The 72,089-nt window shown below is 47.5% G+C and overlaps 1 protein-coding gene across 1 annotated transcript; it reads right to left on the bottom strand.

Annotated features, from left to right (window-relative positions):
• Window positions 1–25,958: 25,958 nt before the first annotated feature.
• LOC135507663 (junctional cadherin 5-associated protein-like) lies at window positions 25,959–52,078 on the bottom strand. Its single transcript, XM_064927258.1, has 4 exons — window positions 51,586–52,078; window positions 27,583–31,428; window positions 27,026–27,540; window positions 25,959–26,455 (listed from the first exon to the last, which is right to left on the bottom strand). The coding sequence occupies exons 1-4, from the start codon at window positions 51,975–51,977 to the stop codon at window positions 26,448–26,450; spliced, it is 4,761 nt and encodes a 1,586-aa protein (XP_064783330.1). The 5' UTR covers window positions 51,978–52,078; the 3' UTR covers window positions 25,959–26,447.
• Between the last annotated feature and the right edge of the window lie 20,011 nt (window positions 52,079–72,089).

Genomic DNA, 72,089 nt, shown 5'->3' with positions numbered 1-72,089 from the left:
CTCTTGGGGATGTTATTCGAAAACATAATGTTAACTTTCACTGCTATGCGGATGATACACAGCTGTACATTTCAATGAAACATGGTGAAGCCCCAAAATTGCCCTCGCTAGAAGCATGTGTTTCAGACATAAGGAAGTGGATGGCAGCAAACTTTCTACTTTTAAACTCGGATAAAACAGAGATGCTTGTTCTAGGTCCCAAGAAACAAAGAGATCTTCTGTTGAATCTGACAATTAATCTTAATGGTTGTACAGTCATCTCAAATAAAACTGTGAAGGACCTCGGCGTTACTCTGGACCCTGATCTCTCTTTTGAAGAACATATCAAGACCATTTCAAGGACAGCTTTTTTCCATCTACGTAACATTGCAAAAATCAGAAACTTTCTGTCCAAAAATGATGCAGAAAAATTAATCCATGCTTTTGTCACTTCTAGGTTAGACTACTGCAATGCTCTACTTTCCGGCTACCCGGATAAAGCACTAAATAAACTTCAGTTAGTGCTAAATACGGCTGCTAGAATCCTGACTAGAACCAAAAAATTTGATCATATTACTCCAGTGCTAGCCTCCCTACACTGGCTTCCTGTCAAAGCAAGGGCTGATTTCAAGGTTTTACTGCTAACCTACAAAGCATTGCATGGGCTTGCTCCTACCTATCTCTCTGATTTGGTCCTGCCGTACATACCTACACGTACGCTACGGTCACAAGACGCAGGCCTCCTAATTGTCCCTAGAATTTCTAAGCAAACAGCTGGAGGCAGGGCTTTCTCCTATAGAGCTCCATTTTTATGGAACGGTCTGCCTACCCATGTCAGAGACGCAAACTCGGTCTCAACCTTTAAGTCTTTACTGAAGACTCATCTCTTCAGTGGGTCATATGATTGAGTGTAGTCTGGCCCAGGGGTGGGAAGGTGAACGGAAAGGCTCTGGAGCAACGAACCACCCTTGCTGTCTCTGCCTGGCCGGTTCCCCTCTTTCCACTGGGATTCTCTGCCTCTAACCCTATTACAGGGGCTGAGTCACTGGCTTGCTGGGGCTCTCTCATGCCGTCCCTGGAGGGGGTGCGTCACCTGAGTGGGTTGATTCACTGATGTGGTCATCCTGTCTGGGTTGGCGCCCCCCCTTGGGTTGTGCCGTGGCGGAGATCTTTGCGGGCTATACTCAGCTTTGTCTCAGGATGGTAAGTTGGTGGTTGAAGATATCCCTCCAGTGGTGTGGGGGCTGTGCTTTGGCAAAGTGGGTGGGGTTATATCCTTCCTGTTTGGCCCTGTCCGGGGGTGTCCTCGGGTGGGGCCACAGTGTCTCCTGACCCCTCCTGTCTCAGCCTCCAGTATTTATGCTGCAGTAGTTTATGTGTCGGGGGCTGGGGTCAGTTTGTTATATCTGGAGTACTTCTCCTGTCCAATTCGGTGTCCTGTGTGAATCTAAGTGTGCGTTCTCTAATTCTCTCCTTCTCTCTCTCGGAGGACCTGAGCCCTAGGACCATGCCCCAGGACTACCTGACATGATGACTCCTTGCTGTCCCCAGTCCACCTGGCCGTGCTGCTGCTCCAGTTTCAACTGTTCTGCCTTATTATTATTCGACCATGCTGGTCATTTATGAACATTTGAACATCTTGGCCATGTTCTGTTATAATCTCTACCCGGCACAGCCAGAAGAGGACTGGCCACCCCACATAGCCTGGTTCCTCTCTAGGTTTCTTCCTAGGTTTTGGCTTTTCTAGGGAGTTTTTCCTAGCCACCGTGCTTCTACACCTGCATTGCTTGCTGTTTGAGGTTTTAGGCTGGGTTTCTGTACAGCACTTTGAGATATCAGCTGATGTACGAAGGGCTATATAAATAAATTTGATTTGATTTGATTTGAAGGAGGGGGGGGACCAGGGAGAGAGAGAGGCAAGGAGAGAGGGGGGGGGACCAGGGGAGAGAGAGAGGTAAGGAGGGGGGGGGAACCAGGGAGAGAGCAAGGTAAGGAGGGGGGGGGGACCAGGGAGAGAGAGCGGTAAGGAGAGGGGGGGACCAGGGAGAGAGGCGGTAAGGAGAGGGGGGGACCAGGAGAGAGAGAGAGGTAAGGAGAGGGGGGGGGAACCAGGAGAGAGAGGTAAGGAGAGGGGGGGGACTAGGAGAGAGAGAGAGAGAGAGAGAGAGAGAGAGAGAGAGAGAGAGAGAGAGAGAGAGAGAGAGAGAGAGAGAGAGAGAGAGGTAAGGAGAGGGGGGGAACCAGGGAGAGAGAGGTAAGGAGAGGGGGGGGACCAGGGAGAGAGAGGTAAGGAGAGGGGGGGGAACCAGGGAGAGAGAGGTAAGGAGAGGGGGGGGAACCAGGAGAGAGAGAGGTAAGGAGAGGGGGGGACCAGGGAGAGAGAGAGGTAAGGAGAGGGGGGGGGACCAGGGAGAGAGAGGTAAGGAGAGGGGGGGGACCAGGAGAGAGAGAGAGAGAGGAACTAGAGGAGAGGGGGACCAGGGGGAGAGAGAGAGAGAGGTAAGGAGAGGGGGGGGAACCAGGGAGAGAGAGGCAAGGAGAGGGGGGGAACCAGGGAGAGAGAGGTAAGGAGAGGGGGGAACCAGGGAGAGAGGCAAGGAGAGAGGGGGGGAACCAGAGAGAGAGGTAAGGAGAGGGGGGGAACCAGGGAGAGAGAGAGGTAAGGAGAGGGGGGGGAACCAGGGAGAGAGAGAGGTAAGGAGAGGAGGGGGGGAACCAGGAGAGAGAGAGGTAAGGAGAGGGGGGGGAACCAGGGAGAGAGAGGTAAGGAGAGGGGGGGGAACCAGGAGAGAGAGGCAAGGAGGGGGGAACCAGGAGAGAGAGGTAAGGAGAGGGGGGGAACCAGAGAGAGAGAGGTAAGGAGGGGGGGAAGGGGGAACCAGGGAGAGAGAGGTAAGGAGAGGGGGGGAACCAGGGAGAGAGAGGTAAGGAGAGAGGGGGGAACTAGGGAGAGAGAGGCAAGGAGAGGGGGGGGAACCAGGGAGAGAGAGGTAAGGAGAGGGGGGGGAACCAGAGAGAGAGAGGTAAGGAGAGGGGGGGGAACCAGGGAGAGAGAGGTAAGGAGAGGGGGGGAACCAGGGAGAGAGAGAGGCAAGGGAGAGGGGGGAACCAGGAGAGAGAGGCAAGGAGAGAGGGGGGGAACCAGGGAGAGAGAGGTAAGAGAGGGGGGGGGAACCAGGGGAGAGAGAGGTAAGGGAGGGGGGGGGAACCAGGGAGAGAGAGGTAAGGAGAGGGGGGGGAACCAGGGAGAGAGAGGTAAGGAGAGGGGGGACCAGGGACCAGGTAAGGAGGGGGGGAACCAGGGAGAGAGAGGTAAGGAGAGGGGGGGAACCAGGGGAGAGAGAGGTAAGGAGAGGGGGGGGGACCAGGGAGAGAGAGAGGTAAGGAGGGGGGGGGGGACCAGGGAGAGAGAGAGGTAAGGAGAGGGGGGGGACCAGGGAGAGAGAGAGGTAAGGAGGGGGGGGGACCAGGGAGAGAGGAGGTAAGGAGAGGGGGGGGGACCAGGGAGAGAGAGAGGTAAGGAGAGGGGGGGGGGAACCAGGAAGAGAGAGAAAATAAATAGGGATGCTAAAAAGCAGCAGGTGGATCTATTCTTCAGACTATTCCAAAAGTTATGTTCCTCAAATTCTACTCCATGATCGTCCAAGGATCCAGTCACCTGTCCCTGCCTGACGGATTTTCAAAAAGCCCATTCTAACTAACCACTAACATTAGGCACCTGACAGTCTGAGTGAGAGGCCGGCTTTGCGCGCTTTCGTGACTGTGCTGAGGAGGACTGTGTGCCAAAAGCAGCATGGTGGTAACCTCATATAGGAGCAACCATGTAAGGGCTGAAGAGAGGAGCTTTGATAGCAGGGAATCTGCCATAAATAACCAGGGAGAAGTCTAGCTCAGAGGGATCAAACCAGCTGTTAGAACAACAATCCAGGCAACCACTGCAGCTCCAGCAGTCCACACCACAGGGCCCCACTTCCACACTGGGAAGAGCAGGGGGCATCGAATGCCAACTCACCACCATATATCTACACTGAGTAGACCAAACATTAGGAACACATTCCTACTATCGAGTCGCACACCCCCCCCCTCCTGTTTTACCCTCAGAACAGCCTCAAGTCGTCAGGGTTATGGACCCCACAAGGTGTCGAAAGCGTTTCACAGGGATGCTGGTACATGTTGACTCAAACGCTTCCCACAGTTATGTCAAGTTGGCTGGATGTGATTTGAGTGGTGTACCATTCTTGATACACATGGTAAACTGTTGAGCGTGAACAACTCAGCAGCGTTACAGTTCTTGACACAAACTGGTGCGCCTGGCACCTACTACCAGACCCCGTTCAAAGGCACATACATGTTTTGTCTTACCCCTTCACCCTCTTGTCCCTACCATTCACCCTCTGAATTCCACACAGACACCATCCATGTCTCAAGGCCTAAAAATCCTTCTTTAACCAGTCTGCTTCCCTTCATCTACACTGATTGAAGTGGATTTAACATCTGACATCCAATAAGGGATCATATCTTTCAGCTGGATTCACCTGGTCAGTCTGTCATGGAGAGAGCAGGTGTTCCTAATGTTTTGTACACTCTGTGTGTAGTATAACACAAATGAGTGCAGCAGACATATGGAGCGTTTCTCCACGGTGCAGCAGACATATGGAGCGTTTCTCCCGGTGCAGCAGACATATGGAGCGTTTCTCCACGGTGCAGCAGACATATGGAGCGTTTCTCCACGGTGCAGCAGACATATGGAGCGTTTCTCCACAGTGCAGCAGACATATGGAGCGTTTCTCCACGGTGCAGCAGACATATGGAGCATTTCTCCACGGTGCAGCAGACATATGGAGCGTTTCTCCACGGTGCAGCAGACATATGGAGCGTTTCTCCCCGGTGCAGCAGACATATGGAGCGTTTCTCCCCGGTGCAGCAGACATATGGAGCGTTTCTCCACGGTGCAGCAGACATATGGAGCGTTTCTCCACGGTGCAGCAGACATATGGAGCATTTCTCCACGGTGCAGCAGACATATGGAGCGTTTCTCCACGGTGCAGCAGACATATGGAGCGTTTCTCCCGGTGCAGCAGACATATGGAGCGTTTCTCCCGGTGCAGCAGACATATGGAGCGTTTCTCCACGGTGCAGCAGACATATGGAGCGTTTTCTCCCACGGTGCAGCAGACATATGGAGCGTTTCTCCACGGTGCAGCAGACATATGGAGCGTTTCTCCACGGTGCAGCAGACATATGGAGCGTTTCTCCACGGTGCAGCAGACATATGGAGCGTTTCTCCACAGTGCAGCAGACATATGGAGCGTTTCTCCACGGTGCAGCAGACATATGGAGCGTTTCTCCACGGTGCAGCAGACATATGGAGCGTTTCTCCACGGTGCAGCAGACATACGGAGCGTTTCTCCACAGTGCAGCAGACATATGGAGCATTTCTCTACAGAACAATAAAAAGCAGGAACTGATGCACATAGAATTGCAGGAGCTGCTGACTAACAGAAAGGCACAATTAATACCACGTTCTAGACACACTATACTGCCAATGATGATTTGGCATTACCAAGGTTTGGCCACAAACAGCGCAATTCCTTTACAGGACAACTGCACTAAACTAGAAACGTCAGACTGGTCAAGATCAGAGCCATGTCGTTAGGGAGTTAGGACCACAGAGGTCCTGTTGAATTCTAATGACTGGGACCATGGTTTGTACATTTTGATGTATTTAAATTAAACCTAACAATTCTACGGCAGCCATGTTAGTGCCTCATTAACATTATTACATAGGGAAGATTTGAATAATGCCACTTGACATCTAGAATTAGAACAAATATTCAACATTCTAAAAGTTGGCACAACTCTAAATCTATGACTCTGGTCCTGATATAGTCTGTCCTGTGTATCTTCAACCATGAACCTGACCGTCAGACCCGTGGTATTTTACGAGGGCAGTAGATATGCGAGAATGTGTGAGCCCACAGGATAGCAAGCTCCGGTGTTGTTTATGCAAGGGGTTTTTCATTACCCATACGTGTGTGTGGGGAGAGTAGTCATACCCCAGGGTAAATATTTATCAAAAGCTCAGGCCAACACAAATGTTTCTCTCTCCGGAAATGGCAAGATCGAAGAAGCTTGAACACAATGTTTGACACTTTGTTTCAATGTCTATAGTCTGCATTTCACATGTACTGTGTTCATATGGGTATGAGCAGTAAAGACTCAGTGGCCAGTTTATTAGGTACATCACCCAGTTCACAGTAATGATTTGCTCCTACAGACATTGAGTCATGTGGCTGTGGCTTTCTATAAACAGCAGGCAGACAGACGTTGAGACATTCAGTTACTGTTTGATTGAAGGTTAGAGTGGACAAAGCGAGTGACCTAAGCCACTCTGAGCGTGGTATGATCATCGGTACCAGACTCACCGGATCCAGTATCTCAGAAACGACCGCCCTCCTGGGCCTTTCACACATAAGTGTCTAGGGTTTAACGAGAATGTTTGGGTTTTTTATCCAGTCAGCGACACTCCACCTGGGTGAAAAACAGCTCGTTGAGAGAGTTTGAAGGAGAACGGCAAGAATCGTGCCAGCTAAGGTGGGCCACAAACATACATATAACAGTGCAGTACAACAGTGGTGTGCAGAACGACATGTCAGAACACACAACCCGACGGTCCTTGTCACGGATTGGCTAACTGCAGCAGACGACCACACCGGGTTCCTATCAGCTCAAAACAAGAAGTGGCTCCAGTGAACAGGCCATCCAACAAGTTATTAAGAATAGTACCTTCTACCATAGCAGTTCAAATGTATTACAACAACCCGTAGTTCCTCCCTATAGCAGAATCAAATCAAGACATATAGAATTACGGTGCGTGAAGAATCGCAATGATCATCATATATATTGTAATACTGATCATATTGTGAGGTCCCTGCCACAACCCAGCCATTTTAGACAGGTTACCTTGGCAGACAGACCTTGTTGAGACAGGGCCCTTGTTAGAGCTGGAAGGCAGACAGACCTTGTTGAGACAGGCCCCTTGTTAGCTAAGGGAACAGCTACAGACTGTATGACAGAGTCCATTCTCAGACCCATGTTTTTAAAATATGCCCCAAATTAAAACGCTATTCCCTATCGGGGAGGCAGGTAGCCGAGAGGTTAGAGGATTGGGCCAGTAACCGAAAGGTTGCTGGATTGAATCCCCGAGCTGACAAGGTAAAACTCTTGTCGTTCTGCCCCTGAACAAGGCAGTTAACCCACTGTTCCCCGGTAGGCTGTCATTGTAAATAAGATTTTTCTTAGCCGACTTCCGTAGTTAAATACATTAATAAAAAAAAGAGGTGCGCTATATATTTATAAATCTAGGCAAGTCAGTTAAGAACAAATTCTTAGTAACAATGACGGTCCTACACCGAACCCTATTGGCCCTGGTCAAAAGTAGTGCACTATATAGGGAATAGGGCTCCATTTGGGATGTTCCCACAGTCTCCTCTCCCATGTATTTGGAAGAGATCCATGAGGAGTCAGGCGGATCGATGACATGATAACTCCGTCCTTCCATAGTTCAGTCAGCTGATAGGTGAAAGGGAGGAGGGTCAGGTTCACAGCAGAGTCATGGTTTTCAGTTCCTCTGTCACCCAGGCAGTATGATGAATAAATTACTCCGTGTATAAACCCTGCAGTCCCTCCAATGTGTTTTATTTAAAAAATTAGTCGCCATCTAGTGGACTAAGACAGCTATTGCATGCCCACAGCAACACGAGTTCAATTCAAGACCATATTATCCCCCCTAATTATTTGACTCTAATATTTCTGAAATTGTAGATGGCGAACAGCAGGCTGCAATCAAAGCAATTTTTCTACAGAGAATTCATACAATAAGATACAAATGTAGTGGTATACAAGCTGATCTCTGCGGAAATGACAAGTTAGTGTTTTTGTTCCGAGACCGACTCAAGAGGGACAGTGGATCACCGTCCCAGGGGGACAGTGGATCACCGTCCCAGGGAGACAGTGGATCACCGTCCCAGGGAGACAGTGGATCACCGTCCCAGGGAGACAGTGGATCACTGTCCCAGGAGACAGTGGATCACCGTCCCAGGGAGACAGTGGATCACCGTCCCAGGAGACAGTGGATCACGTCCCAGGGAGACAGTGGATCACCGTCCCAGGAGACAGTGGATCAGCATCCCAGGAGACAGTGGATCACTGTCCCAGGGAGACAGTGGATCACCGTCCCAGGGAGACAGTGGATCACCGTCCCAGGGAGACAGTGGATCACCGTCCCAGGGAGACAGTGGATCACCGTCCCAGGGAGACAGTGGATCACCGTCCCAGGGAGACAGTGGATCACCGTCCATGCAAGCAGATCTAGTTAAGCCTCAAAGAACACATTATACCGCGTCCTATGCAGTGCCTTCAAAACGAACCCCACATATTACATGACCTGACTCTAAGTCTGAATCATAGTTTACCTTATACATTGGTTATGGATATAATCTCTGAATGGCGCAGTAACTGTTTTCCGGTTTATTCAAAGCAGAAAAAAACAGATACTGTGATAAAGCCCATTGGGCTAAAAACTGGTCGAGTCAAATCAAAAATCTAATGTTACTGGTCACATGAATACAACAGGTGAAAAGCTTACTTACAAGCCCTTAACTCTTATTTTTCTTAAGAAAATATTTACTAAATAAACTAAAGTAAAAAATAAATAAGAGGAACTATAAAATAACAGTAACGAGGATATATATACAGGAGGTGCCGGTACTGAATCAATGTGGAGGCTATATACAGGGTATTACGGTACAGAGTCAATGTGGAGGCTATTTACAGGGGGTACAGAGTCAATGTGGAGGCTATATACAGGGGGTACAGAGTCAATGTGGAGGCTATATACAGGGTATTACGGTACAGAGTCAATGTGGAGGCTATATACAGGGGGTACAGAGTCAATGTGGAGGCTATATACAGGGGTACTGGTACAGAGTCAATGTGGAGGCTATATACAGGGTATTACGGTACAGAGTTAATGTGGAGGCTATATACAGGGTATTACGGTACAGAGTTAATGTGGAGGCTATATACAGGGTATTACGGTTCAGAGTCAATGTGGAGGCTATATACAGGGTATTACGGTACAGAGTCAATGTGGAGGCTATATACAGGGTATTACGGTACAGAGTTAATGTGGAGGCTATATACAGGGTATTACGGTACAGAGTCAATATGGAGGCTATATACAGGGTATTACGGTACAGAGTCAATGTGGAGGCTATATACAGGGTATTACGGTACAGAGTCAATGTGGAGGCTATATACAGGGTATTACGGTACAGAGTCAATGTGGAGGCTATATACAGGGGGTACCGGTACTGAATCAATGTGGAGGCTATATACAGGGGGTACCGGTACAGAGTCAATGTGGAGGCTATATACAGGGGTGCCGGTACAGAGTCAATGTGGAGGCTATATACAGGGGTACTGGTACAGAGTCAATGTGGAGGCTATATACAGGGTATTATGGTACAGAGTCAATGTGGAGGCTATATACAGGGGTACAGAGTCAATGTGGAGGCTATATACAGGGTCTTACGGTACAGAGTCAATGTGGAGGCTATATACAGGGGTACTGGTACAGAGTCAATGTGGAGGCTATATACAGGGTATTATGGTACAGAGTCAATGTGGAGGCTATATACAGGGGGTACAGAGTCAATGTGGAGGCTATATACAGGGGTACTGGTACAGAGTCAATGTGGAGGCTATATACAGGGGATACCAGTACAGAGTCAATGTGGAGGCTATATACAGGGGGTACTGGTACAGAGTCAATGTGGAGGCTATATACAGGGGGTACTGGTACAGAGTCAATGTGGAGGCTATATACAGGGGGTACTGGTACAGAGTCAATGTGGAGGCTATATACAGGTGGTACTGGTACAGAGTCAATGTGGAGGCTATATACAGGGGATACCAGTACAGAGTCAATGTAGAGACTATATACAGGGGATACCAGTACAGAGTCAATGTGGAGGCTATATACAGGGGGTACAGGTACAGAGTCAATGTGTACAGGGTACAGGTTAGTTGAGGTAATTTGTACATGTAGGTAGGGGGGTAAAGTGACTATGCATAGATAATAAAAAGCAAGTAGCAGCAATGTAAGGGAAGGGGGGGGGGGGGGTGAGGCCAATAGTCAGAGTCAGGGTGGCCATTCAATTAGCCGTTCAGCATTCTTATGGCTTGGGAGCAGAATCTGTTCAGAAGCCTTTTGGACCTAGACTTGGCTGATCTGAGGCCCCATGCTAAATATGTTCATTCTGTTGAGGGGTAATAAACATTGTCATGCCCTCTTCATTCAGGAACTTTAATCTCTCAACTTGCCCCACTACAGCCCCGTCGATGAGAATGGGGGCGTGCTCGGCCCTCCTTTTCCTGTAGTCCACGATCATCTCCTTTGTCTTGCTCACGTTGAGGGAGAGGTTGTTGTCCAGGCACCACACTGCCAGGTCTCTGACCTCCTCCCTATAGGATGTCTCATTGTGGTCGTTGATCAGGCCTACTACTGGTGTGTCGTCGGCAAACTTAATGATGGTGTTGAAGTCGTACTTGGCCACGCAGTCATGGGTGAACAGGGAATACAGGAGGGGACTAAACACGCACCCCTGAGGGGCCCGAGTGTTGAGGATCTGCGTGGCAGATCTGTTGTTGCCTACTCTTACCACCTGGGGGGGCAGCCTGTCTGGAAGTCCAGGATCCAGTTGCAGAGGGAGGTGTTTAGTCCTTAGCTTAGTGAAGAGCTTTGAGGGCAATATGGTGTGGAACGCTGAGCTGTAGTCAATGAACATCATTCTCACGTAGGTGTTCCTTATGTCCAGGTGGGAGAGGGCAGTGTGGAGTACAATAGAGATTACATCATCTGTGGATCTGTTGAGGCGCTATGCAAATTGGTGTGGATCTAGGGTTTCCGGGATAATCGTGTTGATGTGAGCCATGACTAGCCTTTCAATGCATTTCATGGATACAGACGTGAGTGCTACAGGTCAGAAGTCATTTAGCCAGGTTACCTTGGTATTCTTGGGCACAGGCACTATGGTGGTCTGCTTGAAACACGTAGGTATTACAGACTCAGACAGGGAGAGAGAGGTTGAACATTTCAGCGAAGACACTTGCCAGTTGGTCAGCGAATGCCCGGAGTACACGTCCTGGTAATCTGTCTAGCCCTGCGACCTTGTGAATGTTGACCTGTTTAAATGTCTTACTCACATCGGCTACGGCGAGAGTGATCACGAGACAATGTTGATTCCACGTCATTTCAACAATATTTTTTTAATGTGATGACATTGAATCAAAGTAGAAAACTGATTGGATTTGCAAAAAGTCATGAAAGTAAAGTCATTATAATTTATTTTTTTCACCCGACTTGTAACCTTAATCCAATGACAGGGTGAAATGTTTTGTTGATTTCACGTTGAATTCAGGTTAGTTGACAACTCAACCAACTGTAAATCAAAACTAGATGTTGAACTGTCTGTGCCCAGCATGAGTCTACTACTTACTAGTGTGCAGTTACTGGTGGGCTACAGATGTACTATAAGGTCATTGATCGTTCATAGATCTCTCAATGAACACTATTTTTTCTCTCTCACACACACACACACACACACACACACACACACCTAATCTACTGTAGTCCTCATAGAAGGATTTCCAAACAGAATGCTCCACAGGACATCCATTGCCATAGGACAGTGTCATGACAACCACTAGCATTCCCTGGGTGTGTCTACGGAATCTGCAGCCTTCCAGTCAGTTGGTTGACCCAGTGCCAACTAGCGTTCTGTGCTCCCGCTACTGCTGTCTGAGGAAGACAGACATCTCAGATGGGCTGCACGAGTGAAAAGGTCAACAATATTCACGTGGTTGGTGTGTGTGTGCTACTTCATTTCATGCCATTTGCACCCTGTCCTCGTTAGGTCTACCGTAACGTCTGCATGCGTCTTAAGAATATGATCATTATTATTGATGGAATATGAGCGCCGACTGGGGATGTGATTGCAAAGCATAGTCTAGCTACGAAGTGTTGGTTCAAAATGTAAATTAAATCTAAAAAAAAAACATTGGTAAAAATGAAGCAAAAAAATAAATAAAAAATACGATTTAGCCTACCTGTGTTTTACCTGTATCTCTCAATAGAACTTTGATAACTTTGTGCCGCTTCCGCCCATTCTGTCTCCTATTCTTCTTGACAAGAGAAAAACCACGGGGATGTGTCGAAAGAAGATTAAGGAAAAGAAAGCGTAAATGTAGCTCAAATCTAAACGTACCGTATTGTACTCCTAGACAGAGGTCTGATTCTACTTGGCACCGTCGACTGCGTGCCAAATTCACGCGCTGAATCTCTCCGCGCATTTGTCGTGACAGCGGTCCACCAACCGTCGCAGTCTCTCCACAACAACCTGTATACTGTAGCAATTGAGCCTGGGGATGAGATTACAACAGTCTTAACATGGAGGGACGGATGAATGCCATTTATCAAGCATGTTCGTATGTATGCTTTGTTTAGTCACACTAATTTGTCATAAGAATTTGTTCTTAATTGACTTGTCAAATTAAACAAAGGTTAAATAAAATAAGATTTTTTTTTTATATATATATAATTAAAGGAGACTTCCATCAAAGGCTGCGTTTTTACTTGCGGCCTTATTCTGATACATTTTTCCACTAATTGGACTTTTCACCAATCAGATCAGCTCTTTTGACAATAATTGGGCAGCCAATGAGATTCAGATTCCCAGGCTAGGCAAGCGAAATCACCATGAAGCACCTGCTGTGAAGTGTTGACTTGGCCAAACAAGGAGGACAAATTAGCCTACATATTCCGAACAGCTGTATCCTGAGCAAGCATAACTTTATAACTTTATGGTGTGTATCCTGAATCTCAAATGGCATCCTATGTACTGCATTAGTTTTAACAAGAGCCCATAGGGAATTAGGGTCCTATTTGGGACATATTGAATGCATATGGCCATTCCACAATACCAAGGACAGACTTAATTTGCTGTCCTTCTACACTACATGACCAAAAGTATGTGGACACCAGTTCCTTGAACATCTCATTCAAAAATCATGGTCATTAATATGGAGTTGGTCCTCCTTCGCTATAATAACAGCCTCCACTCTTCTGGGAAGGCTTTCCACTAGATGTTGGAACATTGCTGCTATAACAGCCTCCACTCATCTGGGAAGGCTTTCCACTAGATGTTGGAACATTGCTGCTATAACAGCCTCCACTCTTCTGGGAAGGCCTTCCACTAGATGTTGGAACATTGCTGCTATAACAGCCTCCACTCTTCTGGGAAGGCTTTCCACTAGATGTTGGAACATTGCTGCTATAACAGCCTCCACTCTTCTGGGAAGGCCTTCCACTAGATGTTGGAACATTGCTGCTATAACAGCCTCCACTCATCTGGGAAGGCTTTCCACTAGATGTTGGAACATTGCTGTGGGGACATTTTTCCATTCATCCACGAGAGCATTACTGAGGTCGGGCACTGATGTTGGGCGATTAGGCCTGGCTTGCAGTCTGTGTTCCAATTCATCCCAAAGGTGTTCGATGGGGTTGAGGTCAGGGCTGTGTGCAGGCCAGTAAAGTTCTTCCACATCGATCTCAACAAACCTTTTCTGTATGGACCTGGCTTTGTGCACAGGGATATTATCATGCTGAAACTGGAAAGGGCCTTCCCCAAACTGTTGCCGCAAAGAATCGTCTAGAATGTAATTGTTTGCTGTATCGTTAAGATTTCCCTTCACTGAAACTAAGGGACCTAGCTGGAATATGGGTAGCCAGGTGGAAAGCATGGCCAGCCGTAGAAAAATGCTTATTGAAATTCTTGAATATCTTAGATTTATCGGTGGTGATAGTATTTCCTAGCCTCAGTGCAGTGGGCAGCTGGGAGGAGGTGCTCTTATTCTCTATGGACTTTAGGGTGTCCCAAAACTTTTTGGAATTAGTGCTACAAGATGCAAATGTCTGTTTGAAAAAGCTAGCCTTAGCTTTCCTAACTGACTGTGTATATTGGTTCCTGACATCCCTGAAAAGTTGCTGCTGGGGGTCTCAGCCCCCAGCAGCAACAGTGAGAGATGTATTTCTGGAAAGGTGGATTTTTAATAGTAGAAGCTCGAACTGTTTGGGCACAGACCTGGATAGTAATACAGAACTCTGCAGTCCATCTCTGCAGTAGATTTCAACTCTGCCCCCTTTGGCAGTTCTATCTTGATGGAAAATGTTGCAGTTGGGGATGGAAATTTCAGAATTTTTGGTGGCCTTCCTAAGCTAGGATTCAGACACGGCTAGGACATGAGGGTTGACGGAGTGTGCTAAAGCAGTGAATAAAACAAATTTAGGGAGGAGGCTTCTGATGTTAACATGCATGAAACCAAGGCTTTTACGGTTACAGAAGTCAGCAAATGAGAACGCCTGGGCAATAGGTGTGATGCTGGGAGCTACAGGGCCTGGGTTAACCTCTACATCACCAGGGGAACAGAGGAGGAGTAGGATAAGGGTACGGCTAAAGGCTATAAGAACTGGTTGTCTAGTGCGTTGGGAACAGAGAATTAAAGGGGCAGATTTCTGGGCATGGTAGAATAGATTCAGGCCATAATGTACAGACAGGGGTATGGTAGGATGTGAGAACAGTGGGGGTAAACCTAGGCATTGAGTGACGATGAGAGCTTGCATCTCTGAGACACCAGCTAAGCCAGGTGAGGTCTCCCCATGTGTGGAGTGTGTGACAAAAGAGCTATCTAAGGCATGTTGAGCTGGACTAGGAGCTCTACAGTGACATAAAACAATAACTAACCGAAACAGCAGAAGACGAGGCATATTGACATTGGAGAGAGGCATGTGTAGCCGAGTGATCAATGAGCAGCAATAGGTGAGTCCGGGAGCCGTTCGGTAGTCGCTGCTATACTAGGCGAGCGGGAGGCACGGTGTTCAGAAAGCTAGCAGGCCGGGGGTAGCAGATGGGTCTTCGGTGACAACGCAACGGAAAAGCCTGTTGAAACCACATCGGACAATTATGTCGGCAGACCAGTCGTGATGGATCGGCGGGGCTCTGTGTCGGCGATAAAGGGTCCAGGCCAATTGGCAAAAGAGGTATTGTTGCCCACAAATTACCAGGTATATCTTTTCGGATAGCTGGGAGATGGGCCTAGCTCGAGGCTAGCTCAAGGCTAACTGGTGGTTGCTTCGGGACAGAGGCGTTAGCCAGCGGTAGCCACTCTATTGCAGCTAGCTAGCTGCTATGATCTGGTGTAATGGCCCAGAGGTTGCGGCAGGAATCCGGTGATGTGGTGGAGGAAAGCAGTCCGATATCTCTGCAGTCTGGCAGGTATTGACTGAGCTAAAGCTGGCCGGTGACCGAGATAAAGTTGAAGAACGCTGGCTGTGGCTAACAGTGACTACAAGCTAGTTAGCTGGCTAGCCTCTGATGGAGGTTCCTGTTATAATGTATAAAAATAGCCGTACCACGTTGGGTGGGGCGGGTTGCAGGAAAGTATATTTAGATCGTAGGTGGGAAGTGAGATTAAAATATATTTTAAAAAGGATGGGACAGACTATTTACACGGGACAAGACGGGACAAGACGGGACGAGACGGGACAAGGCGGGACGGGACGAGACGAGACGGGACAAGACGAGACGGGACAAGACAAACGCACGTCCGACTGCTACACCATCTTGGATGTTTGAGTATGAGTATTCGAACACAGCTATGGACTGACCAGGTGAATCCAGGGGAAAACTGTGATCCCTTATTGATGTCACCTGTTAAATCCAGTTCAATCAGTGTTGATGAAGCGGAGCAGACAGGTTAAAGAAGGATTTTTAAAGCCTTGAGACAATTGAGACATGGATGTGTGCCATTCAGAGGGTGAATGGGCAAGACAAAATATTTCAGTGCCTTTGAACAGAGTATGGTAGTAGTATGGTAGCAGCTGCCAGGCACATTCCACCACCCAAAGGACATCCAGCCAACTTGACACAACTGTGGGAAGCATTAGAGTCAACAGCATCCCTGTGAAATGCTTTCGACTCCTTGTAGAGTCCATGCCCCTACGATATGAGGCGGGGGTGGGGGGGGGTGTCCTAATGTCCCATTTGGGACATGCACTTAGTGTCTGACCCTGAGCCACGTTCTTCCTTCTTCCGGTTGTCATAACAAGGTCAAAGGGTAAGACCTTAGGGCATGGCCTGAAGCCTAGACCCCTGGCAGGGAGGGGAACAGACAGCCCTTCAATGTCAGGTGGGAGGTGAGAGAAAAAAACAGGTTGTGTCCCAAATGGAACCGTATCCTATTCCCTATATCCCTATTAACCCTGGTCAAAAGTAGTGCACTATATAGGGAATAGGGTGCCATTTTGAGACACATGCCCAGGAGATGAGACAGGTGGGGGCTGCAACCCCTCTCAAAACAAATCAAGTCACATGCGTCGAATACAACAGGTGTACAGTAGACCTTACCGTGAAATGCTTACTTACAAGCCCTTAACCAACAAGGGCAGTTTTAAGATTTTTTTTTAAAGTATTTACAAAGTAAACTGAAGTAAACAATACATTTATAAAAATAAAAATGAAAATAACAAATAATTAAAGAGCAACAATAAAGTAACAGTAACGAGGCTATATACAGGGGGTACCTGTACAGAGTCAAAGTGCTGGGGCACAGGTTATCATACTCTCACATGGGCTCCATGTCCTCCCTACCAGGGGGTCAAGGCTTCGGCCCATGCCCTTGGTCTTCACCTTTGACCTTATTATGTCAACCGGAGGAAGAAGAAAAAGAAGAAGCATAATAGTAGAGTATTCGCATATAAAAGTGCAAAATGATAGTAATGATATGTCTATATAGACTTCCTTGTTCCAGAGTAGTGTTTCTGTCTATGATTGGCCCAGTCATTCCCCATCTCTGTGTAAGACAGAAACCTTAGGTCACATTCCAAATGGCACCCTATTGTCTGCATAGGGCTCTGGTCAAAAGTAGTGCACTATGTAGGGAATAAGGTGGCCTTTTGGGATGCACACGTACACTTTGTGATTTCATGCACATTTGAGCAGGAAAGTAGGATGGATATCCTCCAAGCCTTAAGACAGAGAGCATGCTGGGAAGTTTCTATGAGGTTTCCGTTCACAAAGGGCCGTGCCAACATTCTGATCCAACAGACAAAGCAGAGCTCAGTGTGACAGTCTGGTTGGGTAATGGGGCTGAAATTACTAGCAAGAACACACAGAGACACACACACACACACATGTGCACACACACACACACACACACACACACACACACACACAGGTGCACACACACACACACAGGTGCACGCTCACACACACACAGGTGCATGCTCACACACACACAGGTGCACGCTCACACACACACAGGTGCACACACACACACAGAGACACACACACACAGGTGTACGCTCACACACACACAGGTGCACGCTCACACAGAGACACACACACACACACACAGGTGCACGCTCATACACACACAGGTGCATGCTCACACAGAGACACACACACACACACACACACACAGGTGCACAAACACACAGGTGCACGCTCACACAGAGACACACACACACACACACACACACACAGGTGCACACACACACAGGTGCACGCTCACACAGAGACACACACACACACAGGTGCACGCTCACACAGAGACACACACACACAAAGACACACACACACTCACACACACACAGATGCACACTCACACACACACCGGTGCACACACACACACAGGTGCACATACACACAGGTGCACGCTCACACACACACAGAGAGAGACACACACACACACAGGTGCACGCTCACACACACACAGGTGCACGCTCACACACACACAGGTGCACACACACACAGGTGCACGCTCACACAGAGACACACACACACACAGGTGCACGCTCACACAGAGACACACACACACACAGGTGCACGCTCACACAGAGACACACACAGGTGCACGCTCACACAGACACACACACAGGTGCACGCTCACACAGAGACACACACACACACACACACACACAGGTGCATGCTCACACAGAGACACACACACACACACACACACACACACAGGTGCACGCTCACACAGACACACACACACACACACAGGTGCACACACACACACACACACACACACACACACACACACACACACACACACACACACACAGGTGCACGCTCACACAGAGACACAGACACACACACACACAGGTGCACGCTCACACAGAGACACAGACACACACACACACAGGTGCACGCTCACACAGAGACACACACACACACAGGTGCACGCTCACACAGAGACACACACACACACAGGTGCACACACACACAGAGACACACACACACACACACAGGTGCACGCTCACACAGAGACACACACACAGGTGCACGCTCACAGAGACACACACACACACAGGTGCACGCTCACACAGAGACACACACAGGTGCACGCTCACACAGAGACACACACACACAGGTGCACGCTCACACAGACACACACACACACACACAGGTGCACGCTCACACACACACACACACACACACACACACAGGTGCACGCTCACACAGAGACACAGACACACACACACACAGGTGCACGCTCACACAGAGACACAGACACACACACACACAGATGCACGCTCACACAGAGACACACACACACACAGGTGCACGCTCACACAGAGACACACACAGGTGCACGCTCACACAGAGACACACACACACACAGGTGCACGCTCACACAGAGACACACACACAGGTGCACGCTCACAGAGACACACACACACAGGTGCACGCTCACACAGAGACACACACACACACAGGTGCACGCTCACACAGAGACACACACACACACACACACAGGTGCACGCTCACACAGAGACACACACACACAGGTGCACGCTCACACAGAGACACACACACACACACACACAGGTGCACGCTCACACAGAGACACACACACACACAGGTGCACGCTCACACAGAGACACACACACACACAGGTGCACGCTCACACAGAGACACACACAGGTGCACGCTCACACAGACACACACACAGGTGCACGCTCACACAGAGACACACACACACACACACACACACAGGTGCACGCTCACACAGAGACACACACACACACACACACAGGTGCACGCTCACACAGAGACACACACACACAGGTGCACGCTCACACAGAGACACACACACACAGGTGCACGCTCACACAGAGACACACACACACACAGGTGCACGCTCACACAGAGACACACACACACACAGGTGCACGCTCACACAGAGACACACACACACACAGGTGCACGCTCACACAGAGACACACACACACACAGGTGCACTCTCACACAGAGACACACACACACACACACAGGTGCACGCTCACACAGAGACACACACACACGCACACACAGGTGCACGCTCACACAGAGACACACACACACACACAGGTGCACGCTCACACAGAGACACACACACACAGGTGCACGCTCACACAGAGACACACACACACGTGCACGCTCACAAAAAGACAAACCGAACATGTACATTACATTTTTCTGTTTGGCAAAATGGCGTCATGCGACTTTTTCTGGACTAACACTCTAAAGAAAATAAATCTAATTGATCACAAAGACAACCTTCATGCAAAGAGTTTATTCTGAATCAGACTGCAGTGTCATACAACAGTAGCACAATCTGTGTGTTATGCTGATAATCATCAATACAAAAGCAAAGGTATGAACGAGTTTCCTTTAGATTTTACTCTAAACATAGCATTTAAATACTTGGCATAGTTTTGTAAATATAATTATGAAAGATAATGGTTGCCCATTGGTTTCCCCTACTGGAGAGTACCAACTGCAAATAGACTGTATGCAAAAACATGTTTTCCTCGTCTCTCTTTTCATGTCTTCCTCGTCTCTCTGTTCATGTTTTCCTCGTCTCTCTTTTCAAGTTTTCCTCGTCTCTCTTTTCAAGTTTTCCTCGTCTCTCTTTTCAAGTTTTCCTCGTCTCTCTTTTCATGTCTTCCTCGTCTCTCTTTTCATGCTTTCCTCGTCTCTCTCTCATTTCATGTCTTCCTTGTCTCTCATTTCATGTCTTCCTCGTCTCTCTTCATGTTTTCCTCGTCTCTCTCTTCATGTTTTCCTCGTCTCTCTCTTCATGTTTTCCTCATCTCTCTCTTCATGTTTTCCTCGTCTCTCTTTTCAAGTTTTCCTCGTCTCTCTTTTCAAGTTTTCCTCGTCTCTCTTTTCATGTCTTCCTCATCTCTCTTTTCATGCTTTCCTCGTCTCTCTCTCATTTCATGTCTTCCTCGTCTCTCATTTCATGTTTTCCTCGTCTCTCTTCATGTTTTCCTCGTCTCTCTTTTCATGTTTTCCTCGTCTCTCTTTTCGTGTTTTCCTCGTCACTCTTTTCATGTTTTCCTCGTCTCTCTTTTCATGTTTTCCTCATCTCTCTTTTCATGTTTTCCTCGTCTCTCTCTCTTTTCATGTTTTCCTCGTCTCTCTTTTCATGTCTTCCTCGTCTCTCTTTTCATGTTTTCCTCATCTCTCTTTTCATGTCTTCCTCGTCTCTCTTTTCATGTCTTCCTCGTCTCTCTTTTCATGTCTTCCTCGTCTCTCTTTTCATGTTTTCCTCGTCTCTCTTTTCATGTCTTCCTCGTCTCTCTTTTCATGTTTTCCTCGTCTCTCTTTTCATGTTTTCCTCGTCTCTCTTTTCATGTTTTCCTCGTCTCTCTTTTCATGTCTTCCTCGTCTCTCTTTTCATGTCTTCCTCGTCTCTCTTTTCATGTTTTCCTCGTCTCTCTTTTCATGTCTTCCTCGTCTCTCTTTTCATGTTTTCCTCGTCTCTCTTTTCATGTTTTCCTCGTCTCTCTTTTCATGTTTTCCTCGTCTCTCTTTTCATGTTTTCCTCGTCTCTCTTTTCATGTCTTCCTCGTCACTCTTTTCATGTTTTCCTCGTCTCTCTTTTCATGTTTTCCTCATCTCTCTTTTCATGTTTTCCTCGTCTCTCTCTCTTTTCATGTTTTCCTCGTCTCTCTTTTCATGTCTTCCTCGTCTCTCTTTTCATGTTTTCCTCATCTCTCTTTTCATGTCTTCCTCGTCTCTCTTTTCATGTCTTCCTCGTCTCTCTTTTCATGTCTTCCTCGTCTCTCTTTTCATGTTTTCCTCGTCTCTCTTTTCATGTCTTCCTCGTCTCTCTTTTCATGTTTTCCTCGTCTCTCTTTTCATGTTTTCCTCGTCTCTCTTTTCATGTTTTCCTCGTCTCTCTTTTCATGTCTTCCTCGTCTCTCTTTTCATGTCTTCCTCGTCTCTCTTTTCATGTTTTCCTCGTCTCTCTTTTCATGTCTTCCTCGTCTCTCTTTTCATGTTTTCCTCGTCTCTCTTTTCATGTTTTCCTCGTCTCTCTTTTCATGTTTTCCTCGTCTCTCTTTTCATGTTTTCCTCGTCTCTCTTTTCATGTTTTCCTCGTCTCTCTTTTCATGTTTTCCTCGTCTCTCTTGCATTTCATACAAGGAAGAAAAAAAGATGTCAGGGACAAAATTAATTAAATCTCATATGAAAATAGAAAATATTACAACTAGTGTGCATAATTATTCATGTTGCACATAGCCTGCAGTACAAAAACGTCAACACCAAGTTCCAGCTTCCTCTGGCATACGAATTTATGGACAGTAGCCTAGCTTTGTTCTGTAATGGCCATTTTTGTGTTGTGATCAAGGGCCAGTTTACTTCTCAAGGGAAATTTTAAAAAAAATGTTCAACTTCATATTCATCATCTCCAGCACCACCCCAACATCAACATATGTGAAAGTTGTGTTTTTCTATGTTTTGTAATAAAAAAAGATTGAAGATATGTGTTTCCAATGACATCATCATCCAATTAGTAGGCAATTAATAGTTAATACCTACTCATAATTGGTTAAAATCACATGATGCTGGCCTCCCGATTGGTGCAGCGGTCTAAGGCACTGCATCGCAGTGTTGCGGCGTCACTACAGCCAGACTGTGTCATTACTGGCCGTGACCGGGAGTCCCAAAGGAAGGCGCACAATTGGTCCAGCGTCATCCGGGTTAGGGGAAGGCTCATCACGCTCTAGCGACTCCTTGTGGCGGGCCGGGCGCCTTCAGGCTGACTTCAGTCGTCAGTTTAGTGGTGTTTCCTCCGACACATTGGTGCAGCTGGCTTCCGGGTTAAGACGGTGGGTGTTAAGAAGCGCGGCTTGGTGGGGCATGTTTCAGAAGACGCATGACTCCACCTTCGCCTCTCCCTAGCCCGTTGGGGAGTTGCAGCAATGAGACAAGATCGTAATCACGAAATTCGGGAGAAAAAGGGGGGTAAAAAGTACAATAACAACATTTTCGATTAAAAAACATTTAAAATCCCACAATGCACACCGATGATGTCGTTAGAAACACTTACGTATCTTCCTCTATCTTTTTTCTGCAACACATTGAAACGCAACATTTTAACATATGTTGATGTTGGGGTGGTGCTGGAGATGAATATGAAGTTGAACATTTTTTTTTAAATTTCCTTTTAGGACAGAGGACTTCAAGCAAAAGCAAAAGTCTTAAAAATGGTACTAAGTTCAGACGAAATGCGGGCGTCAACAACTGTTGGTAATCTATCCACCTGGTTGCTCTTTATGGGATATTAATCAATGATATTGATCAATGGACTCAATTGATCAATAAACTTCTGAATCAATGAATATAGTTATATTATATATAGTTGTTTGTTTCGAATGGGAGTTTGTGCATTTTTGGAAGTCTGAGTATTTTTTGAGTAGCAGCACTGTTCTCCTGATTGATTGAAAGACCCACAGTGAAGAAAGTTAAGTGCAGTCACTATGTACGTATGCAGTCAACATTGCTACCTTTCAGGCTTAAGAAATGGCAGAACAATAAGTTGTTTGTAAAACTTACAATTATGAAACAGTGTGCAATTAGTAATTATTTGGCCTTAATTATAATGTAATGCCGAAATTGTTTATGGCGGCGACGTGATTAAAAAACAAAACAATTATAAATATCAGAAATATTAAGCATAATTAAGAACAAAGTTCTATGTCAATTAAACGCTACATGAAAGTGAATGTTATGAAACGATGTGATTATTGAGCAGTATGTATTCACCCTTGACAAATAGGAAAACAGCATTGATGTGCACCAATGCATTATACACCCTTCACTAACCATTGTATCATTGACAGCAGTCTAAAACACAAAATGCACTCAATGTAGAAAGAAAGAAATGTTAAGTTGCATGAATAAAATAAATTGTTTTGTTTTTTATTTTTATTTCTAAACATGTTGCTATGAATCAGCGACAAAAACAACAGTACATGATTTGGCTTGGAAGACGATGACAAACATAAGACAAGTCACCAGTGTTGGGGTCAATTCCATTTCGATTCAGTAAATTCCAGAAAATAAATGTAATTATTACCCCCCCCCCCCCCCCAAAAAAAAAAAAAAAAAATCCAATACAGAGGCATTGAGAAAAATGTTAATTTGAATTTCAGTTAGCTTCCTGAACTGGCTGATTTGAAATGTAATTGACCCCAACACTGCAGGTCACAGCTGACCCTAAACATAAGAACACAGCTGAGATGGATCGATGGATCATCGGTAAGAGCGTCCAGCATCAAATGTTCAACTGTTTTTCAGACAGCGTGTGAAAATGCACTAGAAATGGGAACTCATGGCACAATCAGAATGTCCCATTAAGTCAAGACTCACAAAGAAGATAAACCCTCATCTTGTCACTGAACAGAATGACCGTTTGATCAAGGCACACTGCACATAGCTTTGCTTGTAAGGTCAATCCTTCTTTATGTCAATCTTTTTTCTTTTTTTTGAAGCGCTAGAAAATTATATACTCTCATTATGATACTGTACAGACAATATAGTACTGTACAGACATTATGATACTGTACAGACAATATAGTACTGTACAGACAATATAGTACTGTACAGACAATATAGTACTGTATAAACAATATGATACTGTACAGACAATATGATACTGTACAAACATGATACTGTATAAACAATATGATACTGTACAGACAATATGATACTGTACAAACATTATGATACTGTATAAACAATATGATACTGTACAAACATTATGATACTGTATAAACAATATGATACTGTACAAACATTATGATACTGTAAAAACAATATGATACTGTACAGACAATATGATACTGTACAGACAATATGATACTGTACAAACATTATGATACTGTAAAAACAATATGATACTGTACAGACAATATGGTACTTTCAACTTGTGATCAAAGTGTGGAGAAATAAAATAGAATGGTTAAATACAAAATATCTCTTAAAATATACTTTATTTTGTACATTATGCAAACTGATTAACAATTCAATGATAACAAAAATGTATATTTAGTGAAATGGTCACTTAACACGATACACATGTATGGCCACTAATATTTTCTATGAAATAAGCACCCGCCCACCAGCATACCCTGATACATCTCCATTTAGCTACAGGATGATTCAAACGATGACTCGTTAAAATGATACGTCCCAAATGGCACCCAATTCCCTATTTAGTGCACTACTTTTAACCAGTGCCCATGGGGCTTCTGGTCTAATGTAGTGCACTATATAGGGAATAGGGTGCCATTATGGACTTGGTAATAATTAGATTCCTGACAATGGTTCCCAGCTCCACTGACTATGCAACTAAGCTGTTTGTACGACAATATTGCTCTTATCTTTTTACTATGTCCATATAATTATTGTTTACAACTCAAAACTAGCACACTCCATACCATTATTGCTTCCTGAAATTACCTGGGAAATAGAGCTAATATACTACCCAGATCGATCTTTTTAAAACATTGATCTCACTGCCCAGTGGTCTTGTAACCTGATCCAGTCGATAATGAAATGCACATCTGTATACAGAAGGCAACGCCTGGTCCCAGATCTGTTTGTGCTCTTGTCAATTACATTGCACATTGTCAAGCCAATGAGTGACAAGGAGTTGGCATGACAGCACAAACAGACTGTCACCTAGGTAACCCCCACCCCCCATAACGTAGAACCAATGCCTCACAAAATATATTTCACTGATTTATCATTTCTCCACATCAGGGTTTGGGTCAATTCAAATTGAAGTCACTCAATTCAGGAAGTGAACATTCATAAATGGAAAAACGTGTTTTAATAAATAGCTTCTCGTTTTAAATTTTTGGGAGAAATCATTGAAAATAGATTGTACTATTTCAGTTTACTTTCTGAAACGACTGCCTTGAATTTGAATTGACCCCAACCCTGACATCTGGTAGGAAAAGAGTCACTCTTCATTGAAGAGCTCTATGGATTATGATTACAGTATACGGGAAAGAGATGAGACAGACAGGCCACAATGTAACAAAAGAATAATAGACTGATTGATTGGTTGATTCATTGATTGATTGACGGATTGATCGATCGATTCATCTGAAAATTAAAACAGTTCTCGAGCCAAAGACATTAATGTCCAATATAATACATTTCTCACTTCTCTCTGTCCATAACAATCAAATGTAAATATTTTGGTGAAATCGACTGAATGTAACAGAACAGCTCTTATGACTCTTATGTCTACTTGGTTGTGTAAAACGTGTTTACATTCATATCTAAACAGCTCGCCCATAAACAAACAGAATCACACAGCGTGTGAACGATGAGTCAGCTAACTGTATTCACTATGGACATTTTTTTTAGGTTGTTATACGCATGACAGAATTGCATAATGTCTGCCAATGAAAAGCATCTGGGAGAGTAGAATAAGCCAATGAAAAGCATTGGGAGGGTAGAATAAGCCAATGAAAAGCATCGGGAGGGTAGAATAAGCCAATGAAAAGCATTGGGAGGGTAGAATAAGCCAATGAAAAGCATCGGGAGGGTAGAATAAGAAAGGATAAAGAACAAGCTGCTACAATAACACTAGAAATGAGTCCCAAAATGGCACCCTGAACCCTATGCAGTGCACTACTTTTGACCAGGGCCCAGTAGTGCACTATATCGAGAGTAGGGTACCATTTTGGACCCCTCCTAGGATGGGTTGGGGAGAGATAAAGGGGAGATGGGGGGGGGGGATAGATGGAAGCTGCCCCTAGGTAGGGGGACACCTCCCTTTTGGCAGTGGAACACTCTTAGCACTCAACGACGCCGAGGGTGAGGGTGTACACAATGCTGTTGTCGGAGAAGAAGGCCGTTTCTGTGTTTGGGATGAGATGAAGGCATTCTAGTGGGCAGCCAGGTCACAGTGTTGGAGGGAGCTAAACCTCAGATGGAGAAAGTTGACGGGCGTCTCAGTCTCTCTCCACTTTAATCCACTGGGCTTGGGTCTCAGGCCTCTGGTAGAATACACAGAAAGAAGGGATACACTAGATCATTTAGAGTGAATATATATATATCTGAGTCCCAAATGGCACCCTATTCCCTATCAAGTGCACTACATTAGAGTTTCCCTTTAAAATTAGTACTCGAAATAAGTAATAGGGTTCCATTTTGGATGTAGACTATATCATGTGACAGTCCTCATAACATGTCCAAAATGTATTTCACACACATAAAAAATGTCTTCAAAATTAATGAAAATAAGGTAATATCAGTCATGTGTGTGGTGGTAGATTTGAATTGTAGGTCAAATAGCCTCCTCTTGTGGGAAGAGTCCATAATAACAGCCCCAATTCACTGCTTGAAATACATGCACCATAAATTATAACTCATTATAGTCACAACCAACAATGTTTGTGTAGTCACAGTTGGCAGTGAAAAAAGTATCACAAATGTACAACAAACAAAACATGAAACTATTCATTCCTGGTGAAACACTCTCATATTCAGAATAAACATGTAACACAGCTCGACAGAAAAAAAAACTTGAATAAAATGAACAAAAAACAAATGCATCAAGTAGCTACCCGAGACAGATGACACCTCCTCATCTTGCAACACTGTATCTTCAGAGGCCTCTCGATCGTCCTCTAGCTTGACCTCTCTATCGTCCACTGTGTCACTCTGGGAGGGAGCAGGGAGGACAGCGTTCTCTTCCACTTGTTCAACGCCACGGCTGGCCTCCCCCTCCGCCTCCCCGTCCACCTCCCCAGAGTCTGTGCTCCTGATGCTGAGTCTCATGCGGGACACTGAGTCCACCACCTTCATCCGAGCCAGGCGCTCTATCGCCACCTGGTGGCTGGGCGAGGCAGCTAGCTTGTCCTGCAGGGCCTCTATGTGCTGTGAGGCACCTCTGCCCCTCCTCTCTCCCTCCAGACTGTGAGACAGCTTCTGGTCGGGGTTCATGGGGACCGAAAGTGGTAGTCTGTCTGGCGGAAACTCCAGCATACCTGGAGTTTCTCGACCCAGTTGGGTCCATTTGGCACTCCTGATGCGCTCTGGCGTATCCTGTGGCGGCTCATTTCCTTGTAACTCCTGTCCACTGTCAGGCACCATAGACGCTGTGGACCGCAGTTCCCCAGACTCTGTATCTCTCACATGTGTTTGTAATGTCTGTTCGTTTGCATTGCTTCTTTCTGGATCTTCTCCAGCAGTGGGTTCACTCTCTCTTAATTCAATCTCATCTGTTTCTGGCTCTCTAGCCCTCCGCTCCCCTGTAACTAGGGACTCTGCAGGCACATCAATCCCTAATATCCTGGCTGCCCTCTCCTCTATGGATTCGTTCTCTGGGATTCCCTCGGCACATTTCACTTCGTATAGATTGTTGAGATCCTTGGTTGCTTGGTTTTGATTGGTCTTCTCAGCAGCAGCGCACCCACCCACATTCTTATCATCTGTGAGTGACAGCTGCTCCCTCCAATCTTGACACAGAGTCTGAGCCTCTGAACGATTCGAGCAAGAGACGGGGGATAACTTTGTGTCTACTTCGTCCTCAGCTGGTTCTTCATATGTTTCAGCTCCTTGTGGACTACTGTCACCGACGATCGTGGCGCTACTTTGATCAGACAAGTCTGGGCTTGACTCCTCATGGAGCGGAGACATTGGGCTTGGTCTGGACATCTGGCTCTCACTCTCTTTTTTACAAATGGGGCATTCCTCTTCAGAGTCTAGACTGGCGCCCCCTGGAGGCACTGCATTCCCTCTACCACCACCAAGTTTAGATTTGGCCGTCAAAGTTTTGTTAACTTCTGGGTCTCGGGTCTTTTGTAAAGACTGACATATGTCCTCATAATCAGGGGGACTCGTAAGTGTGGAGGCGTCCTGCATCGGCTGCCTATCTGCCCAGGGGACTTCTGCTGCCGTGTGCGTTGTTGGCGTCGTTGGGCTTAAGTCTCTGATCTCGCTGGGATCACTAGGAGAGTCAATAAAGTCACTAGGGCCGGTAAAGTCACAAGGCGGTGGTGTCTCTGAAGGTGAAGAGAGGTCGAGCTTCACTGACCTGCCACTGCAGCTACTTCTCCTCTGTGACAAATTCGAAACAACCCTGTATTCTCTGAATCCTGTAGGATCGCGTGGCGGGACAGGGAGCTCCTCTCTTAGCTGCTTGCTGAATGTCACTGACTTTCTTTCAGCGGGTCTTGAGAAGGCGCTCTTGACCTCCCTGTACTCTGGATCGACGGACACAGTCCAGCTCTCGATACTGCGCCTAAGGCTGCTGGGTTTGCTTAGCCCCGCCTCCCCCGCTAGCCTTATCTTGATCCGCTCAGGGATCTGCACAGCGCCGCCATTGTTGGGAACGTTATTGCTGGCAGTGCCTAGCTCTAAGATGTCTTTGTATGCCTCGTTGAGGTCCTCGATGCACTGGTCAACACTGGGCCTCTTGCTGCTCTGCTGCTGTGGTTGTTGCTGTTGATCCTGGAGCTCTTTGTTGATAGTCTCTAGCTCCTCAATGGCGTCCCATGGCCGTCTGCTGACGGGCTTCAGCAGGAACTGCCCGAAGCCCTCCTGCCCACTGCAGGTCGCTGCTGGTTTGGCCTCCATCGTGTTTCCTGAGGGTGGTGGTGGTGGTGGCGCTGCTGCTGGCGGCTGAGCTGTGCTCTTGTTCAGCTGGCTGGAGATTGAGAAAGTGGCCGTCCTGGAAAAGGCGCTGTTGCTGGATGGTTTCAGGCTCTTCACCCCTTTTATGGGATAGCTGAATGCAGTGCTGCCCACACTGCTAGGGTCTGGGGTGACGCCTGGGTCGGGGGAACCTGGGGCAGGGACTTGAGGGTCTTGTGCTTCCTTGTTTTCAGGACCTGGAGGAGGAGGAGGGGGAGGCTGACGCTTTCTGGCCTCTGGGCTAGTTTGAGTCTCCTGGTCACGGTACTGGTTCCCAGGCCAGGATCCCGAGAGTTTCAGCTCCTTGTGATGGTTTATTTTGGGGGGTTTAATGGGAAGTTTTCTCACTATTTTGCTGCTTGATCTGCTGCTTGCTATGCTACCGGTTAGTGCTTGCAGCTCAGCCTCTGCTGAAGATGTGCTTTGGAGACTTTGGTTTGTTAAGTGGCCAGTTTTGTTCTCGCTCGGACTGTCCACTGGGCTTGGTGGCCGGACTGGGCTTGGCGGCTTCTCATCATTGTTGTTTTGATCATGGGACGTACTGCCCGGCGTTGGGGGGATGGGAACAGACACCAAACAGAATATTGTTTCGCTAAGTTTCTTTTTTACGCTCTTTTTCTCTACTTTCTCTGCTTTCTCTGAGGAGTCAGGCTTTCTTGGTTTTTCTTTCTCTGAGGAGTCAGGCTCTTTCTTTTTCACTTGAGTCACAGTTTCTGACACACCTTGGTCCACAAGCCTGATCTGCTGAGGGGGCGGTCTAACCTGAAAAGCAGTTGGATAGTTACCACAGCTCTGGTCAGGAGCTACACTGTCTACACTTCCTTTGTTTATTAAACCCCTGTGGCACCATCTAGTACTACTACCATCGTTGTCATTGACAGATGTCTTGCGGCTGTCGGTATTGAGAGATAGCCCATGTGGGGGGGAAAAGGCACTATCATGTGTGGATTGTCCTAAAACCTTAGCGCAGGGAATCTCTTTGTTGATGTTTCGGATAAGCTTGTCCGAGTCAGTGAGAGAATTTCCGCCAGGCCCTCCTGAGATGTGTCTCACTCGCGGATCATCAAAGGGTAAATAGTGAACATGCCCCAGATGTTCCTCGGTGTATCCAGGGTTAAGATTTGGGTTAGGGTTAACCTGTTTCCTGTAGGGTATACCTCGATCCCCATAGTGTTCCAGCCACGACCCTCCTGTCTGTCTGGAAAACCACCTTCCCGTCTCTGAGCTCACAGGCATCTGCATCTGTATCTGCATCTCCCCCCTCCACTTATAGTTCACCACTTCATTGCGGTTGATTGGGCCTCCCCTGATTGGGGGAGGGGCTCTCTTATAAGACGGGGGCGGGATGTAACCGGGGGGCTCCATGCCAAAGATTGCGGAGTGTTGTGCGAAATAGTCTTGTCTCTGCAGTTCTCCACCCCTTGGGTGATAGACAGGCCTGTTGTCCTTCTGTTGTTTGGACCCAGTTTGCTCATCTACTACAGCTACAGAAAGCATCTCCTGGCTACCCCTAGTCTGCTGGTGTATCTCGTACGATGGAGGCTTGACAGGCCTGCTGAACCTGGGCTTTGGTAAAAGTGCAACATGACCGCCGCTTTGCCAACTGTTTCTGGCCCACCGGTCCCGGCCAACTGCGGCGCTGTGGTAATACCGACTATAAGGCCCGGAAAAGACGGTGCTGTTCACTCTCTGTCTATCAACCTGGCCCGGTCGAAGCTGGACACTGACCAAGCTGGACTGTGTGTCTGTGTGTTCAGTAGTTCCATCCGGTGACAGCACTCTGGGGAGGGACTGGGACTTCCCTCTGGTTCTGGGAAGGATAAAACCTGCGCTCTCTGGAGTCCTCAGGCGGTGCTGCTGGTCCTGAGCCCACCTCTCGCCCTCCCCATCTGACAGCTGCCTCCCCAGACCCACCGCAGGCTTCCACTCCTCTGTGCCCAGGCTCTGGCACTTTCGCTCCCCAGTCACCCCAGTCACCCCAGTCACCCCAGTCAACCCAGTCACCCCAGTCACCCCAGTCAAAACCCTCAGCTGTCCAGGAGCCGCGTCAGCTTCCCTAAGCCAGGAGATGGGGGTGTCATCCCATAGCTGCTTCTGTTGCTGCTTCTCCCTCTCCCCCCTGTGGTCCTCTGCTATCAGGGCCTGTGGCCTCCATGCCACCTCAGAGGCCTTCAGAAAGCTAGCGGACGCTCTCAGCTCCCGGCCATCGGCGTAATCCAGAAGGACACTGAAGTCCTGGCCTCTCCTCCTCCAATAGGAGACATCCCTCTCATCCAACTGCTCTCTTCTCTCGATCTGCTCAGAATAGGTTAAGCTGGGAGCGTCATAGAACCTGGAAAGACAACAAAGCACAATTGGTTGGTTGGTGATCATCATATAATGAAAATAGAAAAGAAAAAGAAGAAAGAGAAAGAAAGAACCATGAAGTGTTAAGGTACTGCAGTTATAATACTGTACCTTCATTAATATGAAAAATGTTATATTTGAACCCATGTCTTACATAGGAAAATCTACAAATATTATAAACAGTGAACATGTTGGTTGTAATACAAACAACCTGGATATAGGATAAACTTGGTTTTTGCACATAACACCAAAAATAACAAAACTCTTGAAGCATTTCCGTTCGTAAATTTATAAGCTTGTAATACCAACATAATTCAGTTAACCTCCCTTAGATTTGTAATGATAAAGTCTGCTGACCTTTTCATGACCTGCCAGTCTATAGTTGCATCCCAATTGGCACCCTATAGTTGCATCCCAATTGGTACCCTATAGTTGCATCCCAATTGGCACCTTACTCCCTCTGTAGTGCAGTAGGCCCTGGTCAAAGATAGTGCACTATATAGGTAGTATGGAGACAAATGGAAGACATTCTAAAACGGAGTCTCAGATGCAACATCTGACGCCCACAAAACAAGATCAAACAACAACAAAAAATCATGAATGAGCTTTATCTGGAATGCTCTCTTATGGAACCATACCAGCGTTCCATACTCTACCTGTGATGACACAATGCTGACCAGCCTGCCATGGTTTTATACGATCTGAGAGATATTGATAACTGTGACATTTTAAATGCTGGTATGTCTGGCTAGCCTCCAAGCTGATGTTTTGGCTTTGGGAGTGAAGAAGAGGGTTACATCCCAAATGGCATCCTGTTCCTTATATAGTCCACTACATAGGGAATAAGGTGCGATTTGGGACGTAGCCTAGGAATCGATATCTCCATCTCCAATCCAAGAGGGCGGAGTCAGGCAACACACATATATCTGACGGAAGTGCTTGAGTCAGCGGCTCCCAACTCCCTTGAAGATGCCGTGAAATTGTGCGGCTGCTGCAATATGATCTGCATATTAGAACACACGCTGACCTTAATTCAGAAAGCTGGGCGTTCGTTCCCTATATAGTGCCCTACTTTTCACCGGGGTCCATAGGGCTCTCTGGTCAAAAGTAGTGCACTATGCAGGGAATAGGGTGCCATTTGAAGTGCTTTGAAAGGCTGTTCATGACACACATCAACACCATCATCCCAGACACCCCGGAACCACACTCAATTTCCATACCGCCCCAACAGATCCACAGATGACGCAATCTCAATTGCACTTCACACTGCCCTCTTCCACATGGACAAGAGGAAAATAACTACGTGAGAAGGCTGTTCATTGACTAAAGCTCAGCGTTCAACACCATAGCCCCCTCCAAGCTCATCACTAAGCTTTGGGAAACCTGGGACTGAACACTTCCCTCTGCAACTGAATCCTAGACTTCCTGACGGGCCGGCCCCAGGTGATGAGGGTAGGCAACAACACTATATATACACATCATATACACACTGACCCTCAACACGGGAGCCCCTCAGGGATGTGTGCTTAGTCCCCTTCTGTGTTCCCTGTTCACCCCCGATTGATGATCGTAGACTATAGGAGAAAGATCGGAGAACACACCCCCATCCACATCGACAGGGCTGTTGTGGAGCGGGTCGAGAGCTTCAAGTTCTTTGGCGTCCACATCGCTAAGGACTTAACCTGGTCCACATACACCCTCAAAGTCGTGAAGAGGGTACAGCAGTGCCTCTTACCCTCAAGAGGCTGAAAAGATTTTGCATGAGCCCTCAGATCCTCAAAAGGTTTTACAGCTGCACCATCGAGAGCATCTTGACTGGCTGGATCACCGCTTTGTATGGCAATTGCATCGTCCTTGACCGCAAAGCTCTACAGAGGGTGGTGCGGACAGCCCAATACATCACTGGGGCCGAACTCCCTGCCATCCAAGACCTCTATACCGGCGGTGTCAGAGGAAGGCCCAAAAATTCCCAAAGACTCTAACCACCCAAGCCATAGACTGCTCACTCTGTTATCATCCAGCAAACGGCATCAGAGTATCACTCTCAGACCAACAGACTCCTTCTACCCCCAGGCCATAAGCCATAGTCAGACTGCTAAATAGTAAATTAATGGTACCCAAACTATCTGCACTGACCCTACGCACACTCACTATACATATACATCATATACACACTCACTAGACTATATATATACACACTATATACATACTCACTAGATTATATATACACACCATGTACACACTCACTAGACTATATATACACACTATATATATACTCACTAGACTATATATACACACTATATACATACCCACTAGACTATATATACACACTGTACTGTATACACACTCACTAGACTATATACACACACCATATACACACTCACTAGACTTATATATACACACTATATACATACTCACTAGACTATATATACACACTATATATACACTCACTAGACTATATATACACACTATATACACACTCACTAGACTATATATACACATCATATACACACTCACTAGAATATATATCCACACCATATACAGTTGAAGTCGGAGGTTTACATACACCTTGGCCAAATACATTGGACCTCGGTTTTTCACAATTCCTGACATTTAATCTTAGTAAAAATTAAAAAAAAAAAAAAAAAGCTTCCCACAATAAGTTAGGTGAATTTTGGCCCATTCCTCCTGACAGAGCTGGTGTAACTGAGTCAGGTTTTTAGGGCCCCTTGCTCGCACACGCTTTTTCAGTTCTGTCCACACATTTTCTATAGGATTGTGGTCAGTGCTTTGTGATGGCCACTCCAATACCTTGACTTTGTTGTCCTTAAGCCATTTTGCTACAACTTTAGAAGTATGTTTGGGGTCATTGTCCATTTAGACCCATTTGCAACCAAGCTTTAACTTCCTGATTGATGTCTTGATGTTGCTTCAATATATCCACATAATTTCCCTTCTTCATGATGCCATCTATTTTGTGAAGTGCACCAGTCCCTCCTGCAGCAAGGCACCCCCACAACATGATGCTGCCACCTGTGCTTCACGGTTGGTTCTTCGACTTGCACGCCTCACCCTTTTTCCTCCAAACATAATGATGGTAATTATGGCCAAACAGTTCTATTTTTGTTTCATCAGACCAGAGGATATTTCTCCAAAAAGTATGATCTTTGTCCCCATGTGTAGTTGCAAACCGTAGTCTGGCTTTTTTATGGCAGTTTTGGAGCAGTGGCTTCATCCTTGCTGAGCGGCCTTTCAGGTTGTGGCGATATCGGACTTGTTTTACTGTGAATATAGTTACATTTGTACCTGTTTCTTCCAGCATCTTCACAAGGTCCTTTGCTGTTGTTCTGGGATTGATTTGCACTTTTCATACCAAAGTACATTCATCTCTAGGAGACAGAACGCGTCTCCTTCCTGAGCGGTATGACTGCTGTGTGGTCCCATGGTGTTTATACTTGCGTACTATTGTTTGTACAGATGAACGTGGTACCTTCAGGCGTTTGGAAATTGCTCCCTAGGATGAACCAGACTTGTGGAGGTCTACATTTTTTTCTGAGGTCTTGACTGATTTCTTTTGATTTTCCCTCGATGTCAAGCAAAGAGGCACTGAGTTTGAAGGTAGGCCTTGAAATACATCCACAGGTACACCTCCAATTGACTCAAATTATGTCAATTAGCATATCAGAAGCTTCTAAAGCCATGACATAATTTTCTGGAATTTTCCAAGCTGTTTAAAGGCACAGTCAACTTAGTGTATGTAAACTTCTGACCCACTGGAATTGTGATACAGTGAATGATAAGTGAAATAATCTGTCTGTAAACAATTGTTGGAAAAATTATTTGTGTCATGCACAAAGTAGATGTCCTAACCGACTTGCCAAAACTATAGTTTGTTAACAAGAAATTTGCAGAGTGGTTGAAAAACAGGTTTTAATGACTCCAACTTAAGTGTTTGTAAACGTCTGACTTCAACTGTATCTACCTCAAATACCTTATTATTATCTATCTTTACCCTGCCTTCATGTACATATCTACCTCAAATACCTCGTACCTCTGCACATTGATCTGGTACTGGTACTCCCTGTATATAGCTCCACATTGATCTGGTACTGGTACTTGCTGTACATACAGTGGGGCAAAAAAGTATTTAGTCAGCTACCAATTGTGCAAGTTCTCCCACTTAAAAAGATGAGAGAGGCCTGTAATTTTCATCATAGGTACACTTCAACTCTGAAAAAAATCCAGAAAATCACATTGTAGGATTTTTAATGAATTTATTTGCAAATTATGGTAGAAAATAAGTATTTGGTCACCTACAAACAAGCAAGGTTTCTGGCTCTCACAGACCTGTAACCTCTTCTTTAAGAGGCTCCTCTGTTCTCCACTCGTTACCTGTATCAATGGCACCTGTTTGAACTTGTTATCAGTACAAAAGACACCTGTCCACAACCTCAAACAGTCACACTCCAAACTCCACTATGGCCAAGACCAAAGAGCTGTCAAAGGACACCAGAAACAAAATTGTAGACCTGCACCAGGCTGGGAAGACTGAATCTGCAATAGGTAAGCAGCTTGGTTTGAAGAAATCAACTGTGGGAGCAATTATTAGGAAATGGAAGACATACAAGACCACTGATAATCTCCCTCGATCTGGGGCTTCACGCAAGATCTCACCCCGTGGGGTCAAAATGATCACAAGAACGGTGAGCAAAAATCCCAGAACCACACAGGGGGACCTAGTGAATGACCTGCAGAGAGCTGGGACCAAAGTAATAAAGCCTACCATCAGTAACACACTACGCCGCCAGGCACTCAAATCCTGCAGTGCCAGACGTGTCCCCCTGCTTAAGCCAGTACATGTTCAGGCCCATCTGAAGTTTGCTTGAGAGCATTTGAATGATCCAGAAGAAGATTGGGAGAATGTCATATGGTCAGATGAAACCAAAATAGAACTTTTTGGTAAAAACTCAACTCGTCATGTTTGGAGGACAAAGAATGCTGAGTTGCATCCAAAGAACACCATACCTACTGTGAAGTATGGGGGTGGAAACATCATGCTTTGGGGCTGTTTTTCTGCAAAGGGACCAGGACGACTGATCAGTGTAAAGGAAAGAATGAATGGGGCCATGTATCGTGAGATTTTGAGTGAAAACCTCCTTCCATCAGCAAGGGCATTGAAGATGAAACGTGGCTGGGTCTTTCAGCATGACAATGATCCCAAACACACCGCCCGGGCAACGAAAGAGTGGCTTCCTAAGAAGCATTTCAAGGTCCTGGAGTGGCCTAGCCAGTCTCCAGATCTCAACCCCATAGAAAATCTTTGGAGGGAGTTGAAAGTCCGTGTTGCCCAGCTACAGCCCCAAAACATCACTGCTCTAGAGGAGATCTGCATGGAGGAATGGGCAAAAAATACCAGCAACAGTGTGTGAAAACCTTGTGAAGACTTACAGAAAATGTTTGACCTCTGTCATTGCCAAACAAAGGGTATATAACAAAGTATTGAGATAAACTTTTGTTATTGGCCAAATACTTATTTTCCATCATAATTTGCAAATAAATTCATTAAAAATCCTACAATGTGATTTTCTGGATTTTTTCTCTCATTTTGTCTGTCATAGTTGAAGTGTACCTATGATGAAAATTACAGGCCTCTCTCATCTTTTTAAGTGGGAGAACTTGCACAATTGGTGGCTGACGAAATACTTTTTTGCCCCACTGTAGCTCCACAATGATCTGGTACTGGTACTTCCTGTATATAGCTCCACATTGATCTGGTACTGGTACTTCCTGTATATCGCTCCACATTGATCTGGTACTGGTACTTCCTGTATATAGCTCCATTCTTGTGTATTGTATTTTATTCCTCTTGGGTTAGTTACTATTTTATTTTGTACTATTAATTTTAAACTCTGCATCGTTGGGAAAGGTTTGTAAGCAAACATTTCCCTGTTAAATCTACACCTGTTGTATTTGGCACATGCCATAAATACAATTGGATTTGATTTGATCCATTTGGAACGCAGCCCTGGTAAGATGCACTGCCTGCCTGCCTGCCTGTCTGCCTGCTATCTTCCTGCCTGCCTGCCTATCTGCCTGCCTGCCTGTCTGCCTGCCTGCCTGCCTGCCTGTCTGCCTGCCTGCCTGCCTGCCTGCCTGCCTGTCTGCCTGCCTGCCTGCCTGCCTGCCTGCCTGTCTGTCTGCCTGCCTGCCTGCCTGTCTGCCTGCCTGCCTGTGTGCCTGCCTGCCTGCCTGTCTGTCTGGCTGTCTGCCTGCCTGCCTGCCTGCCTGTCTGTCTGTCTGTCTGTCTGTCTGCCTGTCTGTCTGTCTGTCTGCCTGTCTGTCTGCCTGTCTGCCTGCCTGTCTGCCTGCCTGCCGCTGAGCAGAAAAACGTAACTTTCCTTGTATATAAAGTGCCAGTTCCATGATCACGTGATGTCAACACAAACAAGGTACCGCTGGCCCCCAGACATCTTCTTCACCAGGAGTTTGGTGTGTTGTCCTCAGGACAATGTTACCGGGCAGGCACCAGGGCCCAAAATAAATAAAGCCAAACAAGCCTTTGTCCCAGCGGCGGTAAGGCTCCTGAATGTTTAAAACCACATGCAGCTGGTGGAGTTCTGTCACACATGCAGCTGGTGGAGTTCTGTCACACATGCAGCTGGTGGAGTTCTGTCACACATGCAGCTGGTGGAGTTCTGTCACACATGCAGCTGGTGGAGTTCTGTCACACATGCAGCTGGTGGAGTTCTGTCACACATGCAGCTGGTGGAGTTCTGTCACACATGCAGCTGGTGGAGTTCTGTCACACATGCAGCTGGTGGAGTTCTGTCACACATGCAGCTAACACAGACATATGGAAATGGCTGCTCTACCCAAAATTGCAACCAATTAATTGCAGCATTACCACAAAAATGGAATAGAAGGGGAAAAAAGTAAGGAACTTGTATGTCGGCCCTGTATTAAAGAACATAAATGGTTAAAGAAAAGTGTGATAAATAAAAACATATACCAATTTCTTTTAAGGACCAAAAACCTGACAGCTGTGTCATATAAATGGTCAAATAGTTGTGAAGAGATTTGCGATGTTCCCATTCCATGGCACATGGTTTATGAATTGATACAAAACAACGGCAGATGCAAAACTCTAAACTTCACATTTTTCAATTTAAATTACTATACAAAATTCTTGCACCTAATAGAATGTTATATATATGGAGGATACAACCTTCCCAGCTCTGCAGATTCTGCTGTGAGGAGTCAATAGATCATTTATTTTGTATATGTAGCCCGTTTTTGGTCACAGGTCCAGGAATGGCTGAAGAATTGCAACATTTACCTGGAACTAATCCTGCAGACAGCAATACTGGGTGATTTGAAAAGTCATAGTCAATCAATCAATAATATAATTATTATTTTAGCAAAAAATGTTTATTTTTAATTTACAATCCGTAGAAGCTATGAGAATAGAAAGGTTCAATTAATTTGTGAAGCATCACAGCACAGTTGAACAATATATGGCAAATAGAAATCCAAAATGGATGATGTTGAGAGATAGATGGGAGAGGTTGAATGGAGCTGAAGGGTGGGACTAATAACAAGATAAACAATGTAAAACATACAGAGTCTGTCAAATGTATACAGGTTCAGAACTGTTGTGAAATAGCACAGTTACAAATAGAAATCAAACTGGATGGACATCAGAACTTGAGGAAGGACTAAAAACAAAAACAAAAATAACTACTGTAAAATAGACTGTGTGTGTAAAATGTGTATAAGATGTATATACTGAAGGTTAAAGCCAAAGTGTTTATTAGTTTACTCCAACTGGGGGATCGGCGGTAGGGTTTGTGGGGAATAATAATAAAGGTATATTCTTTAAAACAGTAAAGAAAGTATGTCTATATAGGTATGTGTATGTATATATGTGTATATGTAGGCATGCGTGTATGGATATTTATATTTACCAAAAAAGATATATGGGGGATTGGAAATGATGCAGACAATTACATTGATGGAACCAATATTCTTTCCGCAATATTAAGCTGATCCACCCCTATAAAAAATGTATTAATTTAATTTAATTTTAAATATTTAAAAAAAAACACAAGCAGCACCAGTGGGCTGGCCTACAGTTGACATAGTAGATGACAGATTGTGCTGATGTGTATATAGTGTACAGTTGACATTGTAGATGACAGATTGTGCTGATGTGTATAGTGTATATAGTGTACAGATGGACATAGCAGATGACAGATTGTGCTGATGTGTATATAGTGTACAGATGGACATTGTAGATGACAGATTGTGCTGATGTGTATAGTGTATATAGTGTACAGATGGACATAGCAGATGACAGATTGTGCTGATGTGTATATAGTGTACAGATGGACATTGTAGATGACAGATTGTGCTGATGTGTATAGTGTATATAGTGTACAGATGGACATTGTAGATGACAGATTGTGCTGATGTGTATATAGTGTACAGATGGACATTGTAGATGACAGATTGTGCTGATGTGTATAGTGTATATAGTGTACAGATGGACATAGTAGATGACAGATTGTGCTGATGTGTATAGTGTATATAGTGTACAGATGGACATAGTAGATGACAGATTGTGCTGATGTGTATAGTGTATATAGTGTACAGATGGACATAGTAGATGACAGATTGTGCTGATGTGTATAGTGTATATAGTGTACAGATGGACATAGTAGATGACAGATTGTGCTGATGACTATAGTGTACAGATGGACATAGTAGATGACAGATTGTGCTGATGTGTATAGTGTATATAGTGTACAGATGGTCATTGATTGCTTATGAACTTTTGTTTCTACCTGTAGTTATTGTCTGTATGTGTCCTTGTCTATGTTTCGGCACAGAATTGACCCCACGAGGATAATAAAGACATGATCTCATTATCAGGGACAGACAACTCCTGAGTCTTATTTCTCAGTCATTTAATCCAATGCTACAAGGATCCCAAAATAGGATTTAATTTAATTGTGTAAAAAAATATAATCAAATAAAAAAAGAGTGTCCCTTCAGGCTGAGTGATGTACCTGATTATCGTAACATGGTCAGCCACATTCACACATGCTCTCAGCCCCATGGTCAGCGGGCTGAGCCCCATGGTCAGCCACATTCACACATGCTCTCAGTCCCATGGTCAGCCACATTCACACATGCTCTCAGTCCCATGGTCAGCCACATTCACACATGCTCTCAGTCCCATGGTCAGCCACATTCACACATGCTCTCAGTCCCATGGTCAGCCACATTCACACATGCTCTCAGTCCCATGGTCAGCCACATTCACACATGGCTCAGTCCCATGGTCAGCCACATTCACACATGCTCTCAGTCCCATGGTCAGCCACATTCACACATGCTCTCAGTCCCATGGTCAGCCACATTCACACATGCTCTCAGTCCCATGGTCAGCCACATTCACACATGCTCTCAGTCCCATGGTCAGCCACATTCACACATGCTCTCAGTCCCATGGTCAGCCACATTCACACATGCTCTCAGTCCCATGGTCAGCCACATTCACACATGCTCTCAGTCCCATGGTCAGCCACATTCACACATGCTCTCAGTCCCATGGACAGCAGGCTGAGCCCCATGGTCAGCCACATTCACACATGCTCTCAGTCCCATGGACAGCAGGCTGAGCCCCATGGTCAGCCACATTCACACATGCTCTCAGTCCCATGGACAGCAGGCTGAGCCCCATGGTCAGCCACATTCACACATGCTCTCAGTCCCATGGTCAGCCACATTCACACATGCTCTCAGTCCCATGGTCAGCCACATTCACACATGCTCTCAGTCCCATGGTCAGCCACATTCACACATGCTCTCAGTCCCATGGTCAGCCACATTCACACATGCTCTCAGTCCCATGGTCAGCCACATTCACACATGCTCTCAGTCCCATGGTCAGCCACATTCACACATGCTCTCAGTCCCATGGTCAGCCACATTCACACATGCTCTCAGTCCCATGGTCAGCCACATTCACACATGCTCTCAGTCCCATGGTCAGCCACATTCACACATGCTCTCAGTCCCATGGACAGCAGGCTGAGCCCCATGGTCAGCCACATTCACACATGCTCTCAGTCCCATGGACAGCAGGCTGAGCCCCATGGTCAGCCACATTCACACATGCAGTCCCATCAGTCCCATGGTCAGCCACATTCACACATGCTCTCAGTCCCATGGTCAGCCACATTCACACATGCTCTCAGTCCCATGGTCAGCCACATTCACACATGCTCTCAGTCCCATGGTCAGCCACATTCACACATGCTCTCAGTCCCATGGTCAGCCACATTCACACATGCTCTCAGTCCCATGGTCAGCCACATTCACACATGCTCTCAGTCCCATGGTCAGCCACATTCACACATGCTCTCAGTCCCATGGTCAGCAGCCACATTCACACATGCTCTCAGTCCCATGGTCAGACAGCATGGCTCAGTCCCATGGTCAGCCACATTCACACATGCTCTCAGTCCCATGGACACACATGGCTGAGCCCCATGGACAGCCACATTCACACATGCTCTCAGTCCCATGGTCAGCCACATTCACACATGCTCTCAGTCCCATGGTCAGCCACATTCACACATGGCTCAGTCCCATGGTCAGCCACATTCACACATGCTCTCAGTCCCATGGACAGCAGGCTGAGCCCCATGGTCAGCCACATTCACACATGCTCTCAGTCCCATGGTCAGCCAGTCCCACAGCATGCTCTCAGTCCCATGGTCAGCCACATTCACACATGCTCTCAGTCCCATGGTCAGCCACATTCACACATGCTCTCAGTCCCATGGTCAGCCACATTCACACATGCTCTCAGTCCCATGGTCAGCCACATTCACACATGCTCTCAGTCCCATGGTCAGCCACATTCACACATGCTCTCAGTCCCATGGACAGCAGGCTGAGCCCCATGGTCAGCCACATTCACACATGCTCTCAGTCCCATGGTCAGCCACATTCACACATGCTCTCAGTCCCATGGTCAGCCACATTCACACATGCTCTCAGTCCCATGGTCAGCCACATTCACACATGCTCTCAGTCCCATGGTCAGCCACATTCACACATGGCTCAGTCCCATGGTCAGCCACATTCACACATGCTCTCAGTCCCATGGTCAGCCATGCTCTCAGTCCCTCAGCCACACACATGCTCTCAGTCCCATGGTCAGCCACATTCACACATGCTCTCAGTCCCATCAGTCCCATGGTCAGCCACATTCACACATGCTCTCAGTCCCATGGTCAGCCACATTCACACATGCATCTCAGTCCCATGGACAGCCACATTCACACATGCTCTCAGTCCCATGGTCAGCCACATTCACACATGCTCTCAGTCCCATGGTCAGCCACATTCACACATGGCTCAGTCCCATGGTCAGCCACATTCACACATGCTCTCAGTCCCATCAGTCCCATGGTCAGCCACATTCACACATGCTCTCAGTCCCATGGACAGCAGGCTGAGCCCCATGGTCAGCCACATTCACACATGCTCTCAGTCCCATGGTCAGCCACATTCACACATGCTCTCAGTCCCATGGTCAGCCACATTCACACATGCTCTCAGTCCCATGGTCAGCCACATTCACACATGCTCTCAGTCCCATGGTCAGCCACATTCACACATGGCTCAGTCCCATGGTCAGCCACATTCACACATGCTCTCAGTCCCATGGACAGCAGTGAGCCCCATGGTCAGCCACATTCATGCTCTCAGTCCCATCAGCTCTCAGTCCCATGGTCAGCCACACACAGTCCCAGGCTCAGTCCCATGGTCAGCCACATTCACACATGCTCTCAGTCCCATGGACAGCCACATTCACACATGCTCTCCCAGCCCCATGGTCAGCCACATTCACACATGCTCTCAGTCCCATGGTCAGCCCCATGGTCAGCCACATTCATGCTCACATGTCAGCCTCAGTCCCATGGTCAGTCCCATGGACACATGGCTCAGTCCCATGGTCAGCCACATTCACACATGCTCTCAGTCCCATGGACAGCAGGCTGAGCCCCATGGTCAGCCACATTCACACATGCTCTCAGTCCCATGGACAGCAGGCTGAGCCCCATGGTCAGCCACATTCCCATGCTCTCAGTCCCATGGACAGCATGCTCTCAGTCCCATGGTCAGCCACATTCACACATGCTCTCAGTCCCATGGTCAGCCACATTCACACATGCTCTCAGTCCCATGGACAGCCACATTCACACATGCTCTCAGTCCCATGGTCAGCCACATTCACACATGCTCTCAGTCCCATGGTCAGCCACATTCACACATGGCTCAGTCCCATGGTCAGCCACATTCACACATGCTCTCAGTCCCATGGACAGCTCCCATGGTCAGCCACATTCACACATGCTCTCAGTCCCATGGTCAGCCACATTCACACATGCTCTCAGTCCCATGGTCAGCCACATTCACACATGCTCTCAGTCCCAGTCCCATCACACATGTCAGTCCACATGGACACAGGCTCAGCCCCATGGTCAGCCACATTCACACATGCTCTCAGTCCCATGGACAGCAGGCTGAGCCCCATGGTCAGCCACATTCACACATGCTCTCAGTCCCATGGTCAGCCACACACACATGCTCTCAGTCCCATGGTCAGCCACATTCACACATGCTCTCAGTCCCATGGACAGCAGGCAGCCCCATGGTCAGCCACATTCCCATGCTCTCAGTCCCATGGACAGCAGGCTGAGCCCCATGGTCAGCCACATTCACACATGCTCTCAGTCCCATGGTCAGCCACATTCACACATGCTCTCAGTCCCATGGTCAGCCACATTCACACATGCTCTCAGTCCCATGGTCAGCCACATTCACACAGGCTGAGCCCCATGGTCAGCCACATTCACACATGCTCTCAGTCCCATGGTCAGCCACATTCACACATGCTCTCAGTCCCATGGTCAGCCACATTCACACATGCTCTCAGTCCCATGGACAGCCACATTCACACATGCTCTCTCCCATGGTCAGCCACATTCACACAGCCCCATGGTCAGCCACATTCACACATGCTCTCAGTCCCATGGACAGCAGGCTGAGCCCCATGGTCAGCCACATTCACACATGCTCTCAGTCCCATGGACAGCAGGCTGAGCCCCATGGACAGCCACATTCACACATGCTCTCAGTCCCATGGTCAGCCACATTCACACATGGCTCAGTCCCATGGTCAGCCACATTCACACATGCTCTCAGTCCCATCAGCTCAGTCCCATGGTCAGCCACATTCACACATGCTCTCAGTCCCATGGACAGCAGGCTCAGTCCCATGGTCAGCCACATTCACACATGCTCTCAGTCCCATGGACAGCAGGCTGAGCCCCATGGTCAGCCACATTCACACATGCTCTCAGTCCCATGGTCAGATTCAGCAGGCTGAGCCCCATGGTCAGCCACATTCACACATGCTCTCAGTCCCATGGTCAGCAGCCACATTCACACATGCTCTCAGTCCCATGGTCAGCCACATTCACACATGCTCATGCTCCCAGTCCCATGGACAGCAGGCTGAGCCCCATGGTCAGCCACATTCACACATGCTCTCAGTCCCATGGTCAGCCACATTCACACATGCTCTCAGTCCCATGGTCAGCCACATTCACACATGCTCTCAGTCCCATGGTCAGCCACATTCACACATGCTCTCAGTCCCATGGTCAGCCACATTCACACATGCTCTCAGTCCCATGGACAGCCACATTCACACATGCTCTCAGTCCCATGGTCAGCCACATTCACACATGCTCTCAGTCCCATGGTCAGCCACATTCACACATGCTCTCAGTCCCATGGTCAGCCACATTCACACATGCTCTCAGTCCCATGGTCAGCCACATTCACACATGCTCTCAGTCCCATGGTCAGCCACATTCACACATGCTCTCAGTCCCATGGTCAGCCACATTCACACATGCTCTCAGTCCCATGGTCAGCCACATTCACACATGCTCTCAGTCCCATGGTCAGCCACATTCACACATGCTCTCAGTCCCATGGTCAGCCACATTCACACATGCTCTCAGTCCCATGGTCAGCCACATTCACACATGCTCTCAGTCCCATGCTCTCAGTCCCATGGTCAGCCACATTCACACATGCTCTCAGTCCCATGGACAGCATGCTCTCAGTCCCATGGTCAGCCACATTCACACATGCTCTCAGTCCCATGGTCAGCCACATTCAGGCATGCTCTCAGTCCCATGGTCAGCCACATTCACACATGCTCTCAGTCCCATGGTCAGACAGCATGGCTCAGTCCCATGGTCAGCCACATTCACACATGCTCTCAGTCCCATGGACAGCACATGCTCTCAGTCCCATGGTCAGCCACATTCACACATGCTCTCAGTCCCATGGACAGCAGGCTGAGCCCCATGGTCAGCCACATTCACACATGCTCTCAGTCCCATGGACAGCAGGCTGAGCCCCATGGTCAGCCACATTCACACATGCTCTCAGTCCCATGGACAGCAGGCTGAGCCCCATGGTCAGCCACATTCACACATGCTCTCAGTCCCATGGACAGCAGGCTGAGCCCCATGGTCAGCCACATTCACACATGCTCTCAGTCCCATGGACAGCAGGCTGAGCCCCATGGTCAGCCACATTCACACATGCTCTCAGTCCCATGGATTCAGCAGGCTCAGCCCCATGGTCAGCCACATTCACACATGCTCTCAGTCCCATGGACAGCATGGCTCAGTCCCATGGTCAGCCACATTCACACATGCTCTCAGTCCCATGGACAGCAGGCTGAGCCCCATGGTCAGCCACATTCACACATGCTCTCAGTCCCATGGACAGCAGGCTGAGCCCCATGGTCAGCCACATTCACACATGCTCTCAGTCCCATGGACAGCAGGCTGAGCCCCATGGTCAGCCACATTCACACATGCTCTCAGTCCCATGGACAGCAGGCTGAGCCCCATGGTCAGCCACATTCACACATGCTCTCAGTCCCATGGACAGCAGGCAGCCCCATGGTCAGTCCCACATTCACACATGCTCTCAGTCCCATGGACAGCAGGCTGAGCCCCATGGTCAGCCACATTCACACATGCTCTCAGTCCCATGGTCAGCCACATTCACACATGCTCTCAGTCCCATGGACAGCGGGCTCAGTCCCATGGTCAGCCACATTCACACATGCTCTCAGTCCCATGGACAGCAGGCTGAGCCCCATGGTCAGCCACATTCACACATGCTCTCAGTCCCATGGACAGCAGGCTGAGCCCCATGGTCAGCCACATTCACACATGCTCTCAGTCCCATGGACAGCAGGCTGAGCCCCATGGTCAGCCACATTCACACATGCTCTCAGTCCCATGGTCAGCCACATTCACACATGCTCTCAGTCCCATGGTCAGCCACATTCACACATGCTCTCAGTCCCATGGTCAGCCACATTCACATGCTCTCAGTCCCGGGTCAGTCCCATGGTCAGCCATGGTCAGCCACATTCACACATGCTCTCAGTCCCATGGACAGCAGGCTGAGCCCCATGGTCAGCCACATTCACACATGCTCTCAGTCCCATGGACAGCGGGCTGAGCCCCATGGTCAGCCACATTCACACATGCTCTCAGTCCCATGGACAGCGGGCTGAGCCCCATGGTCAGCCACATTCACACATGCTCTCAGTCCCATGGACAGCAGGCTGAGCCCCATGGTCAGCCACATTCACATGCTCTCAGTCCCATGGACAGCATGGCTCAGCCCCATGGTCAGCCACATTCACACATGCTCTCAGTCCCATGGACAGCGGGCTGAGCCCCATGGTCAGCCACATTCACACATGCTCTCAGTCCCATGGACAGCAGGCTGAGCCCCATGGTCAGCCACATTCACACATGCTCTCAGTCCCATGGACAGCAGGCTGAGCCCCATGGTCAGCCACATTCACACATGCTCTCAGTCCCATGGACAGCAGGCTCAGCCCCATGGTCAGCCACATTCACACATGCTCTCAGTCCCATGGACAGCACATGGCTCAGTCCCATGGTCAGACAGCATGGGCTCAGTCCCATGGACAGCCACATTCACACATGCTCTCAGTCCCATGGTCAGCCACATTCACACATGCTCTCAGTCCCATGGACATTCACACATGGCTCAGCCCCATGGTCAGCCACATTCACACATGCTCTCAGTCCCATGGACAGCGGGCTGAGCCCCATGGTCAGCCACATTCACACATGCTCTCAGTCCCATGGACAGCAGGCTGAGCCCCATGGACAGCCACATTCACACATGCTCTCAGTCCCATGGACAGCCACATTCACACATGCTCTCAGTCCCATGGACAGCCACATTCACACATGCTCTCAGTCCCATGGACAGCGGGCTCAGTCCCATGGACAGCGGGCTCAGTCCCATGGACAGCGGGCTCAGTCCCATGGTCAGCCACATTCACACATGCTCTCAGTCCCATGGACAGCAGGCTGAGCCCCATGGTCAGCCACATTCACACATGCTCTCAGTCCCATGGACAGCGGGCTGAGCCCCATGGTCAGCCACATTCACACATGCTCTCAGTCCCATGGACAGCGGGCTGAGCCCCATGGTCAGCCACATTCACACATGCTCTCAGTCCCATGGACAGCAGGCTGAGCCCCATGGTCAGCCACATTCACACATGCTCTCAGTCCCATGGACAGCAGGCTGAGCCCCATGGTCAGCCACATTCACACATGCTCTCCGTCCCATGGACAGCGGGCTGAGCCCCATGGTCAGCCACATTCACACATGCTCTCAGTCCCATGGACAGCAGGCTGAGCCCCATGGTCAGCCACATTCACACATGCTCTCAGTCCCATGGACAGCGGGCTCCGTCCCATGGACAGCCACATTCACACATGCTCTCAGTCCCATGGACAGCGGGCTGAGCCCCATGGTCAGCCACATTCACACATGCTCTCCGTCCCATGGACAGCAGGCTGAGCCCCATGGTCAGCCACATTCACACATGCTCTCAGTCCCATGGACAGCAGGCTGAGCCCCATGGTCAGCCACATTCACACATGCTCTCCGTCCCATGGACAGCGGGCTCAGCCACATTCACACAGCCCCATGGTCAGCCACATTCACACATGCTCTCAGTCCCATGGACAGCAGGCTGAGTCCCATGGTCAGCCACATTCACACATGCTCTCAGTCCCATGGACAGCGGGCTCCGTCCCATGGACAGCCACATTCACACATGCTCTCAGTCCCATGGACAGCGGGCTGAGCCCCATGGTCAGCCACATTCACACATGCTCTCAGTCCCATGGACAGCAGGCTGAGCCCCATGGTCAGCCACATTCACACATGCTCTCAGTCCCATGGACAGCGGGCTGAGCCCCATGGACAGCGGGCTCAGTCCCATGAACAGCGGGCTCAGTCCCATGGACAGCGGGCTCAGTCCCATGGACAGCGGGCTCAGTCCCATGGACAGCGGGCTCAGTCCCATGGACAGCGGGCTCAGTCCCATGGACAGCGGGCTCAGTCCCATGGACAGCGGGCTGAGTGGCTGGGCCTGTTGTTATGAAGTAAAGTGTTGCTTCCCAAATTGCACCCTGGCTATTTAGGTTAGACCTCAACAGTAGACAGAGTAGAGGGATACTGTTCACCCACGGTGATAATAGCAAATTCACTTGTTTCTGGATGTAACTCAGACAATCATATGTCTATGGAAAAAAATAAAACAAACCCTAAAGTAATGATCACAGTTATCTGGCAATGCGTTATTTCAGTGAATGATCTAAACTGGCAATATACAGTCACATCCTGATCAACTTCACCTCCTTTTGCTTGTCTCCACCCCCCTCCATCTTCCCCATTATATCCCCTGTGTATTTATACCTGTGTTCTCTGTTTGTCTGTTGCCAGTTCATCCTGTTTGTCAAGTCAACCCGGGGTTGTGTGTCTCAGCTCCTGCTTTTCCCAGTCTCGCTTTTTCTCGCCCTCCTGGTTTTGACTCTGAGCCCGCCTGCCTGACCACTCTGCCTGACCCTGACTCTGAGCCCGCCTGCCTGACCACTCTGCCTGACCCTGGCCCTGAGCCTGCCTACCGACCTGTACCTTTGCCCCATCTCTGGATTTACTGACCTCTGCCTGCCTCTTGCCAGACCTATTGCCGGACCATGTAAACAGCAGCACGGGACGCTGGGTAGAGAAGCTTACTGTACGTGATGCCTTGAGAGCGTAACCAACCACCACACTGTAAACAGCTCAGGCGCCCTGTACTGCACACACACCCTGCAGAGTGAGGATGTATGGGTATGTGCACACTTGTCCAGAGGAATCCTCACTCTGCGGAGTGTGTGCCCCATGGTGCAGTGACACAGGCTGAGCCCCATGGTGCAGTGCACAGAGCCTGAGCTGTTTACACTAATGTCTGTGTTGATAATACATATTACACACTGGATGGTAGTGTATAAACTGAATGCGTCTCAAATGGCATCCTATTCCCTATTTAGTGCACTACTTTTGACCAGGGCCCATAGGGCTGCAGGCTGTGTACCTATCTGTGTGTTGGTAGAGATGCTTGTGGTGGAGGGGTGGACTGACCCAATGGAAAGACGAGTGCCCTCTTTAAACATGGGTTCACATCGCAATGTAAACAAGCCAACAGTGCAGAATGGCGGCAGCTGTACATTATACCTCATATCACGGCATAAAGCACCCTATTCCCTATATAGTGCACTACTTTTGACTAAGGACCATAGGGAATGTAGAGAATAGGGTGCCATTTGGAGCACAGACCTCATATTCGATCATATCACAGTGGTGCAGAAGCCTCGGTGTTCGTTCTACAGCCCTGGAAGGAAGGAAATGAGGAGACAGAAGAAAACTGACCCTGACTCTGAGCCCGCCTGCCTGACCAATCTGCCTGACCCTGACCCTGAGCCCGCCTGCCTGACCACTCCCTGGAGCCCGCCTGACCAATCTGCCTGACCAATCTGCCTGACCCTGAGCCTGCGCAGTGCAGACGGAGTGGCTCGGCTTTACATGCAGCGCCGAAGGGCCCGGAGAGAAAGGAAAAGGGAGGGAAGGTATGGAGGGGGGGGGTCTCAAAAGAGAGAGATAAGGGGGGGGGGTCTCAAAAGAGAGAGAGATAAGGGGGGTCTCAAAGAGAGAGAGATAAGGGGGGTCTCAAAGAGAGAGAGATAAGGGGGGGTCTCAAAATAGAGAGAGATGTACGGGGGGGGTCTCAAAGAGAGAGATAAGGGGGGTCTCAAAGAGAGAGAGATAAGGGGGGGTCTCACAAAGTCCAGAGAGAGATACTCTGCGGAGTGGGGGGGTCTCAAAGAGAGAGAGATATGGGGGTCTCATATTAAAAGAGAGAGAGATAAGGGGGGGGTGTCTCAAAGAGAGAGAGATAAGGGGGGGGTCTCAAAGAGAGAGAGATATGGACTGACCCAATGGGGGGTCTCAAAAAGAGAGAGATAATGGGGGGTCTCAAAATAGAGAGAGATAAGGGGGGTCTCAAAAAGAGAGAGATAAGGGGGTGTCTCTGGAAGGAAGGAAATGAGGAAAGAGAGAGAGATAAGGGGGGGTCTCAAAATAGAAGAGATAAGGGGGGTCTCAAAGAGAGAGCGATAAGGGGGGTCTCAAAAGAGAGAGAGATAAGGGGGGTTCTCAAAAGAGAGAGAGATAAGGGGGGTCTCAAAAAAGAGAGAGATAAGGGGGACTCAAAAGAGAGAGAGATAAGGGGGGGGTCTCAAAAAGAGAGAGAGATAAGGGGGGGTCTCAAAAGAGAGAGAGATAAGGGGGGACTCAAAAGAGAGAGAGATAAGGGGGGTCTCAAAAGAGAGAGAGATAAGGGGGGGGGTCTCAAAAAGAGAGAGATAAGGAGGGGGTCTCAAAGAGAGAAAGGGGGGGGAGAGAGAGATAAGGGGGGTCTCAAAAGAGAGAGATAGGGGGGTCTCAAAAGAGAGAGAGATGAGGGGGTCTCAAAAGAGAGAGAGATAAGGGGGGTCTCAAAGAGAGAGAGATAAGGGGGGGGGTCTCAAAAGAGAGAGAGATAAGGGGGGGGGTCTCAAAAGAGAGAGAGATAAGGGGGGGGGCTCACCCGCTATCCGTGGCGAGAGAATCTCCCAGGGGCTGTGCTAGGCTGTCACCTAGGTTACCGCTGCCAGCTTCTTTTCTCCTTTGGTTCCTTTCCCCGCCGCTCTCATTGTCCCCGCTGCCGGGGTAGACCTTCGCCAGTAGTGCCTGCCTGCTGCTGCTCCTGAAGACACAGGCCCCCCTGTCTGCTGCCTGTTCATACCCGTTCAGTGAGCCAACACGACCAGGCCTCTGGTTCTCTGCCGCTGGGATTTCACGGTGGCAGTCGGTCGTGGCGGCGACGTGGTGCTGTTTCTCGCAAGGTGCGGAGGCGGATGAAGTTGAAGAGGGGCAGGGGACGCTTGTCTTGGGCAATTTGTATCCGTGAGAAATGAGGAGGTCGTCCACGCTGTACATGGTGCTGTGTGTCTCTCTGTCTGGCTTGGCAGCAGGAGGGCGAAGGGGTTTCTGCTGTTCTTATGCTCAGTGCTGCTGGTGGGAGCTGGAGCAGAGCTGTTCAGTAGAGGCCATCACTATGGGGAGAAGAGAAACGGGGAACAAGGTAACGTTTAGCTTTTAGCATCTCATCTTCAGAAATACAGATACCCAGTGTTTGTACGGGGCACTAATGTAGGTCCTATACTGTAAATAAGGCGAGAACAAACAGGGAGAGTGAAACAGGAAGAAGATCACGTTCTGTCAGCGCTGTCCCAAAAGTGCACTACTATTGACCATCTACAGTATGTCCCAAATGGTATCCTATTCCCTACCGTATAAAGTGCACTACTATTGACCAGGGCTCAGGTCAAAAGCAGTGCCCTATAGAGGGAGCACGTGCCATTTTGGGATGCAACTTAAGTGATCATGTCTTCACAGTACGGTGTGTATAAAATGATCAACAGTATGTTGGCTGCTGGAGAAAAGGGAAACAGCACAGATCTGATGAAGCTCCCCTGGTCGGCAGCCGCAATAATACATGTGTTTACATGCAGATTTCACATTAGTCACACAGTACACAGAATGTTCCTGTGGGGCGACTTCACAGGATAAGAGAGGTCACTGGATACGTCCCAAATTGCACCCTAAGTGCACAACTTTTGACCAGAGCCCTACGGGACCTGGTTCAAAGTAGTGCACTATTTAGGGAAAGTAGTAGTGCACTAATAGGGTGCCATTTGGTTAGTAGACCATTTGTATTTGTAGATGTTCCTGTTCTACAGCCCAGTTACAACGATCAAACTCACGGAAGTCAATAATTTTCTAAAAACACGGAATCTCTTCTAAAAAATATAATTAATTACGTGAAAATGTATTTCCCTAAATCCTATAAATGTATTTCCTGAAGCTAGGATAGCAGAGTTGCTTATAAAAACATCTGAAACCCTACCCTACTTCAAATAGTATCTTAAATGACCCCCCCCCCCCCCCAGTTGTAAATCGCTCTGCTAAATGACTAAAGTGTACAAATTCGTCTCAAACTTGCAACAGAAATAACTCGTACTGCCTTCCACTGCAGGATTCCCAGGCTATACTGTGGGTGTGGGTGTGTGTACTGTATCTGCATGTATCTGCATGCATTCGTGTGTTTCTCTCTCAACAGCCCAGCTTGCAAATACATTGCATTCGGAAAGTATTCAGACCCCTTGACTTTTTCCACATATTGTGACGTTACAACCTTATTCTAAAATTGATTAAATAGTTTTTTACCCTCATATATTTACACACAATAGCCCATAATGACGACGCAAAAACAGGTTTTAAGAAATATAACATTTTCTAAGTATTCAAAACCCTTTACTCAGTACATTGAAGCCCCTTTGGCAGTTATTACAGCCTTGAGTCTTCTTGGGTATGAAGCTACAAGCTTGGCACACCTGTATTTGAGGAGTTTCTCCCATTCTTCTCTGCAGATCCTCTCAAGCTCTGTCAGGTTGGATGGGGAGCGTTGCTGCACAGCTATTTTCAGGTCTCTCCAGAGATGTTCGATCAGGTTCAAGTCCGGGCTCTGGCTGGGCCACTCGAGGACATTCAGAGACTTGTCCCGAAGCCACTCCTGCATTGTCTCGGCTGTGTGCTTCGGAATCTTGTCCTGTTGGAAGGTGAACCTTCGCCCCAGTCGTAGGTCCTGAGATCTCTGGAGCAGGTTTTCATCAAGGACCTCTCTGTACTTTGCTCCATTCATATTTCCCTCGATCCTGACTAGTCTCCCAGTCCTTGCCGCTGAAAAACATCCCCACAGCATGATGCTGCCACCACCATGCTTCAACATAGGGATGGTGCCAGGTTTCCTTCAGACGTGACTCTTGGCATTCAGGCCAAAGAGTTCAATCTTGGTTTCATCAGACCAGAGAATCTTGTTTCTTGTGGTCTGAGAGTCCTTTTGGTGTCTTTTGGCAAACTCCAAGCGGGCTGTCATGTGCCTTTTACTGAGGAGTGGCTTCCGTCTGGCCACTCTACCATAAAGGCCAGACTGGTAGATTGCTGCAGAGATTAAATTCCTTCTGGAAGGTTCTCCCATCTCCACAGAGGAACTCTGGGGCACTGTCAGAGAGACCATGGGGTTCTTGGTCACCTCCCTGACCAAGGCCCTTCTCCCACGATTGCTCAGTTTGGCCGAGCGGCCAGCTCTAGAAAGAGTCTTGGTGGTTCCTAACTACTAGGCCACTGTGTTCTTGGGGACCTTCAATGCTACAGGCATTTTGTGGTATCCTTCCCCAGATCTGTGCCCCGACACAACCCTGTCTTGGAGCTCTACGGTCAATTCCTTCGACCTCATGGCTTGGTAATTGCTCTGACATGCAAGGTCAACTGTGGGACCTTATATAGACAGGTGTCCAATCAATTGAATTTACCACAGGCAGACTCCAATTAAGTTGTAGAAACTTCTCAAGGAATTATCAATGGAAACAGGATGCACCTGAGCTCAATTTCCAGTCTCATAGCAAAGGGTCTGAATACTTATGTAAATAAGGTATATCTGTTTTTATTTGTAATAACTTTGCAACAATTTGTAAAAACCTGTTTTCGCTTTGTCATTATGGGGTATTGTGATGTCATTATGGGGTATTGTGATGTCATTATGGGGTATTGTGATGTCATTATGGGGTTATTGTGTGTAGATTGAAAGCTATAACGTAACAAAATGTGTAAAAAGAGAAGGGGTGTGAATACTTTCTGAATACACCGTATTAATTAGTGCCCATCACAGACTCAGCCTGCCTGGAGATGACAGTGGCAGGGCTTATAAAGCATCAATTCTGTGATCAAAGGCTTTGCACACATTAGCATGCTGATTATCAGGTTTGGACGTGATTAGTGGCTTGCCATTCAGTTTTCATGAAAAAGTCGGCATTCAATGGACAAATGTCGAGTCACAAGCAATATGAGTGCCTGGCCAGACTAATACTAAGTTAGAATACACTTTTAATCTAGCCCAAGTGGCGCAGCGGTCTAAGGCACTGCATCTCAGTGCAAGAGGCATCACTACAGACTCTGGTTTGATTCCAGGCTGTATCACAACCGACCGTAATTGGGAATCCCATAGGGCGGCGCACAATTGGCCCAAGCATCGTTAGGGTTTGGCCGGGGTAGGCTGTCATTGTAAAATAAGAATTTGTTCTTAACCCACTTACCTAGTTAAATAAAATATACAAACAAAAAGGGCTCTGGTGGAAGGTAAGTGCATTTGGGTGCCCTGCCTGTTGGAACATCCTACTCGGGGTTTACTCGCAACCTTCCAGTCCAAACTAACCACTACTAAACTCCTAAACTCCTTTCCGTTGACTCTCCAGGCAGATAGACTAGGTGTTTTAGGTACCCAGAAGATGAAGAAGAAGAAATAATTGCTCTGTGCGCTATGATTACTACTAACAACATTGATGCTAAATGTTGTTACTGATGTAATTATGTTATTGTTACACAGGTTCAAGTGCAATTTCAAAGGGGTAGTTCCCCTAAATTACAAAATTACATGTTGGTTTAAGATAGCATTTGGGAGACAGGCGCCAGGTAAACAAAACCAAAGCATTGATTTCTGTCTTACCTGGTCCATAGACTGCTTATAGGTCAAGGAAACCATGTTATTGTGTAATTTGGGTGGACTATCCCTTTAAACAGATCCGTGGCCTTGTGGTTAGTGTGTTTGCCCTGAGATTGGAAAGTTGATAGTTTGATCCCTGGCCGAGTCCTACCAAAGACTGTAAAAATGGGACCCCGATGCTTCTCTGCTTGGCACTCAGCATTGAGGAGATTGATTGAGGGTTAGGCCCTGCGATGGACTAATGTCCTGTCCAGTGGGTGGACTTGTACGTCAAGCTAATGACCATGGATGCAAGGCCTGACCATCTATGATATCAAAATGACAGTGTTTATTTACATTTACTTGGTTTACAAACACGGGAGTAAAAAAAAATGTCTGTTTTGGGTTCTGATGGGGTACGACAGTTAGACTAAGTTCATTTATAAGCTATATTCTACATGAATCCATGGGTACATATAATTTATTTACAGGTCAACAAATTAATGTAGCAAATGCAGATTACCCCGTTTAAGTGTTACCAAGAACTGAATAACTAAGATTCCTTTAACAGAATAAGGCCCCTTTAAAACGACAACAATAAGACATTATATAGACATTATAGAGAGAGAGGCCGTGTTTGGGAGAATCAAAAACCATGATGTACAATGGGTAAATTGTGACTGACTCTACAAATAACAATGAGTAGTTATTTATGATGCGTCAAGTCTCCTCCTTAACCAGGCCAACACAGGACCAGGTTACTGTCACTCTCTCACTGTGTCCCTCAACCCGTTCACCCTTTACCTTCCAACCTTGTACTAAACACACCTGATTTTTTTATTTTTTTATTTACCTTTATTTAACTTGGCAAGTCAGTTAAGAACACTTTCTTATTTTCAATGACGGCCAAGGAACAGTGGGTTAACTGCCTGTTCAGGGGCAGAACAACAGATTTGTACCTTGTCAGCTCGGGGGTTTGAACTTGCAACCTTCCGGTTACTAGTCCAACGCTCTAACCACCGGGCTACCCTGCCGATTCAACTAATATGGTTTGGTGATGACTTGTATCAGGTATGTTAGTGCAAGACTGGAACAAAAAAACAACCCTCCCTGAATGAGTGTCCACAGAAATGGCTTGAGGAACACCTGTTCTAATACAAGATCAACACTGCAATGCAAGCCCATTAAAGGGACAATCTGGGATTCAAACAAAAACAAAATGGAAACCCTGCCGCTTGAGGGATGAGGCTGACAAAAAATGCAACCCCTCTCAAATTCATAAAGAATCGATGGCTATATATCATTCATTTAAAAGTCCAAAACAGGATGTATAAATCCCAGATGTCTCCTTTAATCTGCTTGTTCAAAACAGCTGTCCCTTTGCCATAAAACTAGCTGACACATACAGCACATCGTTCATTCGCTTACACAAATGCACACAATTTCAAATTCAATGTAGTTGGGTAGTCAGTAACAGCTGTCCATGGAAACTTTAGCACTTTCAGTAGGACATCAACACAAAGGCTAATGGGCCCTGGTCAAAAGTAGTGTACTATACAGGCTCTGGTCAAAAGTAGTGTACTTGAGGGACACTATTCCCCCAGGGAATATGGTGCTATTTGGGACGCGGATAAAGTCTAGTTGCTCGTTATAAACAAGTCAAGTAAATGGCATAGTTTGTGGGGTGAAAGGGTAGTCAGGGTTCGGTAGTTCTACTATTGCCATGTGTGTTTAATGTTTGATAATATAGTCATAATATGGAGAAACATTTAACCTTGAAATGTTGTGGTAAGCCAATGGGGGGCCGGTTCCCGATTGTAGGTCTTACAATTATGTGAATAAATCTGTGCATGCATCCCAAATAGCACACTATTCCCCATATAGTGCACTACTTTTAACCACTATGGGCCCTGGTCAAAAGTAGTGCACTGTAAAGAGAATAATGATACTTCACATAAATATCCATCCACATCATTTCACACTTTCTTAATTTCTATTTATATTCCAGCATATTCTCTTGACCTCAATTTGACCTTCGGACATTAAACATCATTTAAAAACCTTGTATACATCACAAATGGCACCGCACTCCCTATTATAGTGCACTACATTCGACCAGAGCCCATAGAGGGCTATATAGTAGAAAGGCATTTGTCACTCCCCTTATGAGTCCTCAGTAAACACCCAAAGGTGGCACTTGAGATAGTAACATTGAGTAAATAACATCTTAAAATAATCTCTAATGTCTAGAATATTTTCTAGAACCTCTCATGTCTAGAATAACATGTAGAACTTCTAACATCTAGAATTAAGCAATATGGCACGAGGGGGTGTGGCGAATGGCCAATATGCCATGACTGCTCTCAGGCACAACACAACGCTCCCTTAGCCGTAGTATATTGAACATATACCACAAACCCACGAGATACCTTATTGCTATTATAAACTGATTAGCAACGTAATTAGAGCAGTAAAAATACATGTTACGGTCATGTTACCCTCATACGGTCTGATATACCACGGCTGTCAACCAATCAGCATTCAGGGCTCGAACCACCCAGTTTATAATAACGTTTAGAACCTCTAACGCCTAGAATAACCCATAGCCCCTTTGACTCCAGGCTCCTTGTGTGTTGTGTCAAACAGTTGAAGCACCTGCTGCCTGCCTCTCTACAATAACCTACAAAATATTTCCTTAAGGGTTTCATTTCGAAACTAGCACACCATGCAGGAGCATTGTAGAGGTCTGAATATAGGTAACCTAAGCTTTGTCCGAGCATAGAATAGTCCATAGGGGCAGAACTACCTTCTCCTGTTCCAGTAGTGAGGCAGCTTGATGTACAAGCACACCCCTCGGACAGAATGCTAGTGAATATGGCAACTAAAATTGACACAGTAGATGAAAAGCACGTGCTCTATGACTCTCTCTGTTGCCATGGTGAAGAAAACCCGTAGACCAAACAAACTGTACAGACAGAAAAATAGTTTGGAGAAGATGAAGAAGGTGGCTACTGAAACCATTCAGCGTCGGTATCTGAAATGGCACCCTATCCCCTATATAGTGTATCACTTTTGACTAGGGCCAATATGGTTCATCTTTGAGCAAGGTCACCAGTGGAAACCATAGAAGAAGCACTTGGGCACATGTGTCTCCGGGTTGTATCCAAAATGGCACCCTATTCCCACAGGGCTCTGGTCAAATGTAGAGCACTATATAGGGAATGGGGTGTCATTTGGAATGCGCACATGTGCCTCCTTGTAGGCTCCAGCAGCAACTGCAATGACAAACAGTCACACACCGACTAATACCCTGACTGATTCAACGCATGCAAGGAAAAATGGCAATGCTGAGGTTGTTGAAACCACATCAGAGATTCTGTCTGCTGTTGATCTGGCTCACACCTCTTCCTACCCTCTTCTCCCCTCATCTCCCCTAATTTCCCCTCCCTCCCTTCCTCTCCCACCCCTCCTCTCTTCTCCCTCCCTTTCTTCTCCCTCTCTTCTCCCTCCCTCCCTATCTCCCCCTCCCTCCCTCTCCCCCTCCATCCTCCCCATCCTTCCCTCCCTTCCCCTCTACCCCTCCCTTCATTTCCCTCCCCCTCCCCTCCCCTCCCTCCCTCCCCTGAGTAGTCAGGTAGTAAGTAGTGCACTGTGACACCGTGCAGCAACACCGTGCAGAAAAACCATGCAACCAACACCAGCCTGCATCCCTAATGACACCTTTTCCCAATATAGTACACTTCTTTTGACCAATGCAAATAGGAACGCAGCCTTTGCAACACCATGCAGCCTACCTCTGTGCTAATGATGGATATCTAGAATGCCATCTTATTGCAGACCTGAAAGTAAGACAGACACTTTATCCTATGTTGTTTTTAAATGTCCTGTATTTCGGACCTATGACCTAGTGTCTGAACTTTGACCCATGACTTAAGCTAGTGTCTGAACTTTGACCCATGACTTAGGCTAGTGTCTGAACTTTGCTATCTAAGTTGAACCATAAGTTGAATACCACGTTTGTACCTTGTCCTGGATATATATAAAAACAAATAGCATATGCATTACGCTTATTTTCATATATGATTCAACCTGCCTCTATAAAGGCATAACCGTCTGAAACAGAGAAGCCGCCACTGCCTATCAATAACTGATTATTCCTGTTACTATGTAGACTAGATAGATACATTATGGTTAGCTATAGAGCCTTGCTATACTGCAGTGTTAGATGGTACAGCCTACATATAATTGACTGATAAGAATGATTTCTCAAGTCAGCTTTGCACTCCCATACAATACAAAACATTGCTTTACGCAGCAGGCTAGGTTACTGCAGGTATATACTAGCGCCTATGAAAAAAAGGTATATACGCGCACACACACTAAGTTAAAAATGTAGTGAACGGTAGTGCATTAACAACGGTCGTTAGCCAAATTATAACCCCATTGCAATTTTACACGTCTCCCTAAAAAATACACCCCACCATGTCATCAAATGCATATTCACATCGCGCCATCAATCGCTGTTTAACGTTGATCAATCGAAGCCTGACCATGTTCCGTGTGTGCAAGTTTAAAGCGCCGTTAATTATAAGGTTTGCAGATGCGTCTTAGCTGACTGTGTGTGTTTACCAAGACCCACACAGCCACCCTGCGCTACCGTGTACGTGAAGCAAAAATAGACAGCCCCTCCCCTGAAAAATTATATCTGCATGGCAAAGCATTATCAGAGTATAAAAAAAATGCATAAATATTTGCGAGATCATTATAAACGCGAAATGACAGAGATACGCATCCTACCTGGAAGATGCCTGGCGCGGCCGTTGCAGTTCCCCTGCGCCCAGCTTCAGTCGCTAAGAGAACTGCACAGCCCTTCTGCTGAGCATGCCTATTACGATGAGGAAGGAAAGACGCGCTGCCTGGACGGAGTGGAGTTTCCACCACCAGCTCACCAGCCTGTGCTGTGCTGTGCGTTCGTCGTTCCTTTAAAAGGGATTTCAAAATGGTTTCTTCCAAACTGTGTAATAAGTTTTTTTTTTCTTGACAGAGGCGTCAATAAATGTTTTCCATATTATTGATTGTGTTTTAATGGAAGCATGTATCCATACATACCATTATGCCAGAAATATCTGTCCCTGAATACATTCATATATATACGTGAGTATTCATGGGTGTACACGTACTACACACACACACCGCACACGATGATTATATTCCGTCATTAAAACCATAATTCCCCTCAATGTACAAGACAGTGTAATACGTGTGTAATTACTCTATAATACCTGAAAGCAGCTCACCCGTTCCAGAATACATCTTATATACCCTTAGACTTGGTTGGACAAGGTGAGACCCTCATACAAAGAACCACATGAGGCCACGTGTTGCCGATGTAGCATAGCATCTGCACTCTGTCTTCTTTCTGTGTTCTTATTTTATTCACATCCCCTTTGGACAGACACCACACATACAGTGACAGAGCGACCACTCTGAATACCTCATCAGAATCAGAATCAGTTTTCTCCCTGCTTTAGTAGGCAGGTATGCTCATTCTCTCCCTGCTTTAGTAGGCAGGTATGCTCATTCTCTCCCTGCTTTAGTAGGCAGGTATGCTCATTCTCTCCCCTAGGCTATTCAGTAGGCAGGTATGCTCATTCTCTCCCTGCTTTAGTAGGTATGCTCAGGTATGCTCATTCTCTCCCTGCTTTAGTAGGCAGGTATGCTCATTCTCTCCCTGCTTTAGTAGGCAGGTATGCTCATTCTCTCCCTGCTTTAGTAGGCAGGTATGCTCATTCTCTCATTCTCTCCCTGCTTTAGTAGGCAGGTATGCTCATTCTCTCCCTGCTTTAGTAGGCAGGTATGCTCATTCTCTCCCTGCTTTAGTAGGCAGGTATGCTCATTCTCTCCCTGCTTTAGTAGGCAGGTATGCTCATTCTCTCCCTGCTTTAGTAGGCAGGTATGCTCATTCTCTCCCTGCTTTAGTAGGCAGGTATGCTCATTCTCCCTGCTTTAGTAGGCAGGTATGCTCTCTCCCTGCTTTAGTAGGCAGGTATGCTCATTCTCTCCCTGCTTTTAGGTAGCTCATTCTCTCCCTGCAGGTATGCTCATTCTCTCCCTGCTTTAGTAGGCAGGTATGCTCATATCTCTCCCTGCTTTAGTAGGCAGGGCTATGCTCATTCATTTCTCCCTGCTTTAGTAGGCAGGTATGCTCATTCTCTCCCTGCTTTAGTAGGCAGGTATGCTCATTCTCTCCCTGCTTTAGTAGGCAGGTATGCTCATTATCTCCCTGCTTTAGTAGGCAGGTATGCTCATTCTCTCCCTGCTTTAGTAGGCAGGTATGCTCATTCTCTCCCTGCTTTAGTGCAGGTTTCAGTAGGCAGGTATGCTCATTATCTCCTCATTCTCTCCCTGCTTTAGTAGGCAGGTATGCTCATTCTCTCCTGCTTTGGTAGGCAGGTTCTCTCCCTGCTTTAGTAGGCAGGTATGCTCATTCTCTCCCTGCTTTAGTAGGCAGGTATACTCATTCTCTCCTGCTTTAGTAGGCAGGTATTCATTCTCTCCCTGCTTTAGTAGGCAGGTATGCTCATTCTCTCCCTGCTTTAGTAGGCAGGTATGCTCATTCTCTCCCTGCTTTAGTAGGCAGGTATGCTCATTCTCTCCCTGCTTTAGTAGGCAGGTATGCTCATTCTCTCCCTGCTTTAGTAGGCAGGTATGCTCATTCTCTCCCTGCTTTAGTAGGCAGGTATGCTCATTCTCTCCCTGCTTTAGTAGGCAGGTATGCTCATTCCCTCCCTGCTTTAGTAGGCAGGTATGCTCATTCTCTCCCTGCTTTAGTAGGCAGGTATGCTCATTCTCTCCTGCTTTAGTAGGCAGGTATGCTCATTCTCTCCCTGCTTTAGTAGGCAGGTATACTCTTTCTCTCCCTGCTTTAGTAGGCAGGTATGCTCATTCTCTCCCTGCTTTAGTAGGCAGGTATGCTCATTCTCTCCCTGCTTTAGTAGGCAGGTATGCTCATTCTCTCCCTGCTTTAGTAGGCAGGTATGCTCATTCTCTCCCTGCTTTAGTAGGCAGGTATGCTCATTCTCTCCCCTGCTTTAGTAGGCAGGTATGCTCATTCTCTCCCTGCTTTAGTAGGCAGGTATGCTCATTTCTCCCTGCTTTAGTAGGCAGGTATGCTCATTCTCTCCCTGCTTTAGTAGGCAGGTATGCTCATTCTCTCCCCTAGGCAGGTTGCTCATTCTCTCCTGTAGGCAGGTATGCTCATTCTCTCCCTGCTTTAGTAGGCAGGTATGCTCATTCTCTCCCTGCTTTGGTAGGCAGGTATGCTCATTCTCTCCCTGCTTTGGTAGGCAGGTATGCTCATTCTCTCCCTGCTTTAGTAGGCAGGTATGCTCATTCTCTCCCTGCTTTAGTAGGCAGGTATGCTCATTCTCTCCTGCTTTAGTAGGCAGGTATGCTCATTCTCTCCCTGCTTTGGTAGGCAGGTATGCTCATTCTCTCCCTGCTTTAGTAGGCAGGTATGCTCATTCTCTCCCTGCTTTGGTAGGCAGGTATGCTCATTCTCTCCTGCTTTAGTAGGCAGGTATGCTCATTCTCTCCCTGCTTTAGTAGGCAGGTATGCTCATTCTCTCCCTGCTTTGGTAGGCAGGTATACTCTTTCTCCTGCTTTGGTAGGCAGGTATGCTCATTCTCTCCCTGCTTTGGTAGGCAGGTATGCTCATTCTCCCTGCTTTGGTAGGCAGGTATGCTCATTCTCTCCCTGCTTTAGTAGGCAGGTATGGTCATTAGGTATGCTCTCCCTGCTTTAGTAGGCAGGTATGCTCATTCTCTCCCTGCTTTAGTAGGCAGGTATGCTCATTCTCTCCCTGCTTTGGTAGGCAGGTATGCTCATTCTCTCCCTGCTTTAGTAGGCAGGTATGCTCATTCTCTCCCCCCTGCTTTGCTTTAGTAGGCAGGTATGCTCATTATCTCCCTGCTTTAGTAGGCAGGTATGCTCATTATCTCCCTGCTTTAGTAGACAGGTATGCTCATCCTCTCCATGCTTTAGTAGGCAGGTATGCTCATTCTCTCCCTGCCGTAGTAGGCAGGTATGCTCATTCTCTCCCTGCTTTAGTAGGCAGGCCACTCATTCTCTCCTGCTTTAGTCAGGTATTCTCTCCCTGCTTTAGTAGGCAGGTATGCTCATTCTCTCCCTGCTTTAGTAGGCAGGTATACTCATTCTCTCCCTGCTTTAGTAGGCAGGTATACTCATTCTCTCCCTGCTTTAGTAGGCAGGTATGCTCATTCTCTCCCTGCTTTAGTAGGCAGGTATACTCATTCTCTCCCTGCTTTAGTAGGCAGGTATGCTCATCTCTCCCTGCTTTGGTAGGCAGGTATGCTCATTCTCTCCCTGCTTTAGTAGGCAGGTATGCTCATTCTCTCCCTGCTTTAGTAGGCAGGTATGCTCATTCTCTCCCTGCTTTAGTAGCAGGTATACTCATTCTCTCCCTGCTTTAGTGAGCAGGTATGCTCATTCATCTCCCTGCTTTGGTAGGCCAGGTATGCTCATTCTCTCCCTGCTTTAGTAGGCAGGTATGCTCATTCTCCCTGCTTTAGTAGGCAGGTATGCTCATTCTCTCCCTGCTTTGGTAGGCAGGTATGCTCATCTCCTGCTTTAGTGAGGCAGGTATGCTCATTCTCTCCTGCTTTGGTAGGCAGGTATGCTCATTTCTCCCTGCTTTAGTAGGCGGGTATGCTCATTCTCTCCCTGCTTTGGTAGGCAGGTATGCTCATCCTCTCCCTGCCGTAGTAGGCAGGTATGCTCATTCTCTCCCTGCTTTGGTAGGCAGGTATGCTCATTCTCCCTCCTGCCGTAGTAGGCAGGTATGCTCATTCTCTCCCTGCTTTGGTAGGCAGGTATGCTCATTCTCTCCTGCTTTGGTAGGCAGGTATGCTCATTTCTCCCTGCTAGGCAGGTATGCTCTCTCCCTAGTAGGCAGGCTCCCTGCTTTGGTAGGCAGGTATGCTCATTCTCTCCCTGCTTTAGTAGGCAGGTATGCTCATTCTCTCCCTGCTTTAGTTCTCTCATTCTCTCCCTGCTTTAGTAGGCAGGTATGCTCATTCTCTCCCTGCTTTAGTAGGCAGGTATGCTCATTCTCTCCCTGCTTTAGCAGGCAGGTATGCTCATTCTCTCCCTGCTTTAGTAGGCAGGTATGCTCATTCTCTCCCTGCTTTAGAAGGCAGGTATGCTCATTCTCCCTGCTTTAGTAGGCGGGTATGCTCATTCTCTCCCTGCTTTAGTAGGCAGGTATGCTCATTCTCTCCCTGCTTTGGTAGGCAGGTATGCTCATTTCTCTCCCTGCTTTGGTAGGCGGGTATGCTCATTCTCTCCCTGCTTTAGTAGGCAGGTATGCTCATTCTCCCTCCTGCTTTGGTAGGCAGGTATGCTCATTCCCTCCCTGCTTTAGTAGGCAGGTACTCATTCTCTCCCTGCCGTAGTAGGTATGCTCATTCATTCTCCCTGCTTTAGTAGGCAGGGTGCTCATTCTCCCCCTGCTCATGCTCATTCTCTCCCTGCTTTGGTAGGCAGGTATGCTCATTCTCTCCCTGCTTTGGTAGGCAGGTATGCTCATTCTCTCCCTGCTTTAGTAGGCAGGTATGTCTCATTCTTTCCCTGTAGCAGGCAGGTGTGCTCATTCTCTCCCTGCTTTAGTAGGCAGGTATGCTCATTCTCTCCCTGCTTTAGTAGGCAGGTATGCTCATTCTCTCCCTGCTTTAGTAGGCAGGTATGCTCATTCTCTCCCTGCTTTAGTAGGCAGGTATGCTCATTCTCTCCCTGCTTTAGTAGGCAGGTATGCTCATTCTCTCCCTGCTTTAGTAGGCAGGTAGGTATGCTCATTCTCTCCCTGCTTTAGTAGGCAGGTATGCTCATTCTCTCCCTGCTTTAGTAGGCAGGTATGCTCATTCTCTCCCTGCTTTAGTAGGAAGGTATGCTCATTCTCTCCCTGCTTTGGTAGGCAGGTATGCTCATTATCTCCCTGCTTTAGTCATTCTCTCCCTGCTTTGGTAGGCAGGTATGCTCATTCTCTCCCTGCTTTAGTAGGCAGGTATGCTCATTCTCTCCCTGCTTTGGTAGGCAGGTATGCTCATTCTCTCCCTTTAGTAGGCAGTTATATCATTCCCCCTGCTTTGGTAGGCTGCTCATTCTCCCCTGCCGTAGTAGGCAGGTATGCTCATTCTCTCCCCCTGCTTTAGTAGGCAGGTCTCCCCTGTATGCTCATTCTCCCCTGCTTTAGTAGGCAGGTATGCTCATTCTCTCCCTGCTTTGGTAGGCAGGTATGCTCATTCTCTCCCTGCTTTGGTAGGCAGGTATGCTCATTCTCTCCCTGCTTTGGTAGGCAGGTATGCTCATTCTCTCCCTGCTTTAGTAGGCAGGTATGCTCATTCTCTCCCTGCTTTAGTAGGCAGGTATGCTCATTCTCTCCCTGCTTTAGAAGGCAGGTATGCTCATTCCCTCCCTGCTTTAGTAGGCAGGTATACTCATTCATTCTCGTTCCCTGCTTTAGTAGGCAGGTATGCTCATTCTCTCCCTGCTTTGGTAGGCAGGTATGCTCATTCTCTCCCTGCTTTGGTAGGCAGGTATGCTCATTCTCTCCCTGCTTTAGTAGGCAGGTATGCTCATTCTCTCCCTGCTTTAGTAGGCAGGTATGCTCATTCTCTCCCTGCTTTATTGGTAGCAGGTATGCTATCATTCTCCCCCTGCTTTAGTAGGCAGGTATGCTCATTCTCTCCCTGCTTTAGTAGGCAGGTATCCCTCATTCTCTCCCTGCTTTAGTAGGCAGGTATGCTCATTCTCCCTGCTTTGGTAGGCAGGTATGCTCATTCTCTCCCTGCTTTAGTAGGCAGGTATGCTCATTCTCTCCCTGCTTTAGTAGGCAGGTATGCTCATTCTCTCCCTGCTTTAGTAGGCAGGTATGCTCATTCTCTCCCTGCCGTAGTAGGCAGGTATGCTCATTCTCTCCCTGCTTTAGTAGGCAGGTATGCTCATTCTCTCCCTGCCGTAGTAGGCAGGTATGCTCATTCCCTCCCTGCTTTAGTAGGCAGGTATGCTCATTCTCCCCCTGCTTTAGTAGGCAGGTATGCTCATTCTCTCCCTGCTTTAGTAGGCAGGTATGCTCATTCCCTCCCTGCTTTAGTAGGCAGGTATGCTCATTCTCTCCCTGCTTTAGTAGGCAGGTATGCTCATTCTCTCCCTGCTTTGGTAGGCGGGTATGCTCATTCTCCCCCTGCTTTGGTAGGCAGGTATGCTCATTCTCTCCCTGCTTTAGTAGGCAGGTATGCTCATTCTCTCCCTGCTTTAGTAGGCAGGTATGCTCATTCTCTCCCTGCTTTAGTAGGCAGGTATGCTCATTCTCTCCCTGCTTTAGTAGGCAGGTATGCTCATTCTCCCCCTGCTTTAGTAGGCAGGTATGCTCTTTCTCTCCCTGCTTTAGTAGGCTTGTATGCTCATTCTCTCCCTGCTTTGGTCAGGTATGCTCATTCTCCCTGCTTTAGTAGGCAGGTCATTCTCCCTGCTCAGGCGGGTTCATTCCCTCCCTGCTTTAGTAGGCAGGTATGCTCATTCTCTCCCTGCTTTAGTAGGCATGTATGCTCATTCTCTCCCTGCTTTAGTAGGCAGGTATGCTCATTCTCCCCCTGCTTTAGTAGGCAGGTATGCTCATTCTCTCCCTGCCATTGGTAGGCAGGTATGCTCATTCCCTCCCTGCTTTGTAGGCAGGTATGCTCATTCTCTCCCTGCTTTAGTAGGCAGGTATGCTCATTCTCTCCCTGCTTTAGTGAGCAGGTATGCTCATTCTCTCCCTGCTTTAGTAGGCAGGTATGCTCATTCCTCCCTGCTTTGGTAGGCAGGTATGCTCATTCTCTCCCTGCTTTAGTAGGCAGGTATGCTCATTCTCTCCCTGCTTTGGTAGGCAGGTATGCTCATTCTTTCCCTGCTTTGGTAGGTATGCTCATTCTCTCCCTGCTTTAGTAGGCAGGTATGCTCATTCTCTCCCTGCTTTAGTAGGCAGGTATGCTCAGGTATGCTCATTCTCTCCCTGCTTTAGTAGGCAGGTATGCTCATTCTCTCCCCTGCTTTAGTAGGCAGGTATGCTCATTCTCTCCCTGCTTTAGTAGGCAGGTATGCTCATTCTCCCTGCTTTAGTAGGCAGGTATGCTCATTCTCCCTGCTTTAGTAGGCAGGTATACTCATTCTCTCCCTGCTTTAGTAGGCAGGTATGCTCATTCTCTCCCTGCTTTAGTAGGCAGGTATGCTCATTCTCCCTGCTTTAGTAGGCAGGTATGCTCATTCTCCCTGCTTTAGTAGGCAGGTATGCTCATTCTCTCCCTGCTTTAGTAGGCAGGTATGCTCATTCTCTCCCTGCTTTAGTAGGCAGGTATGCTCATTCTCTCCCTGCTTTGGTAGGCAGGTATGCTCATTCTCTCCCTGCTTTACGTCATGCTCATTCTCCCTGCTTTAGTAGGCAGGTATATCATTCTCTCCCTGCTTTAGTCATTCATTATCTCCCTGCTTTGGTAGGCAGGTATGCTCATTCTCTTCCTGCAGGTATGCTCATTCTCTCCCTGCTTTAGTAGGCAGGTATGCTCATTCTCCCCTGCTTTAGTAGGCAGGTATGCTCATTCTCTCCCTGCTTTGGTAGGCAGGTATACTCATTCTCCTCCTGCTTTAGTAGAGGCAGGTATGCTCATTCTCTCCCTGCTTTAGTAGGCAGGTATGCTCATTCTCTCCCTGCTTTGGTAGGCAGGTATGCTCATTCTTTCCCTGCTTTAGTAGGCAGGTATGCTCATTCTCTCCCTGCTTTAGTAGGTCACTCATTCTCAGGTATGCTCATTCTCTCCCTGCTTTAGTAGTGTGCTCATTCTCTCCCTGCTTTATTAGGCAGGTATGCTCATTCTCTCCCTGCTTTGGTAGGCAGGTATGCTCATTCTCTCTGCTTTAGTAGGCAGGTATGCTCATTCTCTCCCTGCTTTAGTAGGCAGGTATGCTCATTCTCTCCCTGCTTTAGTAGGCAGGTATGCTCATTCTCTCCCTGCTTTAGTAGGCAGGTATGCTCATTCTCTCCCTGCTTTAGTAGGCAGGTATACTCTTTCTCTCCCTGCTTTAGTAGGCAGGTATGCTCATTCTCTCCCTGCTTTAGTAGGCAGGTATGCTCATTCTCTCCCTGCTTTAGTAGGCAGGTATGCTCATTCTCTCCCTGCTTTAGTAGGCAGGTATGCTCATTATCTCCCTGCTTTAGTAGGCAGGTATGCTCATTCTCTCCCTGCTTTAGTAGGCAGGTATGCTCATTCTCTCCCTGCTTTAGTAGGCAGGTATGCTCATTCTCTCCTGCTTTGCAGGTATGCTCATTCTCTCCCTGCAGGTATGCTCATTCTCTCCTGCTTTAGTAGGCAGGTATGCTCATTTCCTGCCTGCTTTAGTAGGCAGGTATGCTCATTCTCTCCCTGCTTTAGTAGGCAGGTATGCTCATTCTCTCCCTGCTTTAGTAGGCAGGTATGCTCATTCTCTCCCTGCTTTAGTAGGCAGGTATGCTCATTCTCTCCCTGCTTTGTAGGCAGGTATGCTCATTCTCTCCCTGCTTTAGTAGGCAGGTATGCTCATTTCCCTGCTCTGGTGTGTCATTTCCTGCTTTAGTAGGGCAGGTATGCTCATTCTCCTCCCTGCTTTAGTAGGCAGGTATGCTCATTCTCTCCCTGCTTTAGTAGGCAGGTATGCTCATTCTCTCCCTGCTTTAGTAGGCAGGTATGCTCATTCCCTCCTGCTTTATAGGCAGGTATGCTCATTCATTCTCCCTGCTTTAGTAGGCAGGTATGCTCATTCCCTCCCTGCTTTATCTCCCTGTAGGCAGGTATGCTCATTCTCTCCCTGCTTTAGTAGGCAGGTATGCTCATTCTTTCCCTGCTTTAGTAGGCAGGTATGCTCATTCCCTCCCTGCTTTAGTAGGCAGGTATGCTCATTCTCTCCCTGCTTTAGTAGGCAGGTATGCTCATTCTCTCCCTGCTTTAGTAGGCAGGTATGCTCATTCTCTCCCTGCTTTAGTAGGCAGGTATGCTCATTCCCTCCCTGCTTTAGTAGGCAGGTATGCTCATTCTCTCCCTGCTTTGGTAGGCAGGTATGCTCATTCTCTCCCTGCTTTAGTAGGCAGGTATGCTCATTCCTCCCCCTGCTTTAGTAGGCAGGTATGCTCATTCTCTCCCTGCTTTAGTAGGCAGGTATGCTCATTCTCTCCCTGCTTTAGTAGGCAGGTATGCTCATTCTCTCCCTGCCCTGTGCTCATTCCCTCCCTGCTTTAGTAGGCAGGTATGCTCATTCTCCCCCTGCTTTAGTAGGCAGGTATGCTCATTCCCTCCCTGCTTTAGTAGGCAGGTATGCTCATTCTCTCCCTGCTTTAGTAGGCAGGTATGCTCATTCTCTCCTGCTTTAGTAGGCAGGTATGCTCATTCTTTCCCTGCTTTAGTAGGCAGGTATGCTCATTCCCTCCCTGCTTTAGTAGGCAGGTATACTCATTCTCTCCCTGCTTTAGTAGGCAGGTATGCTCATTCTCTCCCTGCTTTAGTAGGCAGATGTATGCTCATTCTCCCTGCTTTAGTAGGCAGGTATGCTCATTCTCTCCCTGCTTTAGTAGGGCAGGTATACTCATTCTCTCCCTGCTTTAGTAGGCAGGTATGCTCATTCTCTCCCTGCTTTAGTATATATATGCTCATTCTCTCCTGTTTTAGTAGGCAGGTATGCTCATTCTCCCCCTGCTTTAGTAGGCAGGTATGCTCATTCTCTCCCTGCTTTAGTGAGCTGGTATGCTCATTCCCTCCCTGCTTTAGTAGGCAGGTATGCTCATTCTCTCCCTGCTTTAGTAGGCAGGTATGCTCATTCTCTCCCTGCTTTAGTAGGCAGGTATGCTCATTCTCTCCCTGCTTTAGTAGGCAGGTATGCTCATTCTCTCCCTGCTTTAGTAGGCAGGTATGCTCATTCCTCCCTGCTTTTAGGGCAGGTATCTCCCTGCTTTAGTAGGCAGGTATGCTCATTCTTTCCCTGCTTTGTACATGCTCATTCCTCCCCTGCTTTGTACTATGCTCATTCTCTTATGTACTCATTCTCTCCCTGCTACGCAGGTATGCTCATTCCCTCCCTGCTTTGTAGGCAGGTCTTATGCGGGTATGCTCATTCTCCCCTGCTTTAGGGGTATGCTCATTCTCCTGCTTTAGTAGGCAGGTAGCTCATTCTCTCCTGCTTTAGTAGGCAGGTATGCTCATTCCCTGCTTTGGTAGGCAGGTATGCTCAATGCAGGGTACTCATTTCTCCCTGCTTTAGTAGGCAGGTATGCTCATTCTCTCCCTGCTTTGGTAGGCAGGTATGCTCATTCTCCCCCTGCTTTAGTAGGCAATGCTCATTCTCTCCTGCTTTGGTAGGCAGGTATGCTCATTCTCCCTGCTTTAGAGGCAATGCTCAATAGGCAGGTATGTCATTCTCTCCCTGCTTTAGTAAAGCTCATTCTCTCCCTGCTTTGGTAGGCTAGGTTGCTCATTCTCTCCCTGCTTTTGGGATGCTCATTCTCTCCCTGCTTTGGTAGGCAGGTATGCTCATTCTCCCTGCCAGGTATCAGAACAGGTGAGCTCATTCCCTCCCTGCTTTAACACGTGTATCATTCTCTCCCTGTAGTACTCATTTCTCCCTGCTTTAGTAGGCAGGGATCTCCCCTGCTTTGGTGGGCAGGTATCTCATTCTCTTCCTGCTTTGGTAGGCAGGTATGCTCTTTCTCCCTGCTTTAGTAGGCAGGTATGCTCATTCCCTCCCTGCTTTATAGGCCCAGGTATGCTCATTCTCTCCTGCAGCTGCTCATTCTCCCCCTGCTTTAGTAGGCAGGTATGCTCATTCTCTCCTGCTTTAGTAGGCCTGAGCAAGAGTTCATTCTCTCCCTAATTAACCAAACTGTCTTGGCACTGGTATGGGACACTCATTATCTCCCTGCTTTAGTACAGGTATGCTCATTCTCTCCCTGCTTTAGTACGTATGCTCATTCCTCCTGCTTTGGTAGGCAGGTATGCTCATTCTCCCCCTGCAAGTAGGCAGGTATGCTCATTCTCTCCCTGCTTTTAGGCAGGTATGCTCATTCTCTCCCTGCTTTAGTACAGGTATGCTCAAACAGGTTATGCTCATTCTCTCCCTGCTTTGAGGTAAATTCTCTCCCTGCTGTGCAACATGCTTCTACTCCCTGCCTTTGTAGGCAGGTATGCTCATTCTCTCCTGCTTTGTGCTGCATTCTCTCCCTGCTTTGCTGTGCTCCCATGCTTTAGTGTGCTCATTCTCTCCCTGCTTTAGTAGGCAGGTATGTCACTCATTCTCCCTGCTACATGCTGCTCATTCTCTCCCTGCTTTAGTGCAGGTATGCTCTCTCCCTGCTTTAGTGCTGCTGTGCTGCATTTCTCTCCTGCTTTTGCTGCATCCCTGCTTTGTGCTGCTCATTCTCTCCCTGCTTTCTACG

The sequence above is a fragment of the Oncorhynchus masou genome, chromosome 3, assembly GCF_036934945.1.
Source record: "Oncorhynchus masou masou isolate Uvic2021 chromosome 3, UVic_Omas_1.1, whole genome shotgun sequence".
Lineage (NCBI taxonomy): Eukaryota > Metazoa > Chordata > Actinopteri > Salmoniformes > Salmonidae > Oncorhynchus > Oncorhynchus masou.
Note: the sequence above shows the minus strand (reverse complement) of the source record. Positions and strands in the feature narration are given on the sequence as shown.

Excerpts from the sequence above, each read along its gene's own strand:
- LOC135507663 (XM_064927258.1), bottom strand. The coding sequence starts at position 51,977 with ATGTACAGCGTGGACGACCTCCTCATTTCTCACGGATACAAATTGCCC. Across the intron at positions 31,429-51,585 it reads TCTCTCGCCACGGATAGCGG|GTTCTATGACGCTCCCAGCT; the intron begins GTGAGCCCCCCC and ends TTGTCTTTCCAG. Across the intron at positions 27,541-27,582 it reads ACACATGTGAGAGATACAGA|TGGACAGGAGTTACAAGGAA; the intron begins GTCTGGGGAACT and ends GGTGCCTGACAG.